General features: G+C 37.5%; 1 pseudogene; it reads left to right on the forward strand.

Moving 5' to 3' along the window:
• Positions 1-11953: 11953 nt before the first annotated feature.
• LOC140595111 (U4/U6 small nuclear ribonucleoprotein Prp3 pseudogene) lies at positions 11954-36096 on the forward strand (annotated as a pseudogene).
• Positions 36097-72089: the final 35993 nt, after the last annotated feature.

The following is a 72089-nucleotide window of genomic DNA, read 5'->3' on the forward strand; positions in this document are numbered from 1 at the left end:
CCTGGTAGTGTTCTGTTTCTTATGACATCCCTGGCCCCATTCTTTTTTTTTTTTTTTCCCCTGGCCCCATTCTATCCCATAAATTTCATGTCCTGTAACTACTGCCTTAGAGAAAAAACATGGGAGAAATTTTTAAAAAATTAAATGATCAAATTCTTGCCTTTTATATCTAGCACTTAAGTCAATACATAAAGATTGGATCTTGATGAATAGCTGAAATCCTAGCTATCATGACAATAATCTAAATGAAGAAGAGTCCGGATGAGAAGAGAAGAAGAAGACTGTACTGTGAGCAGGAGTCAATGGTACCAGGACTGGAGAACCAAACCCAAGTGATCACACTGATAGGAGGAACAACATCATTCAGGACCTGCCTCCTCTCAAGCTGAATAATCATTCTGTGTCAACAGTTCCTGAAAGCCATCTCAAAGCCAAGAAATCACCCACAAACCATCATATTTCCATTCCAGAGAGCTTGGTGCATTGCTTGTATCAAGCAGGCAAGTTAAGTGTTGTTCTCATTGGCGTCAAGGGTTCACCTTCCACTAGTTTTTTTTTTTTTTTTAGATTTTATTTATTCATGAGAGACACAGAGAAAGAGATTAAGAGAGAGAGAGACAGAGGCAGAGACACAGGTAGAGAGAGAAGCAGACTCCATGCAGGGAGCCTGATGTGGGACTGGATCCTGGATCTCCAGGATCAGGCCCTGGGCTGAAGGTGGCGCTAAACCGCTGAGCCACCTGGGCTGCTCCTTCCACCAGTCTTTGACAGCTTGTCATCCAATGAGAGTGACTACCATCTGTACCCAGAGACTTTGACTTCAGACTCAGTTTATGTGAACCACCCTTCTTTCAGCAGTCTCAAACACTAATGATCCCCTCAGAGACAGAAGGTCCCAAGTCATCTAGAGGAGTAGACATGATATAGCAGGGAAAGCATCTGAGGTACTTGTGTGTGTGTGTGTGTGTGTGTCTACACAGAATATAACCAGTTCAAGATCTCTGTAGGCCAGGTCAACGTTGAAACTCCTCACCTCCCCCTTTCTTACAGATATTCCTGCTGGTTGGCAAACTCAGGCTGATGTTTGGCCAAAGAAATGTATTTCTAAGATATATTAATACATTCCTTGACTGAAGGACTTCAAGTCTTTTATTGTTTAAACTTTACTTCCAATAATATTCTGAATTTTTAAAATCTCTAGCTGCAGTTGTAAAATCCACCACGCAGGACACTCTTCCAGGGTTATGTGCTTCTGGAAGAGTTAGTGCAAGCGATCATAATGGAGATGCGCTCTTGTCTTCAAAGATATTCTGAGAACCATATAGCTCCTGCTGGTGGTGGTTCCTCTTTTTAATGGCTCATGCCATATGTTGTCTCACCTTCCAAATCCTTAAATAGCTGTGTGTCTCTTCAGTGCAGAGCCACAGGGCTGACTTCCTTCTAAAATTCTTGTGAAAAAAAAAAAATCTTTAGTGTCTGTGTGCGGTTTCAGAGTGATGAACTCGCCATTAGTCTCATCTGATTTAGGCTCCCATTCTTGCCTCCGAAACTAAAATGCTTTGCATCTGTAAACCTTGAAACCTTGAAATAATCTCTCTAAGCATGTGTGTCTGGAAGCATTTCCATTTTATTAGAGTAACTGAAGTCCCTAGGATATTTGAAATGCTTAAACTTTCATCTGGCTTACTGATAATGGCCTATATGCCAGGCATTTCCATTTTTATTTATACGTTAGTTCTTTCTACATGATCAACTTTCATTGTTAAATTTTCTTTCATGTCACAGGTAACTGTCCCTGAATAGCAGATGAAAAGCTATGAAGATACTCTTGCATATTCCAACATGATATTTTTGGAAAATATCTTTTTTCCTTTGTGTTCAAATATCCTGTTTCTTAGAGTTATTAGTCTGCATAAAGTTTGGCTGAATACACTTGTGCACAATATATAATGGTCTTTTTGTTTGTACGAAGACTTGGGCTTTTGTTTTAGGCAGTATCCAGGAGATGAATGTTAGACAAGGCTATAAGATGCCTTTTAAAAGAGCTCATAACCATTCTCTCTCCCTTTTACCTCTCTCATGGCCAGAAAGATTATATGTCTTCTTCCCTTAGTTAGCATGTTAATTTGAAACAAATTTTAAAAGGCCCCCCACAGAGTTGATTTTGCTTCCATCTCAACCAACTATTAAGACAGAACTGCTAAAGTTCTTTTTTTTGTTTGTTTGTTTTTTTCATTAATAGTAGATCTCTCCTTTTTGGCCTCCTCATGCCACTTCTAGAAAGCAGAAGGGTAAAGTGCTGTGTTTATTTTTTATATCACAGACCAAGAATTGCATCTTTAAATCTTTGTAGTTGTCTGGCTGTAATGAATTCAAGAAAAGTTTCTGAGTCTCAGCTTCTTCGTCTGTAAAATGAAAATATTAAGACCTGCCATAACTATTTCAGAAAGATGTTATGTGTCTTGAATAAGGTGACGTAACATGAAAGAATGTTTAAAAATTAGAATGGTTATTTGTGTTCTAGGCAAAGAAAATGTAAACATACATTCTCAGAGATCCTCAAAACAAACATGAGAAGCATATTGTTATTCCCTGTATTCAGATGCATAAATTAATTAGAGGCTAATTAAATCTAATTTACTTGTTCAAGACTCCACAGTTTGTAAGTGGCAAATGCCTGTATGGCAAACAACAACAGAAAAAAGTCAAAAGCCTAAGCCAATGAGGGAAAAAATGGCAGTACTTAATGACTTAGGATAAAGTTTACTACATTTTATTAATCAGTAAAAGTCGTCTAATTGAAACATTGTCATAGAATATGGGTTAGCGGGATGCCTGGGTGGCTCAGCAGTTGAGCATCTGCCCGGAGTGCTGGGATCGAGTCCCAATCGGGCTCCCTGCATGGAGCCTGCTTCTCCCTCTGCATGTCTTTGCCTCTGTGTGTGTGTGTGTGTTTCTCATGAATAAATAAATAAAATCTTTTTAAAAAAAGATGTGTTAGCAATTCACAGAAAAATAAAAATTGCCCAAATGCTTGTAAATGTTAAACTTAACCAATAGTTAAAGACATGAAAAAAATGACAAAATCTGATTTCCCTATTAAGCAATAATGAAATTTGGTTTTGGGATCCCTGGGTGGCCCAGCGGTTTAGCGCCTGCCTTTGGCCCAGGGCGCGATCCTGGAGACCTGGGATCGAATCCCACATCGGGCTCCTGGTGCATGGAGCCTGCTTCTCCCTCTGCCTGTGTCTCTGCCTCTCTCTCTCTCTCTCTCTCTCTCTCTCTCTGTGACTATCATAAATAAATAAACATTTTTAAAAAAATTTAAAAAAATGAAATTTGGTTTTGTGTGTATTTTCTGTGGTTAAAAAGAAGAGAACGCTGTGTTGTCTGGGGTGTAGGAGAAAGGTTCTCCATCCAATCTTGATGAGAATGCAAATTTGGGATGCCTCGTGGTAATGCTATCTATTAAAATTTATGACTTCATACCCTTTGACCCAGCAATTCCACTTTCAGCGCTTTACCCTGCAGGTATTTGTACAAATATGTTCTTTCCAAACTTATTTTCAGTAAAAAAAAAATTAGAAACACTAAAAATAACTCCCAATACGGGATTGGTTAAATGAATTATTATCTGAGCATTCAGTAGGATATATGCAGTCATTAATAGTAATGACAAAATTATATATGCGATAGGGAAAGAGGTCAAAGGTATATTTTGAGGTGGAAAAAAGTTTCAGAACAATGCATTTAGCATTCTGATTTTTTCATAAGGTGTGTGTCTCTATATACATATCTATTTGCACATATAGCAACAACTTCTGGAAGACTTTCTCCAGTTTGGGAATGGGGGTTACTGATTTGGAGAGAAGAGTGGAAAGAAGAGGACAAGAGACTTGCTTTCTCCTTTGACCTCCACTTCGTGTTGTGTTTGAGCTGACACACCAACACTGTCTCATTCCAAGCCTGCCTTCCTTCCATTACACCGTATTACCCTCCGAAGAGGCTCAGTAAAGCCCAACGAGTGAAATCACTATGATTTGAAATCTGTCCTGAGAAGGTTTGCTGGAGTTCCACCATCGCAGGGTAGTCCTGTTTCGGAAACAGTTATGCTAACTCACTTCTGCTTGCCCTTCCTTGCCTTTCGTGCCAGTCATTTGCTTGTTTTCACTCAGATCCATTTTCTGCTTTTCCTTTCTCTGCTTTCAATCTCTGGGGTCAGCCCCTCGAGCCATAGTTCCAGGAGGCGCTGTCCACTGGCTCCAGTTAGGTTTGGCCAGTGGGAGATGTTGGCAGGAGGCTGGAAGGAGGGAGGGGAACAGAGGTCAGAGGACTTCTCCCCTGTCTCTGCTTTGAGTGGCACCCCCCGGGGGGGAAGGGCAGTGGCTAGTTCCCCTCTGGCAACGTCCCAGGGGGCCACTCCCTGGTTCCCCAGGCTGAAGGGTGCCAGCAGCAACCTGTCCCTGCTAACCCTTTACCCGCCTCACCTTCTCTGTTTACGTTTGTGGCTCTCTCAGTGCTATTTTAACTAGTGTCTTGGATCAAAGACTCTCCTGAATTACATGGCAGGATTCATGTACTCTCGGGAGACTCTGACTGATACTCAATTTACATGAGATTTTTGTGCCACAAATTTTCCTGCTTGATAAACTGAACGTAAAATAAGCAGAAGTAGAGCACGCATACTCCTGGAGTTAGAGAAGGAGGAAACTAACAATTCAGACTTGTGATGTGCCAAGAATTTTCCTGCTCTTTAAAAAGAAGTAATCTTCACACTGTTTCTTTGCAGTATTATTATTCCAAGTCACAGTGAAGGAATGGAAACTCAGATTAGTTAATTGGTTTGTAAATGGCAGAGCTGGGATTCAGCTCCAGGTCTTTCTGACTCTAAAGCCCAAGTTATTGCCAAGATGATACAAAGTTGTTTTCTGTTATCTCCCCTTTCCCCTTAGTTCTATTTTGCAGGGTCCACCATCCACGACCTCCTTTCTGCACAGTGTCCTATATTTGAAACTTTTACCTCTGCTCTGCCACCAACCCCCCACCTACCACCACCTTTCTGCCGTGTCACTTTTCTTCTACATCTTGCTTTCTGCTAACCTGATAAACAAATTTGAGTGGAGGCATTATTTGGTGATAATTGTTACTCTGCCAGAAGAAAAAAAAAACAGATTTGAAATGTTAACTCAAGCCTGCAATAGTTTCCTAAAACCGTTTACTCGTTTCTCCTCTTTTCTTTGCTGGAAATGTGCTTGTTGCTAGATCCACAGCACTGAACAAGACAGATTGCAGCCTGGTAGGGAAGAGAGTCATCAAACAATTTTATTGAGTTCTATGTAGGAGAAATGTTCTGTGCAAGCATATGAGAGGAAATTGTACTGTAGAGTCCAGAAATACTTCCCTAAGGAAATGAAATTTGTGTTGACCATAAAGGAGGCACTAAATAAGTAAAGGCAGAGTCAGTGGGAAAGAGAGAGAAATTATATGACAGCATATATATCGGTCCTGGGGCAAAAGAGAGAATGGCCCATCAGAGAAATTTTTTTTAAAGACCAATAATGTTGGAGTGTAGAGAGAAGAGCAAACCGAGTCAGGAAAGACAGGAGGCGGCCTGATGATGCAGAACCTCAAAGGACATATTACAGATTATGGACTGTGTCTTTTCAATCCAAGAAGGAATAGAAAAACACTGAAAGGTATTTAGCAAGGAAGAGGGACAAATCTTGTTTTCTAAAATGATTTCTCTGGCTATATTACAGAGAATGAACTAGAAGAAGCTGATAATGGGTGCAGCTAAACCAGTTAAGAGGCTTTTTAAGTATTCTTCCTGAGAGAAGATGGTGGCTGGAATCGTGGGCTGCTGGACAGAGATAGACTGGATAGATTGAGAGAGATTTAGGAGGTAAAACCAATAGAATTTGGGGAGTCAAGGAGAAGGAGGAATCAAGAATAACCGCGAGTCTGGAACCACCTACTGAAATGGGGAGAATTGGAGAAAGAGTAGATTTGGCACCAAAAGAACTATGAGTTCCATTGTCCTGGATATGTTGAACTTGTGGGTATTTGAGAAATATAAGTAGAGATGCTGAGTAGGCATTTACATTTACCCTTTTCCAGCAATCAAGACTCGATACAGAAACATGAGGTTGTTATTGGTCCTTGGATGATAATGGAAGCCACGGAGAGTAGATGTGATTGTCCAAGGAAACAGCATAGAGTAAGAAGGGGGGCTAGGTGTGAACTCCAAAGAATAAGAGAATCTCTGACCCCAGAGAGTAGACTACAAGGAGAAACAACAGGAAATAAGTTCACCAAGATATTTTAGTTCCATTAGGATGGATGGGAACTCAGAGCTACCATTCAAGTTTAATATTGGGGAGTGGGGGTTCAGGAGAAGGGATTATATTGGACAATGTGGACCATTTCAGATACCTAGACCTTAGTCACCTGCAAGTACGTGCTTCCACAAACACACATCTCTCATTCTAAACTGCTGCGATGGCATGCTCACATTGCTCTTTTTCCCACCTTGGCTTTAGTTCCCAGAATGAAAAGATGTTGCAGAAATGTCTTAGAAAAAATGAAAGACATGTTTAGTCTCACCTTCAAGATTGCTAGTGGTGGCCTAGAAAGACTGTCAGAGTTTTGCTAACCTCAGTCTTCACAAACTCATCTCAATTTCAGGATTTTGCAGTAAATGTAGACAGTAGACACATTCTCAGCTCCCTCCTTATTTCTATCACCTGTGGGAATAATTTTATTACCTCCTCACTTATGAGGCTTTTTGAATTGCCACTTGATCATTCTGTAGGAACTAAAAAGCTGATTGAAGGAAACTAATTGTTGAAGGTCCTTCTTGTCACCTCTCTATTAACACATTAGCTTTAAATTATTTCTTTCTTCTTTCTTTCCTATTTCCTTCTTTTTTTCCTCCCTCTCTCTCTCCTTCCCTCCCTCCCTTCTCTCTCTCTCTCTCTTCTTTGCTTCAGGGCTGCATGCTGACCTACTGCAGCTGTTCAGCAATGTGCAAGAGATAGTAGTGTCCCCAAGACACTGAAGGTCTACCCAAGTCACTGCCACCTGGGACCCATCAACATCAATCTTTTTCACTGTGCTTTTCATAGCAAGGATCATTTTAGGTTAAAACAACCAAATCAGTATCTTAAGCCTGAAACTTTCTCTTGTTTTAAAGTCCATATTTCTGATGGTTTGACGGACATGTCCTCCTTCCAGCACCTCAAACACATCATGTCTCCAACAGCACTTATTGTATCCACTCCATCAAACAGCTTCCTGCCTCTAACCACTTTTTTTCGGTTAATGGACTACACCTTGAGCTGTCATCTGGCTTCAGATCTGGGCTTTTCAATTTACTTCTCTTTGCATTTCACAAATGGTTGCCACGTCTGAAGGATGGTTCCTTTCCAATACCTTATCCACCTACCCTTTTTTTCCCCCTTTTAATGCCATCACACTAATTTCAGGGAAAGGAACCCTGTCTTCTCTACTCTTTTCACTGCCCCTATCCTGACATTTTCTGACCTTACAACCAAAGGAATTTTTCTAATGTAAGGTTTAAACGAATTCTATTTCCTAAAAACACAGTTGTTAGCCTGACATTATTCTCTGTAAACAGCCTCAATCTGCTTGTCTTGGTTTCTTTTGTCTCTCATGTCTCTCTAGCCAGACTAGGTGACTCTTGGCTCTCTCAAATGCCTTTCTTTGGGCTTCTGTTAATTCAGTCTATTCCCAAAAACATTCAGTTTTTTCCCTTTCTAATAAGACCTATTGACCCAAATTTCACATTATCTTATCTGTAAAATTACCCTTTCTTCACTCCCCAAAATTATTTTTTTTCTTTTCTGTATTCTGTAAGACTCAGTTTGTATAACTTTTATAGCCCATTCGTTCATTTATATATCCTATTTTCCTTAGGAGACTAGATGAATTGTAGGAGCAAGGGTTGGATTTTATCTATATTTTATCGTCAACAGGGAGTAGTACTTTGTATTAGTTTGTAGTAGATATGGTTATATGTTTTAGATACCCTCAGTAATACTGCTTTAAATAAGATAAAATTTACTTTCCTTTCACTTAAACAAATTTAGGCCTGGTAATATAGCTAGCTCTGCTGCACAAAGTTTTCCCAAGATCCAGGTTCTTTCTGTGTTGTTGATTTGCCAAGCGTGGCTCTGATCTTAGGAACCATGATGGTTTCTGCACTCCATAGGAAGCATAAAAGTGGTCTTCAGAATAAAAGAACTAAGGGTATACTTTTTATGCTTTTTAAGGAAGGTTTCTGAGGCTGCTACAAGTCACATTCTCTTCTATTTTGTTGGCCAGATTTGAGTCACAAGGTCATACCTACAGGAAAGGCTGAAAAATGTGAGCTATCAGGATAGCTGGTATATATATATATATATATATATATATATATATATATCCTGATAGCTAATTCATAGCCAAAAAATGTATTACTATGGAAAAAAAAGAAGATGAACTAAAGGCATAATTTGGGTGATAATGATGTGTCAATGGAGGTTTATTGACTATAACAAATGTGCCACAGCTGTATGGGGTGTCTACAATGGGGTAAATTGGATGGATATAGGGACAGAGTAGATATGGGGATGTTCTATACTCTCTGCTAAATTTTGCTGTAAATCTAAAACTACTCTAAAAGTAAAGTCTACTCAAAAAAGTTAAGGCATAAATAGGAGTCTCTGCCCTATTTCTCTAGAATAGACTGAAATATGTATTGTGGAATAAATGAAAAATGACAATAGCAGGTTAAAGCATATGAAGGTTGAAATCATTTTCAAAGGAGTTATATTTAGAAGCTGTTTTTTTACTTAGTGAACTTCATGCTTAATAATCCTATTATCCTTAATATAATATTCTGTTTTCTGGGTTAGTGATCATAGTCTTATTAACTTTAGAAAAAAAATCTTCCAAAATCAGTTTTTAATCAAGTATAGCTTTACTGGATTTATATCTAAATTATTTATTTTAAAAGAGAGAAGGTTTTTTTCTATATTGTATTTTTAAAACTTGACAATTATCATTATTACATTTGCATGAACTTCTAAAATAGCTATTTCAGCTACTTTACTATAACTTAAGTTCTTTTAAATATGCACCTACAACTCTAGTAAAGAATTTGTGTGTTTCCAAAGAGCTCTATTTAATTGTATATTCTCCCTATGTTTCTGTTGCTGAGTGAACATTAGATGATAATTTACCTTTAATATTGGCCAATTTCTTTAGTTTCCACACAGATTTGAAACTTTGATATATTTCTTTTCTTTTCTCTCAATCTGACCTACCTCTTCCAATACCTTGAGAAGATAGTTGGGTGAATGCTTGAGGAAACTAATTTGTTCACTTATTTGAAAAAAAAATAATACTCATTAATTACCTGAGGTCTTATTCAGGTAAATTACCCTACTGAAAGACTAGCTACTCATCTCACAAGGGAAGGGGGATGGAGCTAGATAAAACTAGGACCTGTTAGAGTTGGAGTTTTCTGAGTATTGATCAATGCTAAGTCTTGATAATGACTAATGGAAAGATTGTCATTCAGACTGCTGGTGTTTCTTCAAGAAAAAACCAGAAAGGAGGCAAATTTCTTGTTTTTCCATAGGGGACACTCACTGTGAAACATCCACTCAGCCTTTTCCGTTCACTAGCCGTTCCATCACTGTGATTCACTCTTGCATCTGTGGATTTAGTTGGCCCCAAGAGAAGACTTTGTACTTTGTGGGGACCCAGAATTGCTCTAAACAGACATCAGACACTGACCACAGGATTAAATTAAATAGGTTTTCAATGATCCAGTTTTGAGTGGGATTGTCATTTTGATTTTACAGCGACAGGAAGGAGTTTTGAGGTCCCTCCCTGAAATCGGTGTCCCAAAGTTTAGGAAACACTTTGGAATTTGTTTTGTACCCTTGGCCTTTCTGCAATACTTTATGATTTAATTCTCTGAATAGAGAGTTTTCTTCAGCAGTCTCTTTAAATTCCCTTGATCTTGAGTTCTTTTTCTTCTTAAATGTACTATTGATTAATTGATGTACTTGTTCTTTTGTACTCTTTGAGGAGAGTTATTATGAATCCATTTTTAAACTCCTAAATGGGTTGAATCAATTTTCCGATTGCCTGAGAATAAATATCAAATTTTGTCTTCCAGGAGCCATAAGCAAATAAACCTCTCCCTACTAATGAAATAAAGCCTCTTTTAAGTATTACTGCTTGTAGGAGGGAAAAGTTCTGTTATTTGTCAAATCAAATGAAATGTTCTTACTATCTCTTCGAACCTACTTTAAATAGGACTTCACAAGTACCTGTCAAAATTTACTGACCTAATTGTCTTCTATTAAAAACTAAAAAATAATAATAAGCTACGAACATCTTTATTTTTGTGTCATTAATTTATGTAATATATATTTTTGGAGCATCTACTATATACTGGGGGGAATACAAAAAAAGAGGATGTACAGTTCTTTTTTTAAAATGTTTTCTAAATTCCAGTTGAATAAAGCCAAGAGATTATGGAGAGTGACTTGCAAGGATCAAGACACTGGAGAATAATGGAGAGAAGGAATCAGTCGTGTCAATGGAAAGTACAGAGAAAGAGAACAAGGTAAGAACTTGGTTTGAATACAGGACAAGTGAAAGGCTCAGGTAAGACAGATAGGAAGTCAAATCAATTGGGTCTAATTTTATATCTCGTTCAGGCATTAGGATCACAATGTACAATACAGTGGGCAAAGCTAATAAGAACAAGATGACAGGGATACATGGCTGGCTCAGTTGGTAGAGCAAGCATGTGACTCTTGGTCTCACGGTTGTGAGTTCAAGCCCCACATTGGATGTGGAGCCTACTAAAAATAAAATAAAATTAAAAAAAATCTATATATATATATTTTTTAAAAAGAATGAGATGACACAGCAAATGGGAAAAACATCATGGAAAATGAGGTAAGGACTGATAGGGCACAGGAAACTTCTTAGGAGTTAAATATCATCATTAAAGATGTTACAGGAATCTATATATAGTTAAATAATAGTAGCTAACACGTGTTCACTGTGCCAGGCAGTTTCTAACCTATGCTTTAACCTTAAGCTATCAAAGTATTAGTTAATTTAATCACCCTGGTGTCTATTCCATGAGTTTGCTATCATTACCCCTATTTTGTGGATGAAACAGAACTTACCAGAGTTTTCAGAGCAAAGCTATGAGCTCAAAAGCTTGGTTGCGGATCCTCTGTTCCCCACTACTGAAACGTACTGCCTAGACATGATATAAGAGTTGTTGGTGGCTCAGTGGTTGAGGGTTTTCCTTAGGCTCAAGACAGGATCCTGGGGTCCAGGATCAAGTCTCGCATTGGGCTCTTTGTGGAGGGCCTGTTTCTCCTTCTGCCTATGTCTCTGCCTCTGTGTGTGTGTGTGTATGTGTGTGTGTGTGTGTGTGTATAAGTCTGTGTGTGGTGAATAAATAAATAAAATCTTAAAAAGACAGAGTTGTTGGGAGCAGGCATCCGGGAATACAGATGGGAGGAATGAAAGGATCATCGTGAGCTGAGAGGGAGCAAAGGCTTCTTGGAGACTGGTTCATCTCCCTAGAGATACAGCATTTTCAGAAGTGGAGAGGCAGAGGTTGTGGAGACCAGGCAAAACAGAAGCAAGAATGGAGTCCAGGTTAGCAAGTTCCATGCTGTGTTGGCAAGTTATATTTAGGGCAGAATATTTGAAAAGGGAAACTGAGATATAAGGTTGGAACCAGAAAATGGAATACTCCCGCTGGGAAGTTCTTCAAGGAAGAGAATGTAAAGAGATAAAAACACAAGACCAAGAACCCAGCCTGGGGTGATTTCAGAAATTAAATCCTGGGATGAAAAAAAGAAGGCTCATTTCACAAACACGAGCACACAAAGGCAAGGGCTTGACAAGAATGGTGGCAGTGTATATGGAAAGGAACATGCTTGTTGAATACACAAATAGACTTATGGTTGCAAGAGCCAACAGTGTGAGGAAGACCAGCATGGTAAGTGAACCAGCACAGTGTAGTGGCCAAGGGCATGGAGTCCAGAACCAGACTGCCTAGATTCAAAAGTGGGCTCTGCATCTGATCTCTCCTGGCCTGGCCTAGTCTCCACCATTACATGATAGAGGATGCTACCGGCAGTCCTGCGTTGTCTTGAGTCTTAAATGAGCTTCTGTTCTACACTGTATGGGAGAGTGCATAGCATACAGTAAGCTTTACATAAATATTTGTTAAATAATTCAAGAACAAATATCAAGTCGCTCTGTGCAAATAACTTCCATACCTTTCATTAACGAGTTAAATAATTGAGAGGCATCATTCAAATATCTGGCTAGATACTAACTCCTATTAAAAGCATTGCATTTCACTTAATAAACACTAGATGTACTGAGTATGTACCATAAAAACTCTTTGCTTTTGATGTGGGGTGGGAAGAAGGAATGATATGACTATGAGCTCTATGATGATCACTACTCTGTGTGCCTATCTTGTTCCTAGTACAGTGTTGGAAGGGATGTTTTTTAGAATGAATGAGCACATGAACAAGGAATTAGATGACTGAGAATGTTTGGAATGTATAGTGAATCATGCAACCAAACTGGAAATAATATCTGTAGACACCCTCCCACCACCATCCATCACATTATAACACCCTTCTCTCACTTTCTGTATGTAAGTAGGCGCTTGTGTTTTGCCTCAGCCCTGGTATGCTTCTCCATGACAAAAATGCACCCTTGAGGCCAGGGGCTATGTCGTATCAGGTTTCGCCATCCATGTGAAGTGAGATATCTATCACATGTTGAACACTCAGTATTGAGTAAATAAATGAAGAACCCTGATCAGAAAGAATCTTGCCATCTAGTCTTCCAAATAGAAATGTACAATTCAACCTAGATAATGCAGTGGGATCACATTTAATTAGACATCAAAATAAGAAAAATAAGCTAATGAATTGCCAGAGGGTGAAATGCTATTAGAACCTGCATAACTGGGAGTGTGTGTGTGTGTGTGTGTGTGTGTGTGTGTGTGTGTGTGTTTAGAAGCAGCAACAATTACTGAAATGCTAAATTAAAACTGAAAAATGAATGGAAGGTATGGTTCTGTTCCTAAACCATACAAAGTGACAAATTATATAAAAACAAAAAGTGTGAGCAAAACCAAAAACTAGACTTTGTTTCCTTAAAGTTCAGCTCGAGCCATGCAGAAAAGAACATAAAAATTCAAAAAACAGTTTTATTGTTGCATAGAAGTTTTTGTTAGCCTTTCAGCAAAGTTGTTAGAGGTATTTCTCATTATGTCTCCAGCTGTGGAAGTTTTCAGGGAAATAAACAATCATTGGCTTGCCCTTCAAACACCCAATATGTGGTGCTCCGAGACAGAGCAGGTTTATCTTTTGCAGCCTTAAATCATGTAAGGTGACACCTCAAGTGACTTGATGTATGAGACTAGAACTGTAATAGTGTAAAGTCCCAAGACAGTAGAATAGCACAGTACAGCTTCTCCAAGTCCACTAACTTGTCATTCGTAAGGGTTCATTTCTTAAGGGCATTCTTCACATACAATTGGTGTACCCACTGGAGGAAATCATTATTACCCAGGTTTCAGAATAGCGTATGTTCACAATGTAGGCCATATTCTTTATGAATGTTAGCTTTTGTCATGTATGTGTCCTATCTTCCTAAATACATTCTAAATTACATGAGGTCATCTTGATCCCAATATTTACCCATTGTATCTATTATCTACATGGTAGTTATAGTGCTCTTAAATAAAATGAAATATATATATATATATATGTGAAAAATTCACAATCATGATATAAGTTATATATATATATGTGTGTGTGTATATATATATATATATATATATATATATATATATATATAAAATTTCATGCCATCACTTGTGTCTTAGTATGCTCAGTTTGCTATAACAAAGTATCATGGACTGGTAGCCTAAACAGCAGATAATTATTTCTCACAGTTCTAGATGCTGAGAAGTCCAAGATCAAAGTGTTAGAAGATTCAGTGTCTGGTGAGACCCTCCTTCTTGGCTCATAGACAGCGGACTTCTTGCTATGTCCTCACATGGCCTTTCCCTAGTGCATGCTGATAGAAAGAGATTGGCAATAATCCACCATTGTGGGGAGAGGGCATTTTCATAATCTAATCTAAACTATAATGTTCCCAAAGCACCTCTAAATACCATCAAATTAGAAGCCAGGGATTCAACATATGAATTTTGGGGGAACACAAACATTGAGGCCACAACAACCTGACCTACAAGATCTCATTCCAGTCTTTCCCTCGGACTTGGGTTTCTTCTCCTCTCCTGCCACATGGGTCCTCTTTTCATTCCTTAAATACACCAAGATTATTCCTACCTCTAGGACTTTGTGCTTGGCAGGACCTCACTTTCCCCTATGTTTTCAAGCTCTCATTCAGCTCTCAGGTCAAGCATCATCTCCTTGCAGAGGTAGTGCCTGGATATCTTGGTAGAAGTTTGTTTCCTTATCCTCCTGCCATCATTATTTCATTATCTCACCTTGTTTTTCCTTTTTGTACTTGTGACTATCCCAAATTGTCTTTGTTATTATTGTTATTACAGATACGATCTGTGTAGTATAGTATTGTATGACCTGCATAAGGAAAAACCTCTTACTAGACTGTTTATTATTTTAGCTCCAGAACCTAACATATGGCATATAAATATATGTACATATATATCATCCATATATATGTGTGTAAATACATGTATGTATATATATATTTCTATTATATTTCAATGTTTCTGTACCCGTCAGAGTGCCCAACATCCTTGATGTTTAATAATGTTTGCTGATAGTAGCAATTTTAAGAAGAGTGAAAGTAACTACATGATTTCATGACTTGTCCTTGGCAAAATTGTGCAATATGATTTTGGATTTAAATGTGATCTATAATTCTCTTCACTTTTAACATGATTCTTCCCTCTCCTAGATTCACTTTTACCCCACCATCATCAACCAAAGACCAATTGCTAACTCATCTCCAGCATGCTTTACCTTACAACATTATATCAAGATTTTGATGGACCAGGGGGACAGAATTTCTAACAGTGGTAAAACAGGAATGATAGAAAATATTTTGGTGGGGGATGGAGAGGTTTCTTGGCACTGTGATTATTATTCCATAAAGGTAATGACACCAAGAGGTGAGATCTTCTTCCTGGACAACAGCAAGAGAGAAGATACATGAAGACCCATCCATCAAAGTGAAATGACAACCCTTACAGCACAAGCCTTGCTACATTTGTCTGCTGGGTTCATTGTATTTCAAGATCTGACCTAAGTTATGGAAAAATCTTAGAACCAACTCATTAATAACAAGGAGCCTTATTTATGTCTTTTCATTGTATGAAAGGACCTCACCTCTGTCTCCTATGTCACCTACTAGTTCCTAATGAGTGGGCTAAGCCAATATGCCACAACTTTTTGGCATTCATATCTGCTTATGAATAATAAAAATGCAATTCAAGCATATGCCTTCTCATTCTGTGATCCTTTCATTCTCTGCTCTTGCTCTTAATGCACAGTGTTAATGTCAAATCTGTTTGCTTTAATTATGTTAAGAGGTTATGTTGGAAGGTTATCCATTTTGTCTTTAACAGCACGAAATAGCACTTATATTATGATTGTGACTTTCTGCACATAAACAAGAACTTGATTAACAGTAGTTAACCATGAGAAAATAGATGTTCTGTTAAATGCAGACATTTTTAGTGGATAAGCACTAGGTGTCACTAGTATACTCTCAACTACAATTATCTATATCTTCAGGGGAATCAATGCTGAATGAAGCAGACTGATGAAGAAATACAGCCTTTCTGAGGAAGGATGAAAGTCGTTCCTTTAACAAATATGTTTATGTTTATAACCCAGCAAATATCTTTAAAAATTTTAATGGATTATGGTAAAAATAGCAGCTAAGTAACTTTCAGAGATGTGGGAGACCATCATTATATACATCAGAAATCTACCTGAAAATGACGTGTGAATCCAGTATTTATAAACTGAATTGTGCTTTCCATTGATTTCTTTTAAAATTTTGGATGTGTAATCCCACCTCTTCTTCCCAATATTCACAGTTCAGCATCATTTTATTTTGTTTTTTTTTTCCAGCATCATTTTAGAACAAAAATTATTTTGGAGGTACTGGAAATGGTCTATATTCTTAAATAGGTGCTGTTTCCATGGAAGTGTACACATGAAAAAATTTATGGAGCCGATCACTTAGGGTTTGACATTTTACTGTATAAAAATTATACTCCCATAGAACACTAGTAAAAATCATAATTATTCATCTTAATGTTGCTTCCAATAGCTTTTCACTTTTGTAAGCAGATATTCTATGCTTATGTAATCATTCTACATAATATTTGCAAGTACTTAGTCAAATGAATACTGAATCCACATGGTCTTTGAATGCCTTAAAATACGCCTCAGGGCTAATTCCCACATCTCAGGACTGCTCTGTACTCAAGAAGGACTGAATTTTTAATATTTAAAGCACCACATGGGTGAGTTTCACATTGATTGGAGCCATTTTGCTGATTGCAGTAACTGACCCTTTCAGTGTGAAGAGATTTGACAGATGTGAACAGGTATCCTATTGACTCAGTAACAATTGTGTTAAGTTCTGTCCATTACTTTTTCTTACAGCAGAAATATTAGCATCCTCCAAGACTATCGCCTACATTCAATTACGTACGTGAAGTTCTCTTAAAGCTCAGGTATAAATGCAATCCACTGAATAATTTTACCTCAACATAGTCTACCAGCTTAATTATTTGAACAAGCCTTAGCTTTTGGGCTTTTGAAAATAAGGTGGGTAATTAGCCATTTTATTTGTTTTTTGAAACCTAGACTTGAAAGTTTGGATAAAATTCTTTCATGGGAATTCTTTATGTGTGCTTAAAACAACAACAATAACCTACAATATATTCAATCTTTCTATGCTTTACTTTGTTCCTTTAATCAAACCATTGACCTCTTATTATCCAAAATGGCATATCTGTTTTCTAATTTTCAGTTTCCTTATCTGGGAGAAGGAAGAAGAATGGGGTCCTAACCTCCTATTACCAACCCATGTCTGAGACAACTGTGTTGATCTTTGAGAGTGACTGTGATGTTTTCATCTTACCTATTGACTTAAATTCTAGCTCACTAATCCTCAGACTCTAGGTTCCTGCACATTCTCTTTCACTATAAACTTTTCCCAACTGGTTCTATACTTCTAAATATGCTTGAAACAACAATGTAGACCTCCTCCATTCCTCTTAGCCTTGGCTCTCCAGTTTTCATATTGTATCTGTAATCTACCAGTTCTGTGAACTGGTGTCTTGGTTCTCATCTGAAACTTGATTCCCAACTACTTTGGAGTGAGTACCACCATGGTACAGAATTTTGTATGCTCCCCCTTCACTCTGTTGGTAGAAGCCGAAATAGCTATGCCTATAAGGAAACAATTCAGGAGAAAATGTATGTATGTGCCAGGTACAAAACTAAGGAATGGAGTTTAAACCAATATATGTTTGAACATAGCCCCTAATTTTAGAGACTTTACAATCTTCTGGAGGTCCTCTACTCACAAACTAATCATTTTAATATTATAATGAATGCCTCCACTACACTATTATCAATTCCAATAGAGGAGATAGAAGATAATATATTTGCTGGAATTATCTAAAAATAGGCAATCTTCTTCATTTGTGAAACAAAAGATTGAGAAAGCACAGTTACTACACAACCAAGATGGTTAACTCTTATATGAGCATTCTTTTAGAGTGGACAAAGAGATCATGCAAAATTGGAGATAATAAGCCCAAACACAAGTGAATACACACATACTCACACACACACACACACACACACACACACACACACACACATGACAACAACAATGAAGACAGAAGTCAGGTGGCTCCCACCTAGTGTATTGAAACCACTTCAGTGGATAGGGCTGTGAAATATAAGCTTCCCTTTCTTTTTCTTAGGTGCCTGATTACTTTTGAACTAATATTTCCAATCCTGTTCTGCTCAGTAATATACCATAGGAGAGAAAAATGCTTGAGTATTTCTTTTCCTGCTTCTGCATTTTTTTCCCCTCAGAGAACTGCACTTCCTACAGGATTCTCATTGGTAGTCCACAGCAAAGACACAAAATAAAGAGAAAAATGTAGAAGAACAGCTTACAGGAATGATGAACAAGATGTATTGTGGAGTTAGGGGTCATTGTTGTCTGGAATGGCTATAGATGGAGCCCCACTTGTGTGTTTTGGGAGGCTGCAGCCATCACTCAGGGCACTCTGTCAGTTCTGGGCATGGTGCAGGTCCCTGATGCTGCCGCCGTACTGTGCGCCACACGTTATTGTGTCTCAAGGGCAGACCCGGACAGGAGAGAGAAGCATCTGGAGTTGGCAATATGAAAGATAAGTTTGCACTTGATGACACAGACCAAGAAATGATAGTTTAATATCAATCATCACAGACAATTGCAAAAGAACTGGATGTTCACACACAGAAGATATATTACCCATTATGAGGTAAATCTATCACCAACAGTACCCCAATACTTACTGACTAAAAATGGAAGAAGCATCATATCTCCAAGAGCAAATAAGTTCATATAGATGTGTTTGTCAAGATACAATCAGATTGACCTTCAAGTGCCTTGTACTTCTGGGGTAGCAACAATAGGATAGCATCATTTAGGGTTTTATTACCATAAGTAGGAGGGAAACTTTTCTTATTGTCATGATATGCTCATAGTCTTCAACCTTATTTCATCACTGACATCTATATATCTTATCAATCTATCTATCTATCTTTCTATCTATCCATCTATCTCTTTGTGTTTGTTTCTTTTTACTATTTGCAACACATATGCATCTTTGCATCATAAAATCCAAGCTCTAAACAGAGATCAGAGATCATCCATCCAGTGGTCTCAAACCTTACTCATAGGAGAATCACCCCCAGGGAGGGTGAAGTTTTCAAAATACAGATTCCCTTGTTCCACTTCTAAAGATCCTTGGAAGATATTAGTTTCCTCGGGCTGCCATAACAAAGCACCACAAACTGAGTCATTTAGAAGAGCAAAAGTTAACTGTCTCACAGTTATGGGGGTTAGATCTGAAACGAAGCACTCAGCAGGGTCCTACTCCCACTGAATCCTGCCTGGGAGTCCTTCTGGGCCTCTTCGTGTGTCTGGTGGTTGCCCACCATCTCTGATGGCTTGCAGGAGCATCGCTCACTCTCTGCCTCAAGCATGGCTTTTTTTCCTTATATGTGTGTGCCTTTGTGGCTCTTTTTATATGGATACCAGTTACATTGGATTGGGCCCCACCTTACACCAGTATAAGATCATCTGACATTACATTAACAATGAACTTATTTTGACTGAGGCCATGTCATCAGTCACTTTAACATACCTTCTGGGAAGAACACAATTCAACCCATAGTAAAGGTATTGGAGCAGGATTGAGAATCATTCAGGTGGTTTGGTCATAGCCATCTTTGAGACCCACTGGCCAATCAGTCCAGTTCTCTTTAATAGGAGAGCAAACCAAGGGCTAAGTGTATCTGGATATTTTAAATGACAGAATCAGAACATGCATAAACCATTCACATACCTATACAAACTGTCACCCTCTAGGTTCCCATTGTTACTGTGATAACACTGATGCTTCCTTGCACTTGGATTAGGATCACTTAATATTTGTCAGCTTTAATAAAAAGCTCTATAGCCTTTTCACTTTTTATTTCTATTTTGAAACCTACTGCATAATACTTAACCCAAGAATCTTACATCTTAAAAAAATTCTGGTAGCAATCCTATTCAGGTGTTCAAGCAAGGCTGGTATGAGGCCAAGTGGATCTGCAATGGTAAAGAAGTAAACAAATGCTTGGACATGTATATTTTACCTAAAAAGGAAAACATTTTTTTTGAAATTTGATGGATTCCTTTCTAGATGTGGATACTACTTAAGGAAACACAAATGGTGGCTTACATGTCACTGATTTATATAAAATAGTGTTTGGCCAGGGGAGCATATGTATGTAAAAAGTGAACAATAAATGTAGTGTAGGTCTGGTACACTTCCTAATGTCCCTGTGTCTCAAAGTCCCCCTCTCTGGTTCTGCTCTGAGTTAGGATGGCTTGTCAAGTAGTCACAAAATAGATAGATTTATAGTTCAGAGGATAAGGACATAAAACCACTTCCTGCCCCATCAGAATTACACATAAACACTGTTGTGAAAAAGGTGCACAAATTTTGGGAGAATATCACAAAATTTGGCACAGAAGAACCAGTAGAATTAAGAATTAAGAAGGAAACCATGACAGCTCCCCCCAAAGATACAGGGATCCCAGTGGCATCTATAAGGGAAAAGGAAGCCACGATTGAGATCTGTGTTCAATAATGTATGATCAAGGATATTGATTCAGAACGTAATCTCACAGCCTCTTTATTCTCTGCTCCATTCTTGCCAATAAACTAAAAAAAAAAAAAAAAACTTTAAGAATTTGACTACTTTTCTTAGTATAACAATAAAGATGTTGAATAGACAGGATTTTCAATTGCGGAACCATGAGGAGGGACAATGTACTCTCCGAGGACAAATATTTACAACTAGGCTGCAAAATTATCAGGATTGAAGGGCACTGATTTGCATGTACATACTAATGGTTCTGAATACATTTAATGAAGAGAAATGGCCCTGAAAAAAACAGGCGATTTGCACACAAGGAAACTTGCAATTTGTGACATGTAAATTGAAAGTTACCATCTTTTCTGATCATGAGGTTATCTCAAATTTGTTTCTTGAATGCTGAGAAATTAGACTGTGATATGACCCATTTGTCTATAGAATGGGACAACATGCAAAACATAATAAAATATTAATCAAGTCACTTTCAAAATATCAGTGGTTGGTCTTCAGACAATAATATGGAAATAATTCTGAAGTAGAGGAACAAAATTAAATATTTTGAGAGACATTTCCAACTTCAGACAGAATTGAGAGGAAATGTGAAAAAAAAAGAAAGATAAATAATGAACAGCACCAAGCAGAGGAGGCAGTTGTATGTAGAGTAGATCTCCAATGAGGGAGAGGCTGTAAGGTGACCTCTGCTCAAGAGCACTGTCAGGTAGAGCTTCTCAGACAGGTCTGCAGACCACAGAGACCAGCAGCAGAATCTCCTGCCATGTTTGTTAAAATGAAAAGTTCTGAACCCTACCCTAAACCTACAGAATCAGAATATTGGCAACCTGTATGTTTTATCAAGTCCCCTTCCCAACACCCTTCCCCCCACCCCCCACCCCTGCTTCCATTCCCTGGGTGATGCTTATGTGCCCTCAAGTTTGAGAGACAGCATCTTAGATTTTATAAAACATAAAGAGAGGTTCAGAGGTGACAGCTCTAAAGAATATAAAGAAGCTGTATGGGCTGGGACTGCATGAGAAATTAGACTGTATCATTGAAAAGGTTTACACGAACTTCTTCAAAGAAAGAGAAAAGATAAGGAGCAAAGAGCAAGTTCATGGGCTGATGCTTGATTCCAGGAAAGGAAAATGAAATCAATGATTTAGAGGCAGGTGGTCACAGTTCAAGAAAGAAGGTGGTAGGATCAAGCTTGTAAAGAATGGTGGTGCCTTGCCATGTGCCCTTATAACTGAATTCCACACAACTTTAGAATATTGCTTAGGCAAACTTTAGGGGGGTAGCTTTGAAAGGCATACAGGGAAAATAAGATGAACAAGCCAACATATGAAAGAACGGTGTCTGTGACTGCCCCTGCCCCCTTCAGCTAGTGAACGGGCAGTGCTTCCAGTCCTAAGTGTGACCACTATTTACGGGCATTCAGGCTTCTGGGAAAGCTTTCGGTGACTTTTGTCCTGTAGTTTTTAGCATTCATTACTTTATAATTTAAACGATCTCCTTATACCCTATAATAAGAGAATTGAAATCCTCATTAAACAGTGTGCTAGGACGAAGGCTAAAAGTCAGGCCTGAAATAAGGCTTGAAAATCTGTAACTTTGAAACAGGATTTAAATGCAATAAGATGTCACCAAGAAGTCCCCTAATCCACTATCATGTGTTCTGTAAATTTAGCAGAAAAGAATCAAGTGAAACAACACTAGAGGCATTGCTGAGCAGAGGAATATGGAAGGAAACATACCCTACAACAGTTAAACTATCCCTGCTTCCCAGACGCTGCCGCAAGTTTACATTTATTCACACGGGAAATTTTATATTGCATAAGGCTTAAATTTTAAATTTCAGAATTCAGCATGTGGATAGCATGCAACTCTCCAGTGTTGCTGGAACATAAAGTATCTGATAGGCAGTTGTAGACAATTTGCTGAGAAAGAGGACTCACCATGGGGCTTCGTGTGTCATAGAAAGCCTGTGGATTCAACCTCTGGGTAAGAGGGAAACCAGTGCGGTTTTTTAAAATAGCATGACACTTTTAGAGAGATCTTTTTGGAAGCTGTGTGGAGGAGGACAGGACGGGGGCAGGATGACCTGGTAGGGGACTAGTTTTGTGATTAGTTCAAGGAAGATCGGGACATGACTGGGTCAGTGATGGCAGTTTGGGGGAAGAAGCATAACTTGAGAAGTACTGAGCCAGTCAGCCAACAAATATGAAGTGAATGCCTGCTACGTGCCAATCTCTACCTTAGGAGGTAAAATCCACAGCACCTGGAGTTTGATTGGATATGTGGTGGCCAAAAAAGGGGGATAGGAGAAAAGGGGAGATTTCTTCTAAGAAGTTCTGCAAAGGCTATTTAGACCAGGAGGAGTTTGATTTTGGCCAGGGGTGAAGGGAAAACTTGTAAGAGGCAGACACTGAAGGTAAGGATGAAACTATCTGTGCAGATCAAACCAGCCAAACCAAGGCCTGGATGTGGGACATAAGGTTTAGTTTACAGAACATGAAGCCAGCTTGTCTAATGGAAGCATTGGGGGCCTTACGGGTTATAATGGAGGATTAAGCTGAATGTTTATATAACACATATTTTGGGAAGACTTTTGAAGGAGAGGATAAAGCCTTTGGATTTCATTCTGAATGTGGTGCATGGTGACTGCAACATTTCATAACAAATTCTAGATCACGCTTAACAGGAAAATTTAAAGTTAAGATGAGAGTCATGAGTCCATCTTTGGTATATAGAGATGCTTTATTATTTTTTTAAGTTTTTTTTTAATTTATTCATGAGAGACAAAGAGAGAGAGAGAGGCAGAGACAGAGGCAGAGGGTGAAGCAAGCTCCATGCAAGGAGCCTGACATGGGACTTGATCCTGTGTCTCTAGGATCACGCCCTGGAAAGAAGGCGGCACTAAACTGCTGAGCACCCCCGGGCTGCCCTATAGAGATGTTTTAAACCAAATTTCATCTTGTATCAGTTACTCAGTGATGGTTCTTTTGCATATTTAGTGTTTCGGGTAGATTGAGTACCCTTTTTATAACTTACACAGTATTATTATCTGGGACATGAATTGTATACTGTCCCAACACCTGCCCATTTTCTCCTGTGTTAAAGACTCTGTATGGATATGACAGATTAAGTTATAATGCAGTTTGATAGAAATCTACTTTTACTTGTTTTGAACTACCACGTTATGTTATTCTCTTCCATTGTAAATGTGTATTCCAGATCAAATGCTAGTTACATTTCAAAGAAATAATTTGCATTAAATCAAATGTTGTATTATTCTTCCCTTTCCAAAAACACAAAGCAGATATTTAATCAAAAAGAAGACATTGCCAATTTCAGGTCTTTCCTGTCTTTTAATTTGCAGCTTGTACATTCCTACTAAGAGCTCATTCAATTTTATTCTAATATAACTAATAATTTAAAAACATTTGAAAGTCATTTTTAAGACTAAGATTGAAAACTCTTGTTTATCTAATTTCTATTCAATTTCTGCTGAATAGTATTTGAATTGGTTTCCTGCACATCATAGTGGGCTATGCCTATAAGCAAAAATATAAATTATCTTTTGCTAAAACCTGATTCAGAAATTACTGTCTCTAGAAAACCTTCAAGGATTGATTTTTTTGGCTCCATATTTTTTGTTCTCCTTAGTGCCATCCCAGAACTGAGTCATGTAATACATTTCCAAACCACATCTGCTAGTTAACAGCGCCTGGCAGCACTAGTATAGGCTCATTGACAATCTGAGGCTAACTCCTCCCACTAACACAGGATGCAAACATACAGAGAATTCGATCACTAATAATACCAAGAGACAATAGCTAAAATAAACATGTGGCAACTTACTAGATTGTAAGTTCCTTCTGGGTAAAAATATCCTGTCAATTATATTGACCCCATTATAGAACCTAGAAGAGAAAGCATTTTATAGACTTCTCATGTACTCCACCAAGTTCAAGGCAATCCTGAGCTGGATGATCAGGTTAGGTTTTAGTAGGGATGTGGGGGAGGTCAAATAGTCTGGTTATCAGGGAGCAAAGGCTTCACAACCCATTGTGAGAGAAAAAGAGAGCTCATGAGGTTGGCCAGATGAGCTGCCCAGTATAAATGGGCTCAGGTCCTGGCCACTACTTGGAATCCTTCCCACTTCCCACTCCCAGGGCTGAGTTTTCACTACTCCTGATGATGGCAAAACTTCTCAGCTGTTTATAAAATAGCACAGGACCCTGGAACTGCAGACCAACTCTCTTTTGCCAGACGACTGACTGCCTGAAAGCATGATCAGGTAGGCAGACATCAGGGGGAGGGCAGGCTGCCAGTACACCCATGTTCCCCACCCACCTCTGAGCTCCTCGCATACATGGATGGAACTAGGTGGGTTATTTTGTCAGTACTCTTATTTGTGGCACTTGGCTCTTTTTCTAGATTTATCAGAGAAGCATTCTCTTTAGCCAAGTGTTCATAGGTCAATAACTACATGGCCTTATTGATCACTCTGTATTTTTCTATATGTATGTGATAAAAAAAAACCCTCCCTGCTGCATGTGTTTTCTTTGGTGTTCCCTGCACAAAATGTCGATCTTTCTGTGATGTATATAGACAAAGAATTTGTATTTTTCCCTTTGTTAATCTTTTCATAAGATATTGATCCTCCTGTGATTCACATAGGCAAAGCAATATTTGATGAGTGATGGAAAACTAAGAAAGTACAATAGTAATGCAGCTGCAAAATGAATGCATAGCTGCTCATAGAAAAGCCGAGGTTCCTATATTCTTTTTTTTTTTTTTAATTTATGATAGTCACACAGAGAGAGAGAGAGAGATGCAGAGACACAGGCAGAGGGAGAAGCGGGCTCCATGCACCGGGAGCCCGACATGGGATTCGATCCTGGGTCTCCAGGATCGCACCCTGGGCCAAAGGCAGGCGCCAAACTGCTGTGCCACCCAGGGATCCTGAGGTTCCTATATTCTAACCAGGCACTTAACTTGAACTCGTATCCATAGTTATTAGAGCCACATTTCTATCGACCACCGCTCTAGTGGCCATTGTGATCTTTTCAGGCTGAGAAAATCTCCTTACTTAGGGTAACACATAAAAGTGTCAGTTGTCAAAGTGGAGTGTTAACTATGTAATACTATGATGGTCCTCCCTGGTAGGGATTAGCCTGCAAACAGAATCACTAGTGGTTAGCTACAGTGTCCTAGAACCACTAGGGTGGTGGTAGAAGGACCTCTTTATCACCTTTATTATCTAGGGTAATAAAGCAATATCTTGGTGACCAAGGATCCATAGAGAGAAATGAAGGTTTTTAAACTAAACAAAGGGAGCAAAAAAGAAAGGAGATTAGTGTAAAGGGCTGGACCCTGTTACTTCAGGTCCTGTAGTCTCTGCAAAAATAAGCCCAGACACCCGACTCAGAGGAGAGATTAGAAAACCAGAGAAAACCAGTGATAAAAGAGCTGCCTGCTAAGTCAGTGATTAAAGAATACAGAAATCCTCAAAACAATGTGATCATTATCCATCAGTTATCCCTGAAATACGACCTGGCCAGATACTAAGCAGCTTGGGACACACATATTTCTTAGGAATTACCAAGGGGGAGAGAAGAAGAGCCAATATCCACCCTCTTCTCTAGCAATTACTTGTCCCATCACATGAATCAACCTTCTGTTCAGCAATCAGCCTCCCTCTTTCCTGACCCACCGGGAACACTGTGACCCTAGACTTCCACTAGGGAATCAAAAGTAACTTCTAAAGAAATACCTGATTTATAACTCTTCTGTGTGGGACACCTTTATAAACAACAAGGACTTCCTCACTGGTCGAACCTCAGGAAACTGGATCCTGGAAAGAGAAATAACTGGGCATGGCTCACCATGTCCTCTAGGACTGCTCAGGGTCAGATAGGGGAACTTGGGTAGCCTGAGAACATCTGCACCTACCATAATGCTGTTTGTGTTACTTGCAAGCTAAATCAACACATGAAAAGCAAACCACAAGAGAATTGCCCCAGGGTTACAGCCCAGGAAAGAAGATCCCCTACCCAAAATTTGGGCGAGTGAGAGAAACAGGAATGAGGCAGGAGCAAGGCTGAGTTTGGGGCTTCACTGTGCTCACAAATATAATTTTGACAGACTTGGTTTTCAAATATAAACCTAAAGAAGAAATAAAGAATGTGAAAAAGACCAAAGGCAAATAAACCAGAGTACACACATAGCCTTCTCTCATGGTATCTCTACCAAATGAACCAAGAGAGGGGATAATTCAGTGCCTCCATTTAACCCATCATGAGCAGTGTTTACTGTAAAATATGAAGCCAGCAACTGAAGCTGACACTGACCTTGGCAGAATTACATAACAATTGTCTATCCTCCTTCAATGAGCCTCCTCCTTGAAGGAACCTCACTTCTTCACTCAAGAAACTGTGTCCATTTGTTCCCTCAAATCCTGCTCAGAAGCCTACAAAAAAAAACAAGATATATTTTTAAGATTTTATTTATTTATTAAATATTTTATTTGTCTATTTAAGAGAGAGAGGGAGAGCGAGGTAACAATAGAGTGGGGTAGAGCAGAGGGTGAAGGACAAGCAGATTCCTCCCTGAGTGAGGAACCCTATGTGGAGCCCAGTCCCAGGGCCTTGGGATCATGACCTGAGCCAAAATCAAGAGTTGCACACTTAACCAGGTTAACCACCTAGGGGCCATGCAAAAAGATATTTTTTGAACAGTAAAGAGCTTTGTTCTTTTTCCGTTTTTAAAAGGGCTATTGTAATTAAACATAGCACACTTATTAATATTCCCAAAAGGAAGTTATGGGATATTTTAGCTCTTTATATAATTGTATATATACAAAATATGCACTCTCATGACAGAAAAAAAAATCCTCATTGTACATATATATTTTAAAACACTAATTTTTAGGAAAATTGAAAAGCTATAGGCTGAGGGACAAGAATTATTTTTAAAAACTCATTTTAAAAATTATTTTATTTATTTATTTGACAGAGTGTGAGCACATGAGCAGGGGAGGGGCAGAGGGAGAGGAACAAGCAGACTCCCCACTGAGCAGTGAGCCTGACCTAAGGCTAGATCCCAGGATGCTGAGATCATGTCCTGAGCCAGTCAGATGCTCAACCAACTTAGCCACTCAGGTGCCCCCAATATACCTCTTTTTAATGAGAAAGAAAGAATGAATTGGATGAAAGAGTTAATTAAAATATTCTCAGCTATTATTTATGTCATGGCCTTTTGAAAAAGCACAATACTCTTGTACACTAGCTCTTTGGGAACTACAACGTCAAAGAAGAGTATTTGCTTAGAACTATCAAGTGTAGGAGACAGGAAAATCTCCCCATTAATTGTTTACTGATACCTCCTGTTAAGTCAGCTCTACAAACAACCTCTAAAGAATCTTAAATGTTATTGAAACAACGTTAAATTCAGAATCTACCAACCCCATAGTAGAAAGCTCCTTGGAAGCATGTTGACAGCACATTATCATGAGGTTGAAATACTTAGGTGGACACCCTTGCTGCAGGCAGGCCAGGAGCCAGCATTCCTGACGCTGAACTCCAGGTCAGATGCTTTGTCTTCAGCTAAGTTGATGCCTTCATGTTTTTGTGGTCTAACCCAAGTGTATTGCAAGTCAGCCAGCTCCCAATATTAAGCACTTGCTGTTAACAGTGTACTCTTTAGGGTCTTTGGGCAATGAAACAGTATTTCCTACGGCTGTTAAAAATATGGTAGAGCAGCTCTAGCTGAGGAGAACTTTAATTTCTTTTGGGGGGGTCATAAGCAATCTAGAATTGAGGTTTTTAACTTGTCATGGTAAGAGAATTTTGGCTTGAAGGATATCTGTCATGTAGCTGTGCTGAAATACAAAGTAATATTCTAAAGCAGCAAAAATATTTGAAATCAAACCTTATCTAATCTCTGAACTACTTCTCCTTCCTTGTTCCTTCACACTTCTGGGTCAGAAAAGGAAGGGGGCCAAAGATGGGAGGAGAAACTCTCATTCTTTAATTTTAAAAGCTTAAAAATCTAATAGCTAATTTTTTAAGGTCATGTAAAGATAGCTGTTTCATCTAAATGGCTGCATCGGATTGTCTGCATGGAAACCTCTTGGCCTCTTTGGAGTCACAGTTTTCAGTAGAAGTAAGTAGCTTCCAACTGGGTCAGCTGGATTATTCAGGAGAGATAATTCAGAGTAGTGGTTTTCACACCTAGTGGAGGTTATGGTGCCATTGCCTACTTTTCCAAATACTTACTGTTGAAAAAGTTAAAGGGAGAATCTTCTTTAGATCTAGAGCAACCTTGGAGAAGCAAAGCATCCACCGTGATTTCTCTTGCCTGATTTGATCAGAATCCTGAGTGAGACCAAGGACTGATTTGTTGACTTTGTTGATCATTTCTTTAGGGTTACTTTTGCAGCAGATGGCTGTGTACACTTCTGATTTTAGAAGCTCAGAGGGAACTGCCCCTCATTTGAACCCATAACACCAAGGCAGGCACTTGGGCTACACACTGGATTAAAATCAACTACCATGGCAGTTCTTTGCCATCTGATATCCTGGTCAAACTACTCATCTTCCTTGTGTAGAATTCCCCAAACTATGTACTAAGGAACATTAGTGTCTTGGGTTTTAAAAATCTTCCTATAGAAAACAGTTTTGCTGGTCAAATGACTATGGCGGAACTTGTTCTAAAAAATGTGAAGTGGATTTATTTACTCCAGGGTTTCTCAAACATCTTGAATAAAAGTGGGGAAAGTGAATTAACCTTCAGACTTATTCGAATCCAACTCTACCTCTTACTAACTTTGACCTTGAATGAGTTATTTAATCTTTCTAAGGTTTAATATACTCATCTGCAAAATTAGGAGAGAAGTACCAACATGACACAGTTGGTCAGTGATTAAACAAGATAAAAATCCCTAAATTGGTAACATTTTCTATTTGGGGATATAATTTGTATTATTATGTTTCCACATCATCATGCAATTTAGATTATATCTTTGGTGTACCAAAAATATAGATTAATTTTTAATGTACAAACAAAGCAGAAGTATTGTTGATAGTTTTTAATTCTACTTGATCACTCTTCCAGTATATACCCCATTGGGAATCACACAGCAAATCACTGGGAATTAGCTGACCATTCATACCCTTCGTGTACCTGTGTGTGTGTGACCTTAGTGTTATCCTATACTGATCATTGATTTTTCTATTGGGACTCGACAGACCTTTAAATGGCCCTGCACTAATGATGCCAGTGTATTTTAAAATATTGGAAAGGCAAACCGGTGCTTTCTGCACACAATGTATTCTCTTGCTGAGAAGCTGAATCTCCTCAGAGGTACTGTCCTTTGTTCTCATATTACAGACGGTTGAGGTACCTGGCTTGCATCTCAAGAGTCACCAGGATATCTGAGCTCTGAATTCCCAGCCACTTACCTTATTTATTGCCACACCATTCATCTTCATTAAGGTGCAATAAATATCTCTGCAGAGATCACTATCTTGGAGATAGTTGAAATGTTAGTTTCGGCCCCAAAAGAACTCAAAGTAAATCATGCCTCTTTTGCTCTTCAGATTCTTTCCAGGCTGTTTCATAACAGATTACATTTCAAGGACAGAGGGGACATTTTAAATTCTTCATCCAATACTTTATAAGCATGTCCTTTGGAAAGAAGAGAGAATCATGACTATAGATAAGAAATCTAGTGATATAGTATGGTTTATCTCATCTTATTCTCTCTCTTTAAATGATAAACATTGCATTTTCAGAGTTACCATAGGTAGGTTCTGAAGGATGGCAGCATGTAAATCTGATTATCTTTTAGCATGGGAGACTGTATTGGATATGAAACATACGTAAGAGCTAAATAAATATTGTTTGTTGTTTCCTATTAGGCATATTTGATATAAAAGATGGGAAATTCCAAACGTCTGTAGGAGAAACAGGCTGTAATAAAGGTTATCGGGGGAAACTATAGGCTCTATGTGGGAGAATGATTGTACTTCTAAGTACAGAGTTTATGCCAGCCTACTAATATAAAAGAAGGAATTGCATACATGTGCTATGCACCAACTTCATATGACAAGTTCCAAAAAGTAGCAAAGAGGATCTCTATCCTCAAAAGTTTACTGTCCAACACCTGGAGACTCAAATGAAGAAAGACAAATAAGAGGCACTACTAGATAAAGGCACAGAGCACACTGAAAAACCTGTGGGAATTCCAAGATGAAAAGATGCTAGTGGGCTGCAGACAGACAAGATAGCTTCCCTGGAAGAAAGGAACTTGACTGGGAGCTTTGAACCAGAGTAAGATCTCATTGGCCAAGAAAAGGAGGCAAGATTTCTGAACGTAGGAAAGGAATGGCAAAGAACAGAGTTAATGAAGAACCCAGTGAAATGACTGCTGTGAGTAAAATGAATTAATAAATCAGGGTCATTTTGGACAGGGAGTTTAGAGGAAGTTGAAGGAAAACCCTGAATCTGTAATTTGACCTTGATGGATAAATCATGGATGATGTTAGAGATTCTTTAGCCAAGACATGACACCAGGAGAAAAGTGCCACAGAAAAATAAATTGGGTAGTTTGTGCAGCATAGGTTAGATACGAAAAGTGGGAGAGAGACAACTAGAATGATCTCAGGTTGAAGCACTGAGGACATGAGGGAGGGTCAGAACAGGGGGATGAGCAGGAGATAAACAGATAAATGTTGAAAGTAAGGTTTGGAGGCACCTGGGTGGTTCAGTGGTTGAGTATCTGCCTTTGGCTCAGGTCGTGATCCCGGGGTCCTGCCTATGTCTCTATGTCTTTCATGAATAAATAAGTAAAATCTTAAAAAAAAAGAAAGAAAGAAAGGTTTGGAAATACGTGGGTGATAACCTCAAAGGCCAGTCGATGATATGGAAAAAGTATTACATCCAAAACTGACCACAAGAAATACTGTAAAGTCTTAGGTATTAAAATTACACATGAGTTTTTATTTCAGCTTGCTTCTTGTCAATAGTGTGATCTCAGGAAAATTATTAAACTATTCGTACTGAAATTTCCCCACATCTAAAATAAGATTAAAGTTGTTTATGTGGGACTTATTTTTTTTTAATTTTTTTTTAATTTTTTATTTATTTATGATAGTCACAGAGAGAGAGAGAGAGGCAGAAACACAGGCGGAGGGAGAAGCAGGCTCCATGCACCGGGAGCCCGATGTGGGATTCGATTCCGGGTCTCCAGGATCGCGCCCTGGGCCAAAGGCAGGCGCCAAACCGCTGCGCCACCCAGGGATCCCTATGTGGGACTTAAATAAGATAACATGTACAATGTTGAATAGTGACAGGCAATTCATAGGCACTCAAGAAACATTAGCTCCCTGTTTCACTTAATTAACCCTAAAATATCTTAGAGGCAGCTGGACACTGGAAGTTAGGTTTAGGTTTAGGGGTTATAATATGGTCTGAATGTTTGTATCCTCCCCCAGTTCAAATGTGGAAGTCCTAATCTCTAATGTGATGGTATTTTGAGGTGAGACCTTTGATAGTGGGTTAGGTCATGAGAGCCAAGTTCTCATGAATGGAATTAGTGCCCTTATAAAAGGTTCTCTTGCTCCCTTTACACATGAGGTTCGGTGGTCGTCAAGGTGGAAGCAGGTCCTCTCCTACACCATGATCTAGGACTTCCCAACTTCAGAACTGTGAGAAATAAATTTCTGTTGTTTATAAGTCACCTAATTTATGCTATTTTATTATCTCTGCCAAGATGAACTCAGCCTGGAAATACATCTAGACACCATCCACAAAGAGGTGGTATTTTTGGACCATATGGGAAATGTTCTCATTGAGGAAATAAATGAATGGATAGAAAAAAAGACCATTGAGTAAGTTTTAGAGAAAGCCTAAAATGAAAAAGAGAGGAGCTGAATAAAGATGAGCATTAGATTTTTTTTAAAGGATCTTATTTATTTATTTGAGAGAGAGCATGTGAGAGGTGGAAAGGGGCAGAGGCAGAGGCAGAGGGAGAAGCAGGCTCCCCACTAAGCAGGAAGCCCGATGCCACCCATGCGACCCAGTGAGCAGTAAATTCGAGGTGTGCTGAGTACAGCATTTAGAACCTACTAAGCACTCAATAAATACAAGTTGATATTAGATATGGTCAAGGATGTGACAGTGAACCCTAGAGAGAATGAAGTCAAAGTCACCAATGGAAGGAGAAAAGTCAAAGTAAGGTGATCTCCAGTGGTCTATGTTGCAATCAAATGAGGATAAAGACCGTAAAACCGTTCCTTTCAAATGGAAGCAATTGGTGACCAAAGCACCTGACCTTTATAATTCTTGTCTCTGGTTGAGACTCCTTCTGGATTAAGGAGCAAGACTATGCTCACATAGCTACCCAACCTGTGAATGATATATTATTCATTCACCATCACCAAAAATACCCCTTCAGCAGATACTCTGCCTGCCATAGGAGGAGGAGAGACTCACGGTCTTTAAAATAAGGACACCAGCAAGCTATTTTAACATAGGGGAAAATAGGAAACCACGAATTAACAAAAAATACAATTTCCTGCGATGATTTTTAATAAAGCCAAACACCAAATATTGGCTTCCCTCACGTTAGAGAAAATGAATAAACATTTTTGCAATGACCTGAAGGCTTGGATAGAATAAATAAATTATTGACACATGAGGAGTAGACAATTCTCCATCCACTGTTGAGCTTTTCATTCTTTGTGGAGCAGATGGTCTAAATAAAGCAGCCAAAAATAACAGGTGGGTTTTATTGCATTAAGCCACTGAAAACACTATGCATCTACAGTTTAAATCATGTTTAAAACAGTCAGTCTTCAAACCACCTTTGAAAATAATCTTTCATATTTATAAAACACCTTTGTCCACCTCACATGATATCAAAACACAAGGCTCAATGAGAGTATGAACACATATTTAGAGACAATAGGGGAAAGACAGATTGGAAGAAACAGCTGCTCTTTATGGAAATGGTTTAATGCAGGGTCGTTAAACCATGATGATAGACTCTAACTGAAATGGATAACATCAACTCTGAAACCAAACAGAGATTGGGTCTAAGTCATTGCTGCCAGAAAGATGGTTATTTCACATGTCCGACACATCTCCATCAACCATGTAGAGGGTAACTACAAAGAATTCAACTACAAAGAATTCAGATACAGTATTTCCTCTATAATTTGCCAAAACTGCATGTATTTAATTAGAGAAGTCAAACTGCATTTTATTAACATCTCTTCAACATCATTCTATGTGTTTGCCATACATGTTTTCATATGTGATGTGAGAAGTCATATGTGATGTGAGAAGAGATTAATGACTGAGTCTTCACTACAGGTAGTGTAGCTTGCTTGGAGATTATTGCTTTTTATATAGTATTCTTTATTAATTTGATAACCAGAGTTTTAAAAGTAAAAATCATATCTCCTTTCTCCTTTCCCCAATCTCCTACATCCCTAGGATAACCATCATTAGAGGAACCTTCAGAATCTGTGCTACATTGGCAGTTGAAGGAATACTCAAACCATTAAACCCACAATGAATTTTAAGAATCTTTTACATTTATAAAACATCTTCATCCTTCTTGAATAATTTAAAACCACAGACACCTTCCTGGGTATGAAGCATGAATTATAAAAAATGAGATTATGTTTCTACTTACTACTTGCAACTTGCTTTTAAAGAAAAATCAACTCTATCTCATGGATCTCTTCACTTTCTTACATGGAGATCAAATTCATACTTTTCAATGGCTATACCCTTTCTTTAGAATATGTCATAATTATTTATAAATATGATATAATTATTCCCATATGGAGGGATATTTGTTACTTCCAACTATCACTAAAATAAGCTGCAATTAATACTCTCATTTATATATACTTACTTGTGCACTTGTGCAAGTTTTCTATAGTGTTTATTGCTAGAGAGAGAGATTTGATACATCAAAGATTTTATGGATTTATTTTTATTTTAGGTTTTATTTCAATATCTTTTGGAATAACTATTTTCAAAGCTTTCTCATTTTCTTACACTTTAAATAAGTCATGCTATGCTTTTTTCTTTAAATCCAAAGTGTTTATTTATTTAGAGGACTGCTATTTCTTTTATTCTTTTATCTCAGAGCTGGCTGCATCTGGGAATAAATTCAGAGTTATGTACTGTTGTTGATAGTATGTGAGACAGAGAAGGAGATACATTGAAAGAGAGCAAAAAGTCTAAACTGTAAGCTCAGAGTTGGCACTGCCTCCAAGACACAATAATCACTGATATAGCTTATACTAATAAATCACCTGATATAGCTTATATTGATAATTATAAGTCATATAACTTATATGGATAAATCTCTTAAGTGATATAGCTTATATTGATACATCTCTTGGACTTTGATAGTCAAACAAAATCTATTTATGTAAGTTCAATACAAATACAGACACTTGCCTAAAGACATATAGAGGGTGGTTTGGTACTGGTGGTATGTTTGATCAAGAAACAAATTCTGAAGGGTACCTGGGTGGCTCAGTGGTTGAGCATCTGCCCAGAAAGGAGATATCCCTGAAATTGAGTGGTGGGACTCTTATATCATCCCCAATGGCTTTGACCTTACAGAGGAAAATCCCAAGAGAGAAGATTATTTTGGAATCACAAATCTTGTTGAACATCCAGCCCAACTCAACCCTCCAGTTGACAATGACACACCAGTTACTCTGGGGGTATATCTTACCAAGAAGGAACAGAAGAAACTTCGAAGGCAAACGAGGAGGGAAGCACAGAAGGAACTACAAGAGAAAGTCAGGCTGGGCCTGATGCCTCCTCCAGAACCCAAAGTGAGAATTTCAAATTTAATGCGAGTATTAGGAACAGAGGCTGTTCAAGACCCCACGAAGGTAGAAGCCCATGTCAGAGCTCAGATGGCAAAAAGACAGAAAGCGCATGAAGAGGCCAACGCTGCCCGAAAACTTACAGCAGAACAGAGAAAGGTCAAGAAAATTAAAAAGCTTAAAGAAGACATTTCACAGGGGGTACACATATCTGTATATAGAGTTCGAAATTTGAGCAATCCAGCCAAGAAGTTCAAGATTGAGGCCAATGCTGGGCAACTGTACCTGACAGGGGTGGTTGTACTGCACAAGGATGTCAACGTGGTAGTAGTGGAAGGGGGCCCCAAGGCCCAGAAGAAATTTAAGCGTCTTATGCTGCATCGGATAAAGTGGGATGAACAGACATCTAACACAAAGGGAGATGATGATGAGGAATCTGATGAGGAAGCTGTGAAGAAAACCAACAAATGTGTACTAGTCTGGGAGGGTACAGCCAAAGACCGGAGCTTTGGGGAAATGAAGTTTAAACAGTGCCCTACAGAGAACATGGCTCGAGAACACTTCAAAAAGCATGGGGCTGAACACTACTGGGACCTTGCGCTGAGTGAATCTGTGTTGGAGTCTACCGACTGAGACTACTGTGAGCCCTTGCCTCCCCTCCTGCCTTTGTCTCTTCAGTCCTCTTATTCTACTTCCCAGCCCAGTCCCACTTGTGTGTGTGAACCCCTATAACTTGGGGGGCGGGTGTCACATGGCTGCAGGTGGCAGAAGCGGGACCCGAAGCTAGGCTGCCCAAGTTCCATGCGGGTTGGGGGACCAGCATGATGCAAGAGCATCCAGCACACATTTAAGGAGGTGACACTCCGTGGCCTGCTGGCCCGGCAAGATCAAGTCCTATATCGGGCTCCCAAGTCCTATATCCCAGAGCCTGCTTCTCTCTCTGCCTAAGTCTCTGCCTCTATGTGTCTCTCATTAATAAATAAATAAAGTCTTAAAAAAATAAGAGAAAAATAATTTCTCATTGACTGCAGAAAGAAGATGTGTAGCAACTTGGTTTTGTGGTAGTTGTAATGATATTGTATGAACAAGAAGAAACAGAAATGAGAAATACAAGGAATTCATTCTTTGAAGAAGACCCTGAAGGATCAGAAAAATGAAAGGAGAACTTTCCTTATAATCTAGTCAGTATTTCCAACTACTCTTATTCCTATTGCTGGAGAAAACTCTTGGCAAGGCATTCAGCTATTTTTCCCGCTTCTTAAAGGAAGAGAACCCCCGAAGTGTGATACTCATATCTCAACCTTCTGCACAGTAAAACGTTATCTAAGAGGCAAAATGGCCAAAAGCAGCCCAATCTTTCAGGTACACAGTCAAGCTACTGACTCTAACACCCCATATTTCAATTCTGTGTGGACAGAAAAGGCTCTTTTTAACAATATCTGTGGAGTCTTACCCTGTGGTCATACTTCTAGTACCAGGGGGCAAGTGATTCTATCCTCCAACTTTCTGAGATGAAGGTGTTTGGAGGAATTGGAAAATTAATCCTGTGTTCTTTATTCCTACAGTGTAGTCTGTTCTAAGAATTTGTTTATTCCTGGGAAAAGGGCTCCCTTCCAACTCTAAAGGAGCTTCATAGCAATGAAGTAGTCTAAAACTTTGAATTTAAGCTTCTATGAAAGCTTTTAGGTTAAAGATGGTTGAGCAAAGCCATTTTTAAAATTCCACTCTCCTTTCCTAAAACCCAAGTGAACAATGAAAAAGAAAAAAAAATAGAAGAGAAAGACTTTTACTCTTCAGTGAAATAAAGGAACTTTTTACAACCTCAAATTATAAATGCACCTACCAAATATTGCAATGGCTGTTCTTATGTCACAGAAGCATTTACCTTGTTAGGTTTCAGAGAAATTGTGAACAGCCTGACAACTCCTGAAAAGATCTCATAGGAGGCAGCCCCACTGGCTCAGCAGTTTGGCTCAGAGGTTTAGCATTGCCTTCAGCCCAGGGTGTGATCCTGGAGACCTGAGATCGAGTCCCATGTTGGGCTCCCTGCATGGAGCCGGCTTCTCCCTCTGCCTGTGTCTCTGCCTCTCTCTCTCTCTGTGTGTCTGTCATGAATAAATAAGTAAAATCTTAAAAAAAAAAGATCCCATAGGGTTGATATAGGATTCAAAGAATAAATTGTATAATAGCAGTTAGAGAAAAAATTGAGCTAGCACAACTCACAGAGAAAATATAAGAGAAAACTAAACTGTGATAAATATGAAAGTCACATAAGGAATAGTAGAAGTAGTAGTTGCAATGAAATGGAAAAGAACAATTATTGTTGGTATGGTAAAAGACATGGAAGAAAGGGACATCTGGTATACCCACAATTTCTGAAGAAGAGAATGGAATAAATGGGACAGTTAAAATTATAGAGCAGTATCACAGGTGAAAATACCATGGAAATGAGAAAAAAAACTAGAATCTGTAAATCAAAAGGACACATCCTATCTTTAAAAAAATTCAGACAGGATTATCTGACACATTTTGTAAAAGTTACTGTATTTAAACAATTCAGGAAAGAAAATGAGCATGTGACAAGAAAGGCAAATAGTGTACAAGGGGTAAAAATCAGATTGGCTACAGGCATCTCCCAAGCAATATTCAATTCCTGAAGACAGTGAGCAATATCTACAGTTTCAAGAGAATAATCCAATAGTTTATATTGCCCAAGGTTCTTAAATGAAAGGCAGCTATTTCCATGAAGTTAGCAACTTTGTTAACAATGTAAGAACCCAAACAGCCTTGGGTAGAATGAATACCAGGCAGATAAGGGATGAAGCAAAATAAAAACTCAGATATGGAGAAAACACAGTAAAAAATACTGTGATAAATAGTGAATCAACTTAAATACAGAATTATGGGAATTATGGCTTCTAATCAAAATGAAAATAGATACAATTGAAAGTAAAAATTTTGATTTTTATAAACCTTTTTACATATGAAAATGTAAGAAATTTTTAAAGATTTATCATTTAGAGAATCTGTTATTTTAGTTTTACTTCAATATATTTTTCTTTATCTAAGTTGTATAATTTCCATTTTAAATAATATTTATAGCATAATTATACCTTTTACACTATTACTTATTGATCTCTATTTGGAGATATACAAAGTGATACTCACAAAGAGTAACTTGAGTAATCTGGAGGTGGTAGAAATTGGTATGGTTCAAAAAATTTTTTTTGCACTTTTCTGAACCACTTGACTTTTTCTTAACAAGCAACTATTAATTTTATGTAAAAAGGCATTTACTTAGCTTAATTTCTTTAAAGCAGGAGAGGAAGTGAGAGAGGGAAGGGGATAAAGTAATAATTCTTTACACTTGTTTTAGAAAACTATAATTCAATCACTGATTTCAAAATCAATCTAAAAATTGGTTACAAAGGAATGACTGGATGGCTCAGTTAGTTAAGTGATTTCAGCTCAGGTCATTATCTCAGGAATCTGAGATGGAGTCCTGCACTGGGCTCTGCCGTTGGTATGGAGACTGCTTAAGATTCTCTCTCTCTATATCTCTCTACCCCCTCTGCCCCTCCCCACTCTTAAAAAAAATAGTTACAAAGGCTACTATTCTGTCTAATGTTTTATGTGTTTGAAATTTTCCTTAATACAAAATTTTAAAAGACTCAGTTTGTAGGGATGCCTGGGTGGCTCAGCAGTTGAGCATCTGCCTTTGGCTCAGGGCGTGATCCTGGGGTCTGAGATCCAGTCTCTCATCAGGCTCCTTGCAAGGAGTCTGCTTCTCTCTCTGCCTGTGTCTCTGCCTCAATCTGTGTGTCTCTCATAAATAAATAAATAAAATAGTTAATAATAATAAAAAAGACTCCGTTTGTAAGTTATTCAATAAAAGTCAAACTTGTGGCCTACTTATAATCTAAGAACCTCTTACTATTGTATTGAAGTTTCACTATGAAAATAAAATGTCCTTTACCTCTGTCTGGGTTGAACAACTGTTTCTTATATTAATGACAAAACTATTAGGCCAATCAAACATGAAAATTGTTAGTAGTATAGCTTTTCAACTACCGAAATGAATTATATATATATATATATATACATATGTTTAATTTGAGAAAACCTTATGGTTATCATTTTTTAAAAATTATGTTTTCACTTGTTTTAAAACCAGAATACTTCACTGACAATGTAAGAAGGGAATTAAAAGTATAATGGTTGAGGTTAAATGGGCAGGTGGATTTTGATGTGCTATCTGAAGCTAAAACTATGTTATAAAACTCAGATGATTCTATTTGTTCGGTTGAATTAGTCAGCCTTTGTTTCTCATATGAACAAAATACTTCATTACTGTTTAAAAGAATTTTAGTAACACCCAACAACTTCTTGTGACTGAGAGAGACAGACAGACAGAAAAAGACAGAGAGACAGAGCAAGGCAATTGAATAAAAATTAAAAGAAAACAAATGAAATATATGTCTTCTTTTTACAAAAACTTTTAAAGCTCATTTAGTCTCATTCATTAGCCAATTCAATAACAAATAAAAGGCAAGAGAGAAGAGCCTAATGCAACTCTCTGAGATCATGTAATGATCAGATTCATGAAATGCTGAAATAGGGACTTTACTCTCCTGCCTCTCATTCCTTGTAGTTGAGCAATGAACAGCAGGACTGCCAGCAATGACAACTGATGACCTTACTGGGTCTCTGAGTGGTCCAGGAAATGTAATTTCAGAGCAGAGAATGAAAAAATATTCTATCCGCCCTTTCCCCCAAAAGGTTTTATGAAGTGCTCACCGAGTCCCTGGAACTATCTAAGGTGTGATATTAATCTATTTAAGCCAATACAATTCCAATTCCTCTATGCCAGTGGTTTTTCTAACTTGGAGACCATGGATCTACTGGTCTATGAATAAGTTTCAGAGGTTCGCAAAATTTCTGCATTTCTATATACGTGATTTATTGAAGAGAGGATTCAGAGATGGCAAATGTTCAAGAAGCTCTTTATCTAAATGATAGTATAAGAGATAAAGAGTAAAAATATATACATATATACCCACATATATACCCATGTTAAATAAAACTTTTTTTAAAAGATTTATTTATTTATTCATGAGAGACACACAGAGAGAGAGAAAGAGAGAGAGAGGCAGAGACACAGGCAGAGGGAGAAGCAGGCTCCATGCCGGGATCCCGACAGGGGACTCCATCCTGGGTCTCCAGGATCGCACCTTGGGCCAAACGCAGGTGCTAAACCGCTGAGCCACCCAAGGATCCCTAAATAACACTTTTTTTTTTTTTTTTTTTGGAAATGACAACTCATAAAACTATGGTTCAAAGAAAGCTTCCTAACATATTAAAACAGGAAATAAAGACTTATCCTGTAAGTTTTGCAAATTCTATGTTTGACTCTGCCCACTAAGATGTCTCAGAAACCTGACTTGCTTTATGGGATGACTCAAGAATCACAAATGTACAAACATTCATTGGTCTGGGGGACATTTTCTCTGACTCTCTAGTGGTAAAAGGTAGGAGAACAAGCACAGTTTGAATTTCAGGCTAATCTTTTCCCAAGTGCCCCACTAACAAAATGAAGCTAACATCTATAGAATAGAATGGTACCATTACGTTTTTCTTGGGAGTCATAGTAAAGCAGCATATAAGCTATGTCACTCTTTACTTCTTCCCTTAGAACAATAATCTCTTAGAAGCCAAGGAAAAATGTGTGTATCATCATTACTTTAAACTCTATAAATCAACTTCAGGGGTTGTAGATATGAAAGGAAAGTTCGAAAGTCCACCAGTTAGAGTTTTTCAGATTTCTCAAGCAGACATCTCCTGGGCCATATCTAAGAGCAAACTGACATACTACCTCCTTCAGAGTAGTGAATCACTGAATAATGGTCTTGTTTGACCTTTTAACTATTTAATAAAGACCTTGTGATTTGATACTAAGGTTTCTAATCTTGTCTCATGATATTGACTTGTCAGAATTTCAAACCTAACCATTAGAAAGTTAAGTTTTTGGAAAAATAAACTACATCAACTTTAGGGCAAAAAAAAAAAAAAAAAAAGATGTGATTATGGTAAGTCAAGGAAAGAAACTTGAGGTTATAGAGTTCATTCTTTTTGAAAACCCCAAATGCTTTTGGTCCTCAACCAAAAGACAGTCCTCATATTCTCTAATTGCTGCTCATTCATGATGGGGTATTAACTATAAAAAATAGTGCATCTTTTTTTCATTTTTTTTTTCAAAATTGCATATAATTTTGTAGGAATGTGAGGGAGAAGAGAATAGAGTATGTTAGGTACCCCCCCCATTGCCTGTTTACTTTTATTTTGAACCAAATGCAAGAATGCTGTCTTTCTTAACCCCTCCCTGAAGTAGCCCACTTCTAGACTCTGTATTTGTTCTGTCTTACTAAAAAGTAGCTGATATTATGCTACTGTTCTCATTCTCACCTAGAAACATAGGAAACATTCTTCCCTGAGTGAAATTTTTAGGTGGACAGCTATAAAGTAGTCAGTTAAAAGGGAAGTTCCTTTAGACAAAGATGAGATTCCAGTTGACCTACATGGCATTGTTCTACACCAAAGAATGTAATTAATTCCTTTTTAAAAATTACTCTCTACTTTTCCATAACATTGCTATAAATTTGGAACCAACAGGGCTCCAATAGCTCAAGCACTGCTCAATGCTAATGATGTCTGAGAGATTCCGTGTTCTGCTTTCCATAAGCAATGGATGTGGTGGCTTTCTATTAACATTCCTAAATGTATTAGGATATAGATTATCACATGAAACATATCCGTCGGTCCATAAAGTTGCTAATGGCCGACCTGCTTGCAAGGCTAATGGTATTAATACATAGGCTTCCTGTGTCTTGGTGGCTGAATTGTTGATCTTTCCCACTTGTGACTAATGAAAAGACACTTGAGTCTCTCTCTAACAGAGGTATACAACACACTAGATTTTTTTTTAAAGTTTTTATTTATTTATTCATGAGAGAGAGAGAGAGAGAGAGAGAGAGAGAGAGAGGCAGAGACACAGGCAGAGGGAGAAGCAGGCTCCATGCAGGGAGCCTGACATGGGACTCGTCCGGGGTCTCCAGGATTATGCCCTGGGCCGAAGCAGGCAGTAAACTGCTGAGCCACCCAGGGATTCCCAACACTCTAGATTTATCAGAGAGCACCAAACCTTTATGTTTACTAGTTCTACATTGCAAAGGCACCTGGATAACTGTAATATTTCCTCCAAGGATAGCAACTATAGCACATTCATGAAAAGCATTATCTTTTCTCAACTCTCTTTGCTTCTCTTTTCTTCCGTCCCTCAACCATTACTCAAAGAACAACATTTCAAAGCTTCCATCTTGATAGTGTTGCAGTTTTGAACTTTCAAGAAATGTTCTCATAACCAGCAGATGCGGTCCAGGGAAGATCACATGAGTTGACTGTGGTCACATGATCGTGTCACAGTATTAAATGAGTTTTTAAAACCCCTTGCAGTTCATAAAGTCCTACAGCCATTGTTATGCAGTATTATCACTAATCAGACGGAGTCTCTGGGAGACTTATGAATGTGCCCGAGATCATGCTGGACCAAGTGGCAGATCCAAGGACTATGTCCTTGCAAGTCCAGTAGGTGATCTGGGCAGCCATTTTGTTCCAAAGAACAATTTGTTCAATAAGAAAAGTAGAGATTCTTTGAAGCCCACATGAGAAGACAATGATAGCATGTGATTGGAACACTGCTATGTGACAGTGTGACAGACAAGCTTACTCATCTTTAAATCCCTCTTCAACCAGACTATAACAAATGCCTAACATTTTAACATTAGTAATATATTCCCTCGAGCAAAGACTTATTTTTCAGGCATGTCCATGTTAAAATGCAAATATTCCAAAAAAGCAAAAATTCAAATGAGGAAGAGCGTCCATTTGTTAAATTTACTTTCGGTGCCAGGTGAGAAGAAATTGAACACATGCAGGTGAATGTTAAGTTTGGGAAAATCTGTTTTAAAGGTGTCAGACTAGTGGGAAGAACTGATCATTCTAGGATGGTTGGGTTTAGATTAAGTCACAGGAAGACTATAGCACTCGTGTGGCTCTCAGGCCTTGGTTTTGAGTCCTTTTATTAGTGTTTTCTTGACCAAGATAGGCAAAAAAGGACACACACACACTAATTGTGAAATTATTCATCTCAGGTGCTTTTCTTTCTATTTTGCCTGACCACTCTTACTCACCATCTTTTTCAATCATTCTTTTTATATGTTTCTTGGCGGTTCAACTGTGCTGGCAGAGAAGTAGATGGCAGGAAGCAGTTTAAAGTAATTAGAGGCTTGGAGTCTGGATTAGGCTGGAAGAAGCAAGACCAAAGAAGGTATGTTGGAACCTAGCTGTGATGGAATTACCATACCAAGAATTCTTAATCTTTTCAGTTATACACACATTTATATACCTGATAAAGCCAGTGGCTCCATTTCCCCAGAAAAATGCATATAACACGACACAAAGTTTTAAGTAGAATTTGAAAGGATCGTCAGCCACCTGAATACCAATTTTAAACTGCTAAGTGATCTGTGGAACTCATATTAAAAACTCTTGCACTGGATTCCGGGATTCATGATATAAGCCCATCAGTCCTTTCATTAAGGCCGTACTGGTGCCAAACATAATGCCTGTGCACGTGGTAGGTCCTCAATAACTAAGTTTTAAATAAACTACAATAATAACATATATATTAACAAGGAAAGAACAAACCACTGTTTTATGCAAAGGCATGCATTAATGTCAAGAAAAGACTGATGCTGTTGGCAGACAATTTCCTCTGGATTTCTCAGTGTTTCTGCATGGTTAAGGTTTATGAATAAACAGGATGCTTCACAAACATGCCTTAGAAGCTAGAGACAATATCTCCACAAAGATAGAAACCTCTGGAAACATTCAAGGTAGTTATGTCTTCTTCCACTCTTCCAGAGATAATTGTTTACAGTCCAGGGTGGTATCTGCCCTTCCCCTGGAGAAGAGTGTTTACTTTGCAGAGTAGAAGTCTCTCTCTCACAGAAGAATGGTAGATGTGCCAGCCGCCCTATGTAAGTTCCAACTCTCATGTTTTAGGGTTCCTCTCTTATTCTGGAAACCCAGAGCATGTAAAGGTAAACATCTGGCTCTCATTCTGTCACTTTGTGGAGGCTGGGGCATGGAGAACAGATGCCAAAGTGCTGTCCCGGCTGCTTTTTTGCTATGAGTAATACACCATCTGTGTGTCTGACCCAGGATCTTGTGTTTGTTTGTCAGTATATATATGTAAAATGATGGCAAGCTAACTTGTTATCTCATGGAAAGGGTATTACAGTCCTTTCACAGCTGCAGACATAACAGGAAGGAAGCCAGACATTAAGAAAGGAAATTTTGTATGATTTCACTTATATGACATTCAGGAAAAGGCAAAACAAATCTTACAGTGATTAAAGTCAGAGTTGTGTTTTTCTCTGGGGGTCTATCAACTGGAAAAGAAATGGAGAGAGTCTTCTGGAATGTTAAAAATGACCTATGTATGGTTTTGGGTAGTGATTACATGGAGATATAGAGATATAGATATTTAGGGTCCCCTTAGATTTGTATGATTTATTGCATATATGCTGTATATCAACAAAATGTTGCAGAAAGGAAAGACCAGTAGAATAATGCACTGTGAATTTCAGCCACTTAGGAAGGCAAGTCTAAGAAGATGGCATACAATTTCAAAAACTTTTATTGGGGAGGTTGACCCAACTTTTAGGGCCTATTATTATTGCAGAGAATCAGAGTGGGTGGAGCATCACCTAGTTAACTATATTCCTGCCACCAAAGCAAGGGAATCTGGAGGGCTTGTATGATGATTAATTTTAGGTGTTAACTTGGCTGGGTCACAAGATGCCCAAATATTTGGTCAAATTTTATTCTGAGTGTTTCTGTGAGGGTGTTCTGCAATGAGATGAACACTTAAATCAATGGACTACAAGTAAAACAAAATGCTTTCTACAATGTGGGTTGGTCCCAACCAATCATTTGAAGGCCTGGCTAGTATAAAAAGACCATTTTCCAGAGGAAGAGAAAATGCTGTAGCAGACTTTCTTTGGATTTTATCTACAAAACAGGCTTTACCTGGTTATATAGCAGACAGCTTTCAGACTCGAACTGGAACATCAGCTATCCTGAGTCTCCACCCTGCTGGCTCACCCTGTACATTTCGGACTTGCCTCCATAATTGTGTGTGTCAACTCCTTACAGTAAATTTCCTTCCATTCTACTTTCTTTCTTTCTAGATAGATAGATAGATGATAGACAGATAGAGATATATTTATCTCCATCCTACTGGTTCTGCTTCTTTGGAGAACTCTAACTCATATAGCTTGTCAGTGGCCAAAGTGTTAGGCTATCACCACTATCACTAATTCCTTGACCTTCTTGACTGTCATTTTTCCTCCTCACCTCTCAATCCTTACTGTAATCTAGTTAAAGTCTATATTTTTCTTGTGACTTATTATTTCTATTCATGCTTGCTTTTTACTTAAGTGGTAGGTGTGTTTAGATAAAATCATTAAAACAAATGTGCAGAGGCTATCATGTGAGTGGGAAATTGAGAAGGGTCAAAATCTGGGATGTCACCAAAAGGAGTAGAACATTTGTTTGGAAGTCAATGTTTTTATAAACCCTTTAAATCAGTCTACTTCTTCTCTTTTGGCTCTTTCTTCTGTATTGTGTTGAATTCTTTGTTTTTCTCTTGCTGAATGGGCTGCCTCTGCTGACGTATGACGAGATATAGAATAATTTGCCAGTGGCTATTGACTGGAACATATAGTTCTTTTTGATTATCATGACCCTTTTATAACCACAGGCCCAATCTAATGTCTTTAGGAGGTATAAATTACAGAATATATTTTAAATTACCATATTTAGCAGCAATTACATTTTACATTTAATCCTATTTGGTCTAGTTCTAAATCCACAACACTAAACATATTCCTCAGTGTTTGCTTTTTTTCTCTTCGGTGACTTTTATACAGCTTTACAACAACCACCATTCACATAAAAGACAAGTTTTGCCAACTATTGTGTTCTCTGGCTCCTATGGTGATTGTGCTTTAAAGAAATTTAACAATCAGAGAAATGTCTCTTTAGATGAAGATGTAAGAGCAGCCATGGTGGCTACTGACATTTATTGGAATCTATGCAGAACTTCTTACCAATAGTGTGTTGAATAGTCTATTTTCCTGCTGGAAAAAAAATAGATCTCATTTTCATCAGCTCAGCAAATGTGGATCTAAAGGTAATTTCTTGAAGCAGGTTTCTAATTTGTCAAATAGCCCACAGGACTATTTTGTTTACATATTCCAAATCCTTTTGTGAAAGAGTAAGGTCTACATTAATAAGTAAATATATATATATTAATAAGTAAATATATATATATATTTATATATATATATATATATATATATTATGCACACTCACCGGCCATAGCTCTAAGAATAGGTTGGAGGACATAAGAATGCACCTTACAGATCTCCAAATGCAGAGAGAATAATTTCCTGATGGCCTCAAGCTTCTGTTGGCTGAGATACATCTCCATATTCTGATTGAGGCCCTGCTTCCCACCAGCTGCTTCTAGCCACTGATTTGAGCACAGCCTGGATGCTACTACATTCCTGGTAAACAGAGGGCAGCTTTGATGAGTGACCTCAGGAGCTCCCCCTGCTGAACGTTCCTCAGAACTGCACCACAGGTTAGCACCTTCCACCCTACCTTCCCACCTTCCTTGCTTCTCTCTCTTTTCAGGTTCCAACCTCCAAGGTGGTCTGACGGCTTTGCTCATCTCCCCAATCGTCCTCCCCATTTCCTCCCACTGGCATTTCTCTTAATAAGTCATTTGCGTGTTTGATTCTTGACATCTTGTTTTTGATACCTGATTCCCAAAGGACCAAGACTCACAAGTGTAGAGTGTGATGTATTTTACACTTGAAAAATATTTATTGAGATGCAGATTTTTTTAAAAAATTCTGCCTATAAAGAAAGAACAAACTAAGGGATAGCTGATAAAGGGGAGTAGACAAAAGAAGATCATATGAAAAGGGCTGGTGGAGAAACAGAATATCAAAGAGAGGAGAAAGAGATGAAGAAGGAAAAGCCAGAGGCCTCCAAAAGGGAGGTGGAGGCAGATACTAAAAAAGAGGATCAGATGGTAATTGTGATGGAAAGAATATCTGACTTTTCCTGTGTTCACAAACTTGGTAATGCTTCCAAGTTCCTGCTTCTCCTTCACCCCCGGGTGCTATGGATAAGGAGGTGGAGGAGGGGCGAGGTGCTGAAGAGAACAGATACCCACGTAACACCAGGTCTTTCATCTCTGGTTATTCCTCATGTGGTGGATTCTTCTCATCTTGAATTCAAAATTGCTCCAGAGGAGGAACTGGTGTCTGCAATTTCAGATTTCAAAAGGGCAAAAATCAGAGCATTTCTTGGGGAGTTCTTCCAAGCATCTGACAAACTTCACGACTCAGAGATACACCTCTGTGATGACTGATCCTGTTAAAAATGCAAGATCAACAAATGAAGGGATGTGAAGAATTATTAAAGACTGAACTATAGCAATGTTTTATTTTTACATCCAAAGGAAATGCAGTAGACCCACGATGAACATTTCGCTCTCATAATTCTCCATGTTCTTTATTCTGTTTTTGGAAAGGCTTCCTGTTTCTGATTTGACAAGCCATCTGCCTTGTTAGTTTTGCTTCCTTTCTCAATTTTGTTTTAACCTTTTAAAATAAGCTCTAGTAGCAGCCCAAGGTAAGGCAAGGAGAAATAATGAAGAAAAACATGTGCAAAGGGCTTTGCTGCCACAAATGTCCATCCCTAGTGTTTTTAATTTGTCAATTTGTTTTGCTTGATTGAAAGTCCACCAAATAGGAACATAATTTCTGTGCTACTGCCTGTATGCAAATACAATTATTCACTATTTCTTAATACTAAAGTACAAGATAGCTTACTTTTAGAAATCCTGAGGGAAATGCAATTAGGTATTAAAAACAGTTTCTCTTTTCCAGTCGAATGTGTCTTAATAACTTTTATTTATATATCATTTTGTAATAGACAAAGCATTTTCATACGCATCATTTGATACAACCTTCATATTTACCTACCCAGGGATTAAATCAGGTCGTCATTGAGGATGTGGTTGGTGGATTGTATTTGGTCAAATTTCTACAGATTGTGCCAAGCGACCCCTTCCCCTTGGTTAAACATTAAGTTTACAGGAATCTACACAAATTTCTGATTCTGTCCTACAGACCACAGGTGGAAAACTGACTTAGCCACAGGGAAAAAACAAACTTAACCTGCTCCTTCTTGGTAAACATTTGCATTTTAAGTGCTTTCAATTATCTTTGAAGTTCTCCATTTGATGTATCAGACTCCCCAAGAATGTGGGGGGCCAGGAAAGTATTATTTAGCATGCCACGAGAAGGCTTTGGCAAGTTGCTTAATATGTAAAGGCTGAAAAATAATTACTTTGGCCTCAGTATTAGCAGGTTTTTGTTCTATCCCCTGTGATCTATGAGCAAATTACTTTATTAGAAAATCATTAGAGCATAATTTGCTTCTATATGCTACTGACATCAATTCTCATTTCTTATAATGAAATACAAGTTCTCATGATATATTATTATTGCAAATAGTATGCTGCCAGATATTGATTCGAAATTGTCATTAACCCTAACACCTATGCCTTTCTTTTTTTTTTTTTTTTTCACCTATGCCTTTCTTAAAATATGTATGAGTTTCCCAAGGTTATGTCACATTTAGGCCCCCTTCACCCTACTTAGACACAAAGTACTCTTTCTAAAGACGGACTGAGATGAGCCTCAGCGTGAATTCCCCCAAACATGTCTTATTTTGTGTTGTCTTCTTTTTATTATTGAAAACTGGAAAACCCAGCTGAATTTGTTCTGACCATTTTGAATGTGTTTCTTGCTGATACCGGAAATACAATCTGAGCAAAGGCAAATCATAGAGTTTCAGAGGTCAGAAGACGAAGGGAAGTGTATAATTATGTTAGAAGGAAGGCTTGGAATCAGGACTTTTAAGGAACAAGGATACACAGATCCCCAGAGTTCAACTTTCTGTTAGAATCCTGGTCTGGTCATCAAAACATGCCTTCACAGGCAAATGTATCATTTTCTCAGCTCAGTGTATGCCAAAATTTTTTACCCAGCTTCACTTTTCCAGGTCATTTTATCCTCGGTGGTAGATTATAGCTCTCAGAAAGCTGAGCCTAAGAACCAGTTCTAATGCTTAATGGAAGGAATTCAATGATCAGCCCTTAAATAACGTGAGAAACTGGAATGTGAAGAGGGGGAAAAGGTTTATCATTTCAACATATACATTTGATAAAATGCATGTGGATGTGATGAGTTTGGGCAAAGTGGTTAAGTCTTTTCCTGTATATCCTTTCAAAGTTATTAACTTGTTTAAGGTTTAAAAATCATTTTGCACATGCCCCTTTTCTTTATTGGCCATGGTTTCACTTGGCTATATAGTCAGGTTAAGAATCAATTCTCTTGCCCTCCTAATGATAGAGCACATTCAAGAGTAGAAAATAAGTCTTTAAAATACCTGATCATCTCAATCACATGGGATTTAGCTGGTATTCTGCTTTGGAAAATCTTGAAATTCAGCAAAGAGTTCTTGACAATGTATTAAAATCTTTGCAGTTTTAACTTCTATATTACTTTCTTAGAAGCACATGAGTTTAGTCCATGAAATTTTTGCTTTTGTTTTTCATAATAGGAACCTGATATTTTATTTTTAATTTTTTAAAGATTTATTTATTTGAGAGAGAAAGAGAAAGCATGCAAGCTGAGGAAGGGACAGAGGGGGGAGGGAGAGAAGTGAGGGAAAGAATCTAAAGCAGACTCCATAATGAGCTCAGAGCCCATGTGGGGCTGGGTCCCACGACCCTGAGATCATGACCTGAACTGAAACCAAGAGTCAGAAGATCAACCTACTGCACCACCCAGACACCCTGAGGAACTTGATTTTTTAATGGCTTCCCATTGGGTCACTTGGTTATGGATATTATTAGATAGTGTAATATTTTGTGGTTCTCAGACTGTAGATGATAGGTAAATGTAAGTATTCTGTATCTAATACTGCCTTTCTACAGAAGAGGAATGGGCATGATGATGATGAGCATCCAGTAGCTATTAGCTGAGCTGGAACTAAAATTTTAGGCTTTCTTACTCTGAAAATATTATCCACTCTACCATGCTATCTCAGAAGCTTATCTCCTAGAAAAGGACTTGCAGGAAAGGAACACTGGATACCCTTCCCTTGGAATCTCCTTTCTGGTCACCTTTTCTCCTGTCCTGGTTCCCAGCACCGGGGAGTGCCCAGCTGACATCATCAATAGAGATAGTTCTTTGTCTAGGCTACCCATTGAAAATCACCTGAAGAGTTTTGAAAAAAAAATTATATATATTTAGGGCTTCCATTTCTAGCCATAATGGAACAACAGCCTTGAACTTGCTCTACTGCTGTAAAATAAGTATAAAACCAGACAGAGCATATAGGACAACCATTTTGTTTTGTTTTGTTTTGTTTTGTTTTGTTTTCTCACTGGACAGTCAGAGCCAGAGAACTGTGGTATTTGAGAGAGTGAAAAGTCAAGAGATGTGACCCATTTTTGCCTTGGTGCTCCTTCCCCAGCCTGAGAACAGGCAGGCAGACCCCAAGCAGCTATGTTGCTGAGCCAAGGAGAGGAGATGGGGAGTGCACGTGGAGTCTGCTGATGCCACTGGGGTTTGTGCAGCAGGACATGAGAGGAGGTGATTTTGCAGGTGGCAGTCCCAAAAGACAGCATGGTCTTTCCCTGGAAGAATCTATAATAAATCTGCCCTGAGTGTTCAGGGTGCTGTCAGGTCTGGCCAAGCTGTTGCACAGAGCCAGAGATGCTTGGAACCCCAGAGGCCATGCACTGTTGGGAGAAGTTACTGGGCTGGACTGGCTACACAAAGGCTAAATTGTGTTCTGGCAGGTAGTGAGATTGCTACTGTATCCCATCAGATCTATCAGATTTAGTTGTATCTTTGGCTAAACTAGGTCTATCGTGTTTTATTTTCTTTGTCAAAAATTATGGTACTCCCTTTAAGGCACAGTCCTGACTGTCATTACATGGTCTCTCTGGGGCTCAACTGAATGCCCTCCCCACCCCCATGCAAAGAGAACCACATCTATGCACATCATAGTCAACCTGCTGAAAACAAAAGATGAACAAAAAATCTTAATAGTAGCCAAAGAAAGAACACACATCATATCCAAGTGAACAATGACACAAATGATGGCTAACTTCCATTAGACATAATGGCAGCCATAAGCTTGTGAAACAGCATATGTGAAGTGCTGGGGAAAAAAAATAGTCAAACCAGAAATCTCTCCTTCAATAATGAGGGTGAAATAAAAATGTATTCAGTTAAATAACAGCTTAGAAGAGTTGCCTGCATACCTGTGCTATGGAAAATGCTAAGGAAAATTCTTCAGGCTGAAAGTAACTGTTATCAGATAGAAACTTATAAATAAGTTAGGAATTAAATTAATTAAATTATAACTAAATGAGGAATTAAGAGAAGTGATCAATATGTGGGTAAATGGTACTTCTTTAAAAATAAGACTATTTCGGGCAGCCCAGGTGGCTCAGTGGTTTAGCACCTGCTGTTGGCTCAGGGCATGATCCTGGGGTCCTGGGATCAAGTCCCACATTGGGCTCCCTGCATGGAACCTGCTTCTCCCTCTGCCTGTGTCTCTGCCTCTCTCTATCTCTGTGTTTCTCATAAATAAATAAAATCTTTTTTAAAAAAATAAGACTATTTCCAGTAAAAATATTTACTGTGTGCATATAGAAATAAAGTATATGACAATTAAATCACAAAAGATAGAGCATAGATGAAATCATATTGTTATGAGGTTCTTAGATTTTGCCTAAACTAGTACAATATTAATTTTAAGTAGGCAATAAGAAGTTCAGCAGGCATATTGTAATTCCTAAATAGCACTGATACATATATGAAAAAATATATCCAAACTCAATAGAGTAAACAAAATAAAAAATTTTAAAAATACATAGCACAGTTACATATACAAATTAAAAATATATATTTATACTTCATATTCATATATATATACATATATATATATATATATATATATGGATATACTAAAGAAAGGAGGGCAGAAGGACAAAAGAACCAAAAAGAGATAGGACAAATAGAAAACAAGAAGTTGGTAATATCAGTCCAGTTGTAGCACAACAATTACATTTAATATAATGGACTCCACAATTTCAAAAGCAGTACCTAACACTCTCTGCAACTGATGTATTTAATGACACTGATAGGTTGAAAATATAAAGATGGAAAAAGTTGAACAATAAATGTAAGTGGTGAGCATAAGAAAATTTGGCGTATTTGGTTTAATGTCAGATAAAGTAGATTTCAAGAAAAAGCGTATCACTAGTGCTAAATACTGTCATTTTATATTGATAATGGTCAACTCATAAGAAAGACATTGCAATCCAAATGTGCACATATCTAATATTCAGAGCTCTAAGGTAAAGCTCTAAAATGAAACCAGAAAAACCCCTGATAGAACCTAAGGAGAAATAGAAAAATCCATAATCACATTTGGAAATTTGATAACCTTATTTTATAGTTATAGAGAAATCAGACCCCCCCCCCACCAATGTAAGAACATAGAGCATTTGAACCACATAAAATACTAACTCAATCTGATGGCTATTTATACAAGTACACCCCACAACAACAGCATACCTATTTTTCTGAAGTTTTCAAAATAGAACTTATAATGAGTCATAAAATAAGTCCCAATAAGTTCAAATGATTGAAATAGTACAGCATATTTTCTCCAACAAAAGCAGAATATTCTTAGAAAACAATGATAATAAACTATTTAGAAAATCTGTATGTTTTTGAAAATAAAACAAGAAACTTCTAAATAACTCATGAACAAAGAAGAAATAAAAAGATAAATTAGGATATATTTTGACTGGGCAATAATGAAAATACAACATATCTACATTTGGGGGGATTCAGCTAAGAGAGTGCTAAGAGGGAAATTTGCTTTATTTATTTTAATTTTTTAATTTTTTATTTTTTGGAAATTTGCTTTAATGCACGTGTGGTAAAAAAGAATTGTTTGAAAAAAAAGAATTGTTTGAAGTAAAAAAAAATATCTAAGTTTATACATGGAGAATCAAGGAAATAAAAAGAGTAAACAGAACCCTAGGAAAACTGAAGGAAGTTAAAAATAATGAGAAGGGCAAAAATAAGAGAGAAAAAAATCCCAAAGTTTTAAAAGTTAGTATTTCATTCTTTGAGCAGCTTAATAAAATTGGTAAACTGTTTGCAAGATTGATAAGAAAAAAGGGGAACCTACTAATTAACAATGTGAGCATCAAAGCAGATTGTACAGACCTTAAGAACAGTGAAGATATTATTAAGAACTATATGTCAATACATTCAAGAATTTAGGTAGAATGGAATCATTCATTCAAAAGCACAACTTACCAAATCTGACACAGAAATGGAAAACAGAAAAAGTCTTTATATATAAAAGAAATTTAACTTAAAGTAAAAGTCCATTGAAAAAACTCAAAAAAAAAAAAAAAAGAAAAGAAAAGAAAAAAGAAAACTCCAGACCTTGATGGATTCACTGGTAAGTTCTTTCAGGTATTTAAGTCAGAAATAACATTAATATTGCAAAATATCTTTCAGAAAACAGAGGTGGGGGGAATAGTTCCTAACTCATTTATGAGTTCATTATAATTACAGACCAATATTATTCATAAGCATAGATGCAACAATCATTAACAAAATACTTTTTTTAAGATTTTATTTATTTATTCATGAGAGACAGACAGAGAGAGAGAGAGAGGCAGAGACACAGGCAGAGGGAGAAGTAGGCTCCATGCAGGGAGCCCGATGTGGGACTCGATCCTGAGTCTCCAGGATCACACCCCGGGCTGAAGGCAGCGCTAAACCGCTGAGCCACCCAGGCTGCCCAACAAAATACTTTTAAGTTGTATCTTAAAATATCCAAAAATAGGATGATTTATTTTGTTTAATTGAGGCTTGTCACAAGAATATAAAACTGGTTTGTTACTCAAAAATTTTTCACTGTATTTCATCATGTTACTAGAAAAAGGAGAGAGATCTTATAGTTACTTTTATAAATACAAGGGAAAGCATTTGACAAAATTCAAAATTTATTCCTGAAAGGACAGAAAGCTAAGATAGGAGGTGAATTTGTCAATCCGATAAAGACTGTCTATGAAAAACACACAGCCAACATCACATTAAATTGTCAAATGTTTAGCACTTCCTCCATAAAATGAAAAGCAGCATAAGGACATTCATTCTTACCACTTTTACTCAACATTGTATCATATGTCCCAGCCAGTGAAATAAAGGAAGAAAATGAAGTAAAGGGCAGAAGTATTATAAAGAAAAAATAAATTCTGTTATTTAAAGATTTGCAGGAGAAGTTGCTTACTGTGGAAATCTGAAAGAATCTGCAAAATCTAGTAGAATTAATAAGTAATCTGAGCAAAGTTGCAGTATATGAGGGGTGAAAGATCAATATATTTCTATATTCTAAGAAAATACCTATTGGAAAATGAAGTTAAATAAAGATAAAGATATTATTCACCACAGTTTCAAAAAATAAAATAATCCAAGATAATTTAACAAAAGAGATGTAAAATTTCTATAATTGAAAACTAAAAATATTGCTGGGAAATATAAAGGCTTAACTTACATGGAGAGAGAAGTCATATTCATGGATGGAGAGACACTATATTATTAAGATATAAATTTCCTACAAATCAATCTATAAATTCATGCAGTTCTGATCATTCAAAGGAATTCTGAATCTAATTCTAAATTTTATAGGGAATAACAAAGACTCAGCCAATACAATCCTTAAAAAGGAAAATAAAGTTGGAGCGCTTATATGCTTATACTACCTGATATTAAGATTTGTGACTTACAAAAATGAAATAGCCAGGACAGTGTGGTAAGAGGAGACAGGTAGATTAATAGAACAAAATAAAGTGTCCAGAAACATATCCAATTGATTTTTAGCAAAAGTTCCAAGGCAAGTCAATGTAGGAAAGAAAATCTTTTCAGTAAATAGTGATAAAAAACTGGATAAGTGCACAGAACAGTAAGCTTGATCTCTTTCTCGTAACATACACCAGAGTTTGACAAATTTTTCTGTGAGAGGTATGATAATTAAAATAAATATTTTTGGGATCCCTGGGTGGCGCAGCGGTTTGGCGCCTGCCTTTGGCCCAGGGCGCGATCCTGGAGACCGAGGATCGAGTCCCACATCGGGCTCCTGGTGCATGGAGCCTGCTTCTCCCACTGCCTATGTCTCTGCCTCTCTCTCTTTCTCTCTCTGTGACTATCATAAATAAGTAAAATATTTTAAAAAAAATTATTAAAAAATAAAATAAAATAAAATAAATATTTTTAAATTTTAAATTGCGGGGCCATCTTTGTTACAGCTATTGAACTCTCTCATTGTAAGGCAAAAGTAGCCATAGATAATATGTAACCAGATGAATAAAACAGTGTTACAATAACACTTCATTTAAAAAAGATTGGTGACACAGACTTGGTCTGCAAGCTCCAGATCAACTCTTGCCATTAAAAAAAAAAAAAATTAAGTGGATCACACATTTACAACATAAGCTAACATTGTAAAGTTTCTAAAGCAAAATGTAGACTACCCTTGCAAACTTGAAGTAAGCGAAGATTTCTGAGATGGGACATAAAAACTCTAACTATAAAAGAAAAAAGTAAATTGGATTTCATCAAAATAAAAAAAAATCTACTTATTAGAAGAAACCATAAAGAACATATAAAAGACAATCCACAGACTAGGGTAAAAATTTAGCTAGAACTAAAAGCACTGACTACATCATCACATAAAAACCATTTGCAAACATTTGTCAATACTCATGACAAATATGATTAGTGCATTTCATTATTTGTAATTTGTTTTAAAGCACACTGCCCTTTAGCCTTTACATTAAAAACAAATTGCAACCTTGAATCCACAACTTCCTTCCTCTACTCCCCTTCCTTAGATTATGAGTTGGTAGTTGTAGGTAGAGCCATAGCCAGGACCAACTTATGGGATCTGAGGGGACCAGTACAAAGTGAAAATGCATGGTACCCTTGTTGGGAATCATTAAAATTGTCATGGCAACAGCAGAGCATTGACTTAAGAGAGGAGGTTTTCCAAGCATGGCCCTTTGTGACAGCACAGACGGCATGCCCATGAAGTCAGCTCTGGCCACAGAAATCATACATTTAAAAAGCTCTCTGAAGATTCTTATGAGCAAATTGAGTTGAGATCCATTTGTAGCACACTGACCTGCAGACTCCCTTGGAGTGACCTGTAAACCGGTACAAATTTCAACAATTATGCACTTGACTGGGAGTTGACTCCTATTTCAAAAAATTAAGATACTATTTAATCAATAAAATACATTTTAACATTACCAAGTTAACATGCATTTTACTGTTATATGTGAATAAATTCTAGAAGCACACTACCTTATGATCAAAGGGAAAGCTTGCACTTAAAAAAGTTGGGATTCACTGCTTTGTCTATTACCTATGACCATGCCTAGGGATTTTCTCATAAACACTGTTGTCTTCTGTAGGCCCATCAATAGGAATGGAGTTCCTTTTCTACTAAAATGTTCACTATATTACATTCCCAGTAATACAATTCAAAAAATTAACGGGTCATATCCTAATTATTTATTTTCTAATGAACATCTTTATAATTCCTACTTTAGCCAAAAGGCTATTGCAAAACCCCAAATATCCTAGATCAGCAGATGACAGGAAACTGGAAAATGTGTACTAGGAAGTGATTCAGTGACAGGAAAAGATAGCTCAAGAAAAGCAGTGCTCTAGGTTACCATTATTTAAATAATTTAACTATATGCAAGTTATTTATTTAGTAAAGAATTTGTTAGAAATGCTTAACAAAAGTATAGTAAAACTTCTATATGCTTAATGAAAGTTGAGTAAAACTTTCAAATGGCTAAAAGAAGAAAACCAGGAGATTATGCATGTACTTTTTCTGTAAACACATTCTTTTTTTACTCAACAATGTGTTTTTAGCCATCTATGATATGTCTGGTTTTGTTCTGGCTGCGGGGATTTTATCAGTAAATGACAGCACCGTCCTGCAATGGATCTCACATGCCAGGCAGGGGATTAGGGATGGTTGGTAAAGCAGATGAGGGTTTCACATTACTGAGTCTTAGTGCTCACAAAAATCATTTAAATGAAAAAGTCATACAAATATCAATCCAAGGAAAATAGAGTGAAGGGAAAATATGTAACACCTAGGATAGGTTCATACACAATTTTGGAACTTCAAAAGTCTGAAAGAAAAATATTTTGACTTTTGAGTAGTTCATCAAAATAATACAAATAAACTTCTTGGGGCAAATGAAAATTAAGGCAGGACTGCAAGTACTAAACATTGGGAGCAGTGGGAAAAGTGAATCCTAGGAATAATCTATTTCCTTTGAAAATATTGGAAATTCTACTTGTGTGACCTATAGCCTTGTATATTGGGGCTAACCATTGCAATGCAAAACAGATGATGAGTAAGTGGTTTACTATTTTCCCAGTTGAAAGGGTTTTTTTTTTTACTGCCCTTAAAGCATCTTTTAAATCTTAAGAAAATGTATATGGTATCAAAATATTTGTTGAGTGCTCACTGTATTCTAGGAACTATGATAATTGATTTATGCACATTACCTTTTTCTGTCCTTCTGACTCATCTGTGAAGTAGTTTTATTAACTGAGAATTAGAGGAATGTTTACCCACAATTCCAAAGCTGGGAAATGGGAGAGCCATGATTCAAACCCAGATTCCTGTGACATGAAAACACTATTCCATATATCACATTTATAAGCTCACCAGAGCCTGTGAGCCTGTTGTTGATGGGATACATTCATTTGTTCGCTCAACAAATATTTAATTGAGCATCTACTATATATATTAAGCAAGTCTTTTGCAGCCTATCCTATAGCTCATTTAACCATCTTGACGACTAAAAGTACTTTTCTTTCTCCCCATCATTGTAGAGATAAAAAATTGGCTAAGAAGATGTGACTTATAGAGATCTTGTGGCTGGTAAATGGCTTAGCCTGGTTTGAACTCCAGATCTGTCTTACTTCACAGTTTATCATTATATCAAAGCTTTTCATTATACAGGTTTTTCCTGCTATCCCATAGTGCAGTGTTCCCTTGAAAGTGTCTGTAAACCAAAATGGCATAAAGTAAAGAAGCAATTACCATTAATCTATATGGAAAATTTTTTGAGTGTTCCCAGACCCCAAAAATGCGCTTTTCTGATGCCTTAGGACACATCTTGCTAAGGGATGCACAAAGTAAATGGAGATAAAGCACAGATGTTCACAGACACAGAGTTCAAAGCCATGAAGGCTGGATGCTGAGAAGCTGAGTGTGCTTTCTGAGGAAGGAGCTTGGCGGGGCCACTTTGCTGCTCCAGGTGCACGCTGCCTCTATAATGACTCACTGTAAAACAATGCTGAATGCTACTTTTGGTTTTCACATCCCTCCCCCCCCACCCCTTTTAAAGTGGAAATCCTTCTCGGATTTCTTTTTGTTAGCAAAAATAGGTACTAGTGTAGGTCTTCTGTAAAAGCCAAGTGGCATAAAGTAAACGAGCAAAGCTGGCGATACATGTATCATGTTTCTTCCCACACTTGGATAGTGTTAAGGATGTAATTTCTCTTGTTGTCTTATATAATTATGTTTTGGATGACATCTGACATATTTACCATAACTTCCTCTTTGTGTGCTTGTCTTTCACACTTTTTCCTGTGTGGCTCTGGAAGACAAAGTCCATGCCTTGTCCATCTCTGCATTCCAGTGTCTGACACATTACCAGGCACATGGCTGTTGCACATCACATTTCATGAGTGCATTTGATGACTTTTCCCGATTTAAAAATTAGAAAAGATAGGTGAATAAATGTTTCTGGAATATTGGAATGAAGTGGTTTTGTCTATTCAGTATCTGAAAAAGACAGACGCCTAGAATGTAAATTAGTAAGTCAAGCTCTCATCTTAAGAGAATAATAGAGTTGCAATGAAAAGAAATAGAGACTAGCATCCAGGTTGATTTCAAGACAGTGGTCCCAGGAGCCTGGAGATAAACAGGTCTCACCAAAAGGCAGTTTGCTTTGGGCATTTATAGGAAAATTTCTGAGGGACTTACAAAGAACTGTGGCTCTCCTTTCTTCCCAGGAGATGTGAGCACAAGGGAACGGAATGATGGAAGTAACATGCAGCCTGAGCTTTATGTTTCCCCTTCTCTCCGAGGCACTCATCAATTTTGCGTGCTATAAATGCAAGCTGGTGTCTCTGACTGAAGAGAAGGTGAAAAGGTGAAAAGGATTGAGGAATGCCTTTCAGTGCTCTCGTAAAATAAGAAGGCTCAGAAGGAGAAGGTTCTGGGGAGAAAGCAGGAATAGGAATGGTTGTCAAAGGTTGTAGCTATAAAAATGTAACCAAAGAAAAAGAAAGTTCTTCTATTGCATGTATAATATTCTTATAGCAAGTAATTCTTGGCATACTAAATATAAATAGTGTGACATACTCTGGGGGAAAAAAAAAGGAAAACTAAGGTGATTCACTAGTGCTGGGAGATGCAAATGTAATCTAAGTGCAGTGAACAGTAAAGCTTAAAGCAAAGATTTTAAGATGTTAGATTGTAAGCCCTTTGGGGGCAGAGACCATAATACAGACAATTTTCTATCTCTAGGAGCTTAAAACGATGCCTAATACATTAGTGCCTGTTGGATAAAAGAGTGAACATATACACAAACACGAACAGGAACCAGGGAGATTGTAGATATCTCTGAAATATAGCTTTGTTGCTCTCAAAAGGATTTAAAAGAAAAGAAGCAGGAAATACATAGATTTTTTTCCTGCCTGAGGAGATTATTCTTGACGACACTGATCAGACATTAGACTATTCCCATCAGAGAGAACCAGCCAACAGTTACAAATAGAAAAGAAACTAGTGAACTTGAGTGAGCAGCACCCAGTGTGAATGATGACAGCCTCGAGTATGAAGTCAGTGATCCGAAGAAAAGGGCACAGACAGGGAGAGCCAATATCAGAGGATCCCTCCAAAGACTTACAGTCCAGAGGCAGGGAGCAGATACTAAAGGAAACAGTGGCTGGACTATGGAAGATGCAAGAAAAAGAAAGCCGACAAAAGTATGCAAAAGATGGGATGTCCGAGGGAAGCCAAATTCAAGGGATTAACTGAATAAACTGCTAAGAGAGCTTGCAAATTTTCGTTAATGAATAAAAATTATAAAAGAAAGCAACAAATCCAAACAGAAAAATCAATATTGAGACACTGGACTGGGCAGCCTCCTCTGATAAAATGACTCCCAGGGAGGAACCCAAATATAACTGATTACCAAACTGTAGCTGATGGAAATAATGGGTTCAGTAAGTTTTTGAAGAATCAGTGGAATTATAATTAGTATAACTATATGCCTATGTTCATCCACAGTGTGAGTTAGAGTCAGCTGACCTCGCTTTGCCTATACGCATAGTACTGACAGGGTGAAGTGATTCAACGACCAGTGACTGTTTTCAGGAGGGCATGGGGTGGGACCATGTCTCTCTGGGGTTACTTGACTCTCTAGTTATCTGGCAGAGAGGGACAAGGGCTTATATTCTTGACACTGAAATTCACTTAATGAATCTTATTAATCAGGAACTAGTAGTTTGGGGAAGTAGAAATTAGCAGATCTCTACTAAGGATGGTAGAGATAGTTTATCAAGAAGCAAAAGCATGCAGTAGGATGGTGAGAAGTTTTATCATCAAAATCCTTAGATGTTACCCACTGTTCAGGAGAATCAGAATTAAGGCTATCCCCATAAGAAACTTGAAATGCATTTCTAATAGGATAGTTACTATTTAAAAAAAAAAAAAAACCTTTAAAGATTTGAACCCTCTCCCAAGAAAAATGCACATAAACAAAAATTAACAAATAATTTCATGGGATCCTGAAAGTTTTTTAAAGTGCATCCATGAACATATGTAGATTCCTTAGAATTTAGGTTAGGAAGCCTTACTCTGGTGACTTTTATGTTTTGAGAGAAAAGCCAAGGGACTTGGGAAAGAAGAGAACTTGCATTTTTGGCTATGTTTTAAATCTAGAGTTGTCACTTCCTAAGATATGAGAATTTAATGGTGTCAAAATTACAGTTTAACTTACGAGTCCAGGAAAAAAAAATTAAGTTTTTTGTAACATTGAAATAAACCTTTTCTGAACATTTAACTGATAGTTTTGAGTCTTGGGTAGACTAAATAATTAAAATATATTTCCTCCCCCATGTATTTAAATCCAGAATTCTGTTATATTAGAAGACAGAATTGAGTTATTTCAAAATAAATTTAAAATAATAAAATGAAGATCAGAGAGTTCCTCTAGGAGTAAGAGTCTGGAATGAATAACAGAGCTAAGAAACATTGAAGACACTGACCTAAGGTGCAGTGTAAAGGAAACATGAAGGAAATTACCTTAAATGAAAATGCAATGATCTTGACAGACAGAGATAGAGACAGAGAAACTCCAGGGTTTGCCTTATGTTCTTCAGACAGTTGATTTTCTGTAAACAGATTAACAAAAGGAAAGAAAAGAAATCCTATCAGAGATATCAAAATCAACACAGGAAGCTTCCATGAAAGCAGGAGAAAGTAAAATGTCCTCTTACTGTTGGCAAGTTTTAGATCCCCTTGAAATATGAGCTTCAACACCACCGACACTAATGGGAACTCTATGTGCCCCTAGGGAAGGGACTCACCCAGTTGAGAGCTGCACCATTAAACACCTTAAACACCGTGTATCGTATTGGAAATGTGCCTCGGAGCAGGATCCATGGCCAACAGCCATGCAAATGCCCTCCAAGTGAATAAATCTTGACTTTGTAGAGGGCCGATTGTCAGGAAAAATTAGGGGTCCATTAAAAATGTTCTGCATGGATCTGGGGAGCTATGTGGGAATGATATGCATAACAGAAGCTCATCTAGATGTTGTTGTTTCATATCTAAACTTCTAACAAACAAAGAGAACCCAAGTAGTTTGTTCCCCTATTGTGAATATAATTCTGAACAATGTCAAAGAAGGTAGAGTTTCTTCAAACCATGGTGAGAGGACATAGCCAGAGTAGTAGAAACAAAAGCAATTTTCTTAAGCCTTTGTATTTGGTAATATACCAACAAAAGGGACAAAAGTGGACTAGCCTCACCATAAACACTTTTAAACCACTGCAGTGGTGATAAAAAGTCTATGTGTTTGCTGAAATTCTAACTATCACTCCTCATTTTCATGGTGGATTAAGTTCCATCTACTTTGGTGTTTTGATTTTAGCAAGGTTGAACTCCTTGCCAGGAACCTCGGTGCAAAACTCAACAGAACCCTCTCAGAGTGGTAAAGAGTTAGAGCTGACCTTGGGTGTGGGAAGCCATCCATACTAATTTCAAACCCCTGGTCCCCTTACTGAAATAGTGACCTATTTATCCTAATCTCTAGCATTTAAAAGGTCAAAATTATATTCTAATTTCCTTGGTTTATACCAAATAGACACTTTGCTCCTTAAAAGGCCAACATCTCTTAAAAAGAGAGTACTTCTTTTATCAGTCATTTGTAATTTACTGTGATTAACATGTAATATCCTTTCCTGAAACTCTCTCTTTGTGGCAGTTACTATACTGGACATTTGCACGTACTACATGCAAGAGGATTAGCAAAGAGCATTTTTATTTCGTGGTGTAGAAGAGCATTAAAACTTTTTTGTGTGATTTATGTTAACAGTAATTTATGTCAGAAAAAGCTGCTATTTTTATTTTTTATTTTTTTTTTTTAAATTTTTTTTTTTAATTTTTATTTATTTATGATAGTCAAAGAGAGAGAGAGAGAGGCAGAGACACAGGCAGAGGGAGAAGCAGGCTCCATGCACCGGGAGCCCGACGTGGGATTCGATCCCGGGTCTCCAGGATCGCGCCCTGGGCCAAAGGCAGGCGCCAAACCGCTGCGCCACCCAGGGATCCCAAAAGCTGCTATTTTTAATGGATCAAGCATAGCGACATCTGATTACTAAACCTACTGAAATTGGATTATTCATGATATAGCAAAGAATAAACTTTTAACATATTAATTGAAAAATATGATTTCTGCCAGTAATTGAGCATGAGTATAAAATATTCTCCAAATTCATTTTAAACATCTTTGAAAACACACATAGTTACATAAGCCAGAGCAAAATTTTCATGATGAATCTGCCATAGTTCTTCGTAGGTCCCTCTCAATTCAAGGAAAATAGCTTCTTACAAAGATGAGTGGAAATCGCAGCCCAGGATGTCCTCCACTACTTGTTCTCCAATCTACTATATTCTATCCCTTTGATGTTATTAACAGGTTAAATTTATGCAAAAAGATTTCTGAGGCATTTGGAGTTTTAAAAGTATAAAGACTCAGAAGGCCACCTCTGCCTATTAATGTGGATATGTAGGAACTCCAGTAGCCAAGCTCAGCAGTGGGCTTACAAAAGCAGGACAAAACAGGCATTTAGGGCTTTTCCTTAAACCTAGGGGGCACGTGGAACAGGAATCCCTATATTAGGTCCAGGATTAAGAAGACCTCTGTAGAGAGAGTGAGTAGAAATAGTACCTACCGAGGCAAGCATGTCATGATCACTGTGAAAATGGTCACTGATTTCTTACAAAATGCAAGAAACAAAACATGAAATGAACACCATAAATGGTCCTATAACCATTAAGGAAATTAAATTTTAAATTAAAACTCTTCTACAAAAAAATTTTTCAGGCCCAGATGGTGTCACTTGATAATTCTACCAAACATTTAAAGAATTAACACCAATTTCACACTATCTTTTCCAGTAGTAGAAGAGGAGCACTTCCTAACTTATTTTAGTATTATGCTGATACTCAAACCAGACAAAGATAGTTTTTTAAAAAAGGAAAGAAATCAAAGAAAGCTACAGATGAATATCCTTCTGGAATTTAGAGGCAAAAATTATATGTAGGGCAGCCTGGGTGGCTCAGCGGTTTAGCGCCACCTTCAGTCCAGGGCATGATCCTGGAGACCCAGAATCGAGTCCCACGTCAGGCTCCCTGCATGGAGCCTGCTTCTCCCTCTGCCTGTGTCTCTGCCTCTCTCTCTCTCTCTCTGTTTCTCATGAATAAATAAATAAAATCTTTAAATATATATATGTAACATATGAATATATGTAATATATAAAAGAAAAACCGAGTAGGATTTATTCCAGATATGCAAGGGCTAATCCAACATTCGACAATCAATTACTATAATCTGCCATATCAACAGGATAAAGAAAAAGTTAATATATTCATATCAGTTGATGAAGAAAATGCTGCTGACAAAATCCAATAGACATTCATGATAAAAACTTTCAAAAAACTAAGAATCAACGTGAATGTCCTCAAATGGAAAAAGAGCATATACAAGAAAACCTACAGTTAACATCACACTTATCAAAGACTGAATGGTTTCCACCTAAGACTCAGAAGAAAGTAAGAATGTCTGACCTTACTATTCTTATTCAAAATAGTATTGGAAGTTCTGGTGTGCACAATAAAACAAACAAACGGAAGACATTTACATTGGAAAGGAAGAAATAAACTCATTGCTACTTATAAACTATGTGATCTGCAGAATACCTTTTAGAACTAGTAAGTAGGGACGCCTGGGTGGCTCAGTGGTTGAGGGTCTGCCTTTGGCTCAGGTCCTGATCCCGGGTGCTGGAATGGAGTCCCTCACTGGGCTCCCTGCAGGGAGCCTGCTTCTCCCTCTGCCTATGTCTCTGCCTCTCTCTCTCTGTGTCTCTCATGAATAAATAAATAAAATCTTAAAAAAATTAATAAGTAAACTCAGTAAGAGTGAAGAATATTAGATAAATATACAAAAAAAATCAATAACATTTCTATAAAGTAAGAGTAAACATTTGGAGACTAAAATTAAAAACATGTGATTTATAATTGCTCTAAAAATATAATACTTCAGTATAAATATAAAGACACATATACAAAATCTGACTTCCAAAAATTACAAAATACTGATGAAAGAAATCAAAGAAGACTGAAATAAATGAATACAAATACACTATTCATAGGTTGAAAGTTAAGATGTCAATTTCCCCCAAATTGATCCATAGGTTGAATACAATTTCTATCAAAATCCCAACAAGTTTTTTTTTTTTTAAACATCAACAAACTTACTCTAAAATTTATATGTAAAGGTGTTGGAGGTTAAAATAGCTAAAACAATTTTAAAAAAGGAGAATTAAGTGGTAAATATTATTTACATGATGAAAAGGAGAACAAAGTGCTAAGTATTATTTACCTGATGCAAAGTATAAAGAACCTAAAAATAGACCCTAACAAATATACCCAACTGGCTCAGCTGGCTTATGACACAGATGCAAAGGTAATTCAGTGAAAAAGGACAGCGTTTTCAACAAATAGTGCTGGAGCAATCAGACATGCATAAGCAGAAGTAAACTTTGATGTGAGCCTCACACCTTCTACAAAAATTAATCCAAACTGGATCATATACTTAAGTGTAAAACATAAAGCCACAGAACTTTTAGACAAAAACGTAGGAGCAATTCTTCATTAATTAGGACTAGCCAAAGAGTGCTTAGGCTTGACACCAAAAAAAAAAAAAAAAAAAAAAAAAAAAAGATCCATAAAAGGACAAGTCGATAAAGTGGATCTCATTAAAATTAGAAGCTTTTGCTCTACTAAAGCCCCTGTTAAGCAGATAAAAAGACAAACTACAGACTGGGTAAGAAGTATTGCAAACCACATACCTGACAAGGGAACTGTATTTAGAATATGCAAATAATTGTTAAAACTCAATAGTTAAAAAATGTTTAAAATAGTTAAAAATAGCAGAAACTGGGCAAAAGACATACCCAGACATTTCACTAAAAAGGATAAAGAGACGGCAAATAAGTCTATGAAAATATGCTCAACATCATTAGCCATTGGAGAAATAAAAATTAAAACCAAATAAGATTTAGTTATACATCTATTGGAATGGCTAAAATTAAAGAAGAAAACAGTAATAACACCAAATACTGGTGAGGATGCAGAGAAGCTGGATCACTCAAACATTGCCGGTGGGAATGTCAAATGGTATAGCCACGCTAGGGGAAAAAAATTGGCAGTTTTTTTACAAAGCTATGCATATGCTTCAAATGTTTATCACAGTCTAGCAATTGCATTCTTGGGCATTAATTCCAGAAAAATGAAACTTATGTTCTCACAAACACATATTCTTGAATATTCATAGCAGCTCTATGTGTAATAGCCCCAAACTGGAAACAATCCAAATGTCCTTCAAGGGTGAATGTTAAACAAAGCATGGTGTATCCATACCATGGAACACTACTCAGCAATAGAAAGGTGCAAGCTATCCAAACATAACTTGGATGGATCTCAAGGAAATTTGAATGAGTGGGGACAAAAAGCCAATCTCAAAATGCTACATACTCTATGATTCCATTATATAGTATTCTTGAAATGACAAAGGATAGAAAAGAAGAACAGATGAGCAGTTGCCAGGGATTTGGAAGACATAAGGAGGGAGGTGACTGGTGATAAAAGGGTTGCCTAAGGGATTGTTGTGATGTTCCGAAAAGAGGTGATGACCTGTGGGTTGACTGTTGCAGTGGGCACCCAGATCTAGACATTGATGAAATTGCATAGAACTGTGTACATCCACACACATATAAATGCATGGAAAACTGGAGAAATCTTAATAAGGTCAGCAGAATGGAAAAGCAAAACCAAACCTTGAATTTCAGACAAGACCGTTCCAAGACATTAATCATTAACAGTTACCACACTGGCCACATAACAGCACCAATCACAGAGACGCCTTAACACAAAAGACTTGGTCGGCTGACTCATTTATCGCAGAAGTTGTATCTTCAGGTATAACAAACCTCACTATTTGCGACTCTCATCTCTATCCTGAAGGTGCTTCCATTTCTTAGTAGTTTGGCATTTAGGTAAGATAGGGAAATGGGCAGAAGAGTGAGTTAGTATACTTTCATAGTCTTCATAGCTCTTTATTCCACATTAATTCCTACATTTCACCCATGTAAGCAGAACCTGGGTTACTATCAGCTTCCCATCCCATTCATCAAGTGTTTTTGAGAATTCCCAGAAGATATCTCATGCATGTCCATTAGTGGTCTTTTTATTTTCTCCCTCTCCCCAGCTCCCCTGATTGAAATCTGAGGTTCTCGATGGCCCTGATAGAGAGCACCTCATTATTGCTAATGTCTTCCTTTAAATCTTTGACATCTCTGATAAATATGCTGTGTTCAGTGCCACAAATACACAAAACTAAGTGTAAAAGGAACATAGTATATATTAATCTACAATAAAATCATGGCCTTCTTTCTGATTCTGCCACATTTATCACCTGGGCAGCAGAGCATATCTGCTGTGATGCAGCCTCTAGATAGTTCCTTGAGCCTCTGCCCAGCGTCCCTCTTTGGAGCTTTGGTGATCAATACTGGAACGAAGGCACCTAGCTGAGACCTACAACTTACATAGTCTCCCTGGTGATTAATACCCGATATTCATCCCATGCTGTCCTCCGCATTTTCGTGCAGACTCTATGCATCCATGAAAACCCATTTCTTAATTATTTTTTTGCTAAAACAAAATTTAGAATACTTTCTGCACTTATCACTTTTGATATGTTCTTTCATATGGGAATTGTGACAGGGACTTAAAATTAATGTTTTAATTTGTCATTGCTAAGACTCTCTGAGGCATCATAGTATATAGAAATCTATTCCTCTAGGAAGACTATAAACACCAAGAATGGTGTTAAGATACCAGTGTAGTACTTTCTTAAAAATCCTTAATTAAAAAAAAAGTTGATTACCTTCAAAATGAGCATATATCAAATTTATTTGGAGAGTCGGTTTTATTAGAAGCAAAATGATATAAAAGTAGCTCATAGGAGCAAGTGCATAAATAATATCTAATAATAATAATTAATAATAAAATCATGTCTTAGAGATAGAAGGGATTTTTTCATAATAGCTTTATTGCAACATAATTCACACATCATGTAATTCACCCATCATATAATTCACCCATTTAAAGTATACCACCCAATGGTTTTCAGTATATCTAAAGTAACCCAACCATCACCTCAATCAATTTTAGAACATATTCATCACTCAGGAAGGAAATTCTATACCCATCAGCAGTAAATCCCTTTTCTCATCCTTCTACTCTTCTCCCCAGACCCAAGCAACAGCTATAATTTCTGTGCCAGTAGACTTGTTTTTTCTGGACTCCCCTGTAAATGAAATCATGGAGTATGTGGTCAATTGTAACTGGTTTCTTTCACTTCGAACAATATTTTCTAGGTTCATACGTGTTATGGCATGTACCAGTACCTCATTACTTTTTTATGGATATGAATATCTCTTTTTATGAGCAATATCTCATCTTATGGCTATATTGCACTTTGCTTATTCATCAATTGATGGAAAATTGGATTGTTTCCACTTTTGGCTGCTAAGAATAATGCCACCATGAACATTCATGTACAAGTATTTATGTGCAGGTATATTTTCAATTCCCTTGAGTATAGAAGTTAAATTACTAGGTCTTGTGAAACTCTGTTTTTAACATTTTGAGAAAGTACATTTTGACCTATTTCCTAACTGACTGTACCATTTTACATTATTACCAGCAAGGCATGAGGGTTCCAATTTCTCTTTATCCTCATAACACTCATTATTATCTTCTTTTTAATTATAGTCTTCTTAGTAGATATGAAGCAGCATCTCATTATGATTTTGATTTTCATTTCTCTAAAGACTAATAAAAATGTTGAGCATTTTTAGTGATGCTTCTTTATCATTCATATATGTTTATTTGATGAAATGTCTATTCAGATCCTCTGCCCATTTTTTAATTGGGTTATTTATTTATTATTGAGTTATAAGGGTTCTCTATATATTCTGGATACAAGTGTCTTGTCAGACATATGATTTGCAATTAGGATTTTAAGCATTGTTGAACATAATCTATACCTCTTATAACTGTGGAGACTGAAGGCTAGAACAATGAAGACATCTATTTAATGATGGCCAGTTGTTTTGGGACAGAAACAAAACTAGGTCAAGATATCCCTACTACCAGGTGTGGAATGATGCTGCCATTTTAAAAAGCAAAAGCAAAATAAATGAAAAAGTGTATCTTCTGACATTTTTATTTCCATGCATCAGCTCAGCACTAACCTAATTTCTCTCATGACCCATGAAGTAACGGGTCTAACTCCACTGACTTCTACATTAGGTATCACAAAGGAGCTCTTTTGTGAACCTCATTAAACCTTCCTGACCAAGGAGATCTTTTCCACCCAAGTAATACCTAATAGCATTTCCCAAGGTGCTTGTTACTGAGTTCTATTCAGCAAGAGATCCATCCTGATGCATATAGACCCCTTAAAAGGAAAACATGTATAAAAATAGTATATTACTAATGAAGATTGAATTTAATGCATAAGACCATGTGAGTGTTAAAAACCACAAACGTGGTGTTAGTTTTATTTCTAGGTGTTAAGAAATACTGTGTCATTAAAGCGTATGTGACAGTCTGGTTTGAAAAATATAACAAATTAAAGTGGGACTTCTCAAGAGGGATTCCTTTCTGAAAAGGTCAGCTATAAAAAAGGGAGAAAAAAAAAAGATTTCTTACTCCCAGGATCACCAAAATAACATCATTTACTTGTCTAGATGCCTATGTGTGAAGTTTTACGGTGTTCACCACTACATGTAACAAATGTAGTTAGAAGACAATAAACTTGGAAAAGAATCAGTAACAATGATATGGGTATTAATAAGACAGAAAATTGAAAATTCTTTGCCCTTTTCCAAATACATATTTTACTTTGTTTTTAGGTCACTTTAGGATAGAAGGCAAAATGGCTTTTAGAAAGTGTACTTCGTTGAATATGTATAACAGAGGTGTTTAAAATGTAATTTTTCCAGAAAATGAATGGCCCGCCACTCCTATGAAATTTGCAGGAATGTCTTTGATGAATGTTTCTCATTCTAGGTACCTAATTGCCCTTCTCATGTATCTATTTTTAAAAATAGAATATAATGAAATCTATTTTTAAAGGGCCTTTATTTTTGCAGGCGACTTTTGTAAATTACATGGGTCAATTGAAGAAATAGCTAGGACCATATTCTTATTTTAATAGAAGGGGTACAAATTTACAGATGAAAAACAATGATAATGGATTTGTAGGACAAGTTTGGGAGTTTCTCTGAGAATACCCCAGATCTTGTCGTCCCTGGCAGATATCTTTTATAACACAGGTAAGACAGCTTCAGGTTGTCACATCTGGGCTCAGAGGGAGCGCTGGGCTGACCTTAGAAGTTCAGTCATGTTTGACTTTTAGGTTCCACTTTACAAGGTCCTAAAATCTGAGAGTGCTTCCCATTTAAATGATGCAGCTGTTCCAGTCTCTCCTTATATCCCACCTACTCATTTCTAGTCCTTTCCCTGGTTCTACCTTGAAACCCACAGTGAGGGGCACCTGGGTGGCTCAGTCAGTTAAGTGTCTGCCTTCAGCTCAGGTCATGGTTCCAGGATTCTGGGATCGAGCCCCACATTGGGCTCTCTGTTCAGTGGGGAGCCTGCTTCTTCCTCTCCCTCTGCCTGCTGCTCTGCTTGCTTGTGCATGCTCCCTCTCCCTCTCTGTCAAATGAAAAATAAAAAAATAAAATCTTTTTTTTTTTAAAGAAACCCACAGTGAAAAAAAGTTACTGATGTCCTAAGAGATGCCAATAGCCATTACTGCACTTCAGCTCATGAAAACAACATTTTGGGGAAAATAATGGATTTTCAGGACAATTTTGGTATAGAGGAAGAGATTGAAATAATTAAAAGAAATGTACCTAGAGATAATACAGAAGTTTTTTTTTTTTTTTCCCCCGTGGTAAGGAAAGGGGTTGAACTTTTGTAGAGAGATTTTTTTTTTTTTAAGATTGATTGATTGATTGATTTGAGAGAGCAAGAGCACAGAGGGAGAGGGAGAAGCGGATTCCACTGAGGGGGGGAGCCTGCCAGGAGGGCTTGATCTCAGTACCCCTAGATCATGACTCAAGCTGAAGGCAGACACCCAACCTGGGCCATCCAGGCCCCCCATAGAGAGATTTCTTAAAATGTATGAAAGGTTGTGGTGTTATCTCTGGTGGAACCAAGGACTAGGAGAAAGAACAGAAGAGAAAGATGTATTCCTAGGGATGGGGGCGGAGGGGCTCTGCAATGTGCCAACAGGTTAGGACCCTCAGAGAGAGAAGCAAGCAAGGCATCTTTCCATCTTTAGGAGCAAGAAGAAAAGGGCAGCTGAGTTCTGAGTTTGACTGTTTGGTTAATTCCATTCTGATAGCCTCAAGTCTTTCCTGAAGCTTTTTAAGCA

The sequence above is a fragment of the Vulpes vulpes genome, chromosome 13 (assembly GCF_048418805.1).
Source record: "Vulpes vulpes isolate BD-2025 chromosome 13, VulVul3, whole genome shotgun sequence".
NCBI classification, from domain to species: Eukaryota; Metazoa; Chordata; class Mammalia; order Carnivora; family Canidae; genus Vulpes; species Vulpes vulpes.